Below are 56,063 nucleotides of genomic sequence, written 5' to 3' on the forward strand. Positions count from 1 at the left end.
AAAAATTTTAATTATAAAACGTAAAAACAATTATTTAAAATTCAAATGTTACTAAAAGTAAATTAACAAAGTTCTTTTGTTGATAAGCAAACAATTTGATCTAACAACTTCTACTATAACTTGGTCTGTAACCTTTTCTATAGTCTGGTATATAGCCTAATCCGGATAATAGTCTAGTCTTTAGTCTGATCTATAATTTGATATAGTGCCAGATGTATAGTTTCGATTAAAGTCTGGTAATAAAGACTGGTCTGTTTATAGTTTGATATATTGTCTGGTCTATAGTTTGAACTATAGTCTGCTCAATAGTTAGAACTATAATCATTAATAAGATCTATAATCTGATATGTTGTCTGATATAAAATGTCGAATAAACGAAAAGTGTCAACTGTATGGCATATAATCTGGCTTAAACTCTTACCTTATCCATAGTCTGGTTTAAAGTGTGATCATTGATGTTGTCTATTGCCTAGTCCGGAAAAATGCCAAATCTGTATTCTGATCTATTATATAGTAGTCCGGTCTATTGTCAGGTCTATATTATGAAATGTAATCTAATATTCTGGACAGTAGTCTAGTTTAAAGCCTGTTCTTTAGCCCGATCTATAGTCGGTCTTATTTCTGGTTTATGGCCTTGTCCGGACAAAAATCTAAACTGCTATCTGATCTATAATCTGGAATGTTGTCCGGTCTATTGTCAGGTCTATATTATAAAATGTAATCTAAAGTCTGGACTTTAGTCTACACAATATTCTGGACAATAGTCTAGTTTATAGCCTGTTCTTTAGCCCGATCTATAGTCGGTCTTAGGTCTGATTTGTGGCCCAGTCCGGACAATAATCTAAACTGCTATCTGATCTATAATCTGGAATGTTGTCTGGTCTATAGAAGGCATAAAATATAGTCTAGTCTATAATTTAAGTTAAAGTAGGATCTAAAATTTGGAATCTACAGACTTGTTTTTTAAGTAAAATATAAAAGTATGTTGGCACTGGAACTAAAGTTTAAGTAGAGGTTATATATGATTCGTTATAGTATTTTAACACTCTTCCTGGTTTTCTCTCTCTCTTTTCTTCGCTCTTCATCCTTTTTGGTATAAAAACTGGTTACATGTTTGTTATGATAAACATACAATTTGTTAAACAAAATAAAAAAATTTTGTTTTTTTTTACTACTGGCAAAAGCTTCATCTTGTCTTATAAGCCGAAGTAAAAAAAACATGTGCAAAAAAAAAACTACAATTTCACATCAGCTGCCTTTTTGCATCCGGTTACGTTAACGATAATTTCCGTTTAGCTCCAAAAATAAACAACAACAATAAAAACAAAACAAGGAAATAAACTTAAAAAAAACTATATTTTGAAACAATATTAAAAGGAGCTTTTTTTAAAAACAAAAGAGTAAAAGGAGAGAGTAAATTTAAAACTTGAAAAAAATTAAAAAAGGACTCTTGTTATAATTATTTATAGGTATTAATATATGTTGGTTAGCAGATTTTTGTTGTGGCTTTAATAATTTTTTTTTTTACTTTTTAATAATGTGTTTTCTTTGGTCTTGCTCAACAGGTTGTTTTTTGAACAGTCAGACGCAGCCGTCTTTTGTTTAGTTGATTCTTTCGTTTTCTTAATTTTTTCTCTTCAAACTAAAAATGTCTCTGTTAGTTTGTTTCTAAAGATTGACACAAAGACTGACGTTTAGTCACAGTAACATTGAAACGCAACAAAAGCCTGTCAAGCTTAACAATGTAAACTATGAGCAGCTTTAAAAAGTTTATACGTACATACATATGAAAGAGTTTTGTTATAAATTAATACATACATACACACATTGAAACATGTGCTTTTGTGTGTCTGTGGAGACGCCAACAGGTGGAATATTGTGTTTATCTTTTTTTCTTGCAAAATAAGAAAATAAAACCGATGTACGTGTTAAAATACACTCGTCTAGTTGATACGGTTTAAACTTTAAAGTATTATTTACACTCGAGGAAATTTTATGTTAGTAAAAGCTTTCATTATTTAAAACTTTGCCACTAAAATAGACGTTTTTGTTTAGTATGGTGTTTTACTAAAAAATTTTCACAAGAATATTTTTTAATTAAAAAGCTTTTTCTAAAAAAGTTGTTCAATTAATAGGCTTTTTACCTAAAATAGTTTTTTTTCGCAAGAAATTTGTTCATAAATAATATGTTTACTAATATTCAGAACAAAATTGTTCAATATAAAAAGTTTTTTAATTAATAAGCTTTTTAACTAAAATAGCTTTTTCGCTAGAAATTCACAAATAATGTGTTTACTAAGAAAGCCATATTCTGAACAAACTTTTTCAACAGAAAAGCTTTTAACTATTTTAAGGAAAAAGTTCTTTCAATAAGCGTATTTACCAAAAAAACTTTTGCACTTAAAGAAAATGTGTCCACAAAATTTTCATAAAAATTTTTTTACAAAAGACAAAAATAATTTTTATAAATTTTTTTAAAGAGAATTTTCATTAAAAAATGTTTCCAGAAAATGTTTATAAAGAAGCTCTTTAAAAAAGTTTTTTTTTTCACAAAACAGCTTTTTCATAAAAAGTTTTATTTTCACAAAAAAAAACTTTTTCATAAAAAGTTTTATTTTCACAAAATATCTTTTTAATAAAAAAGGTTTATTTTCACAAAAAATCTTTTTGATAAAAATGTTTTATTTTCACAAAAAAGCTTTTCATAAAAAGTTTTTTACAAAAAAGCTTTTTAATAAAAAAACTTTCTCATTTATTTTTACAAAATAGCTTTTTCTCAAAAAGCTTTCACCTAAAATTTTTTCATAAAAAGTTTTATTTTTACAAAAAAGCTTTTCATAAAAAGTTTGATTTTCACAAAAAAGCTTTTCATAAAAAGTTTTTTACAAAAAAGCTTTTTCTCGAAAAGCTTTCACCTAAAATTTTTTCACAAAAAAGCTTTTTCATAAAAAGTTTTTCACGAAAATGATTTTTCTTAAACATTATTTTCACACTAAGCTTTCACAAAAGCTTTTTTAACTTAACAGAATTTACATTAAAAAAAATTAATAAAAAAGTATTATCACCGAAAAATTGTATCCACCAAATCTTCATATAAAAGCTTTTTCATGAAAAATATTTCCAAAAAAATTTTCATAAAATTTTTTCACAAAAAAAAACTTTTTTATAACATTTTTACAAAAAAAGAGAGTATTCATCAAAAAAAATTTTTTCCACAAAATGATCATAAAGAAGCTTTTTCATAAAAAGTTTTTTACAAAAAAGCTTTTTCATAAAAATTTTTTTTTAAAAAATGTTTGTTCTCAAAAAGTTTTTTAAAAAAGCTTTTTCTCAAAAAGTATTTAAAAAAACATTTTTTTCAAAAAGTTTTTTACAAAAAAGCTTTTTCACAAAAAAGGTTTTTTGTATAAAAACTCAAAAAGCTTTCACAAAAAATCTTTTTTAACAAAATGTTTTCACGAAAAAACTTTTCCTTCAACACTATTTCCACACTAACTTTCACAAAAGTCTTTTTAGGATAACAGCATTTTCATTCAAAAAATTTTTCGCAAAAGGATTATCACCAAAAAAAAGTTACAAAAAAGGGGGTTTTTAAAAAAAGTTTTTTCACAAAAAAGCTTTTTCATAAAAAGATTTTTCTTAAAAAAAGCAATTATTTAAAATTGTAATCTCATTTATTTTGTTTAACATCTTTATTATTTAATTTTAAGGTTTGTTTTTATAAAATTTTCTTGATTTTTATCATCATCATTGTCGTTTGAAAATTGCATGTTTTGCCAAGCTTGTTCACCAACTCCCTACTACCTCCCCATCAAACTAAAAAAACTAACAAAAAAACTTTAATTTGAAAACCTTAAACTTACAGTTTTCGCATAATTACCATGATTAGCCATGAATTTGGACACCATATTTTTGTCTTTTGTTGACTCTGCTTCTTAGAGAAAATTTGTAATTTTCTTTAATCGTGTTCGTGGGGATCATGTCAAGAGATCTATCGTTTCGTTCATCTTCATCTTGGGGAGTTTTTTTTTTTCTTATGTCTTTTGGGTTTTTTTGTAATGTGTCATCTTAAAAATCCAACGTATTCATTATCATCATGTGGCAAACACGCGACTAATTTGTTGTCATTTCAATGGTTGTTGTGTTGTGTTAGATGGATAGGATGGTTGATTTTGTTAGTCTAGTTGATTGTTGGGGAGTTCAGTCATCTAAGCAATTGTTGCACAATTGTTTAATGTTTCTTTGTTTTTTGTGTATTTTTTTTTTTTTTTTTTAATAGGGCGCCACATGAAAAATTTCCCAAACTTGAAAAAAACAAAAAGAAAAACAAACTAAAGTTTTGTTGTTTGTTAAAGTGGGGTGGGAAGGTTGAAGTGTTCGGTGGGAGGAGTTTAATGACTTTTAAAGTCTTGTTGTTTTTTTGTCTTAAAAGTTGCATATTTATTATGACACTTTAATTATTTGTTATTTATTGTCATAGTGATGGTATTGTAATTACGTTTGATAACTTTCTAAAGCAAAAAAATACAAATAATTATTTATATTAATAATGATATCGCTATAAATCTCACAGGTCAATCATCTGTAAAGTTTTCATATTTTTATGAGGAAAATTCAAGAAAAATCAAGTGTCATTATCATAATAATAGCTGCATAAATTTTAAACATAATCAGCTAAATCTTTTTTCTTTAACTTAATTTAAAGTTCAAACTCTCATGCTTATAACGACATACAATAAATGTCAGAATATCAATCATTCTGTTACATATAAATATCATTTCTTGATCCCTCGGTTTGTTTACTGCCAAAACCCCTAAAAACAAAAAAAAACAATAAATTTTCTTTCTAAAAGTTTTTATGTTTTTAATGTTGGGTTGCAATCTTACATAAATATATTTTCACTTATAATTAAACATTTTGCTCCAGTTCCCACTGCATAATTTAAAAAAAAAACAAAAAGCCCACAAACGTTGAGTAAAAAAAAAACACCAACAAACATTTATTCATTCATTGCTACAGTTGCAAGAGTTTTTAAACTAAAAGATTTTGTTTAAACCAAACTGCAAAATGCACTAAATATGTTTGTAAAAAAGCAACAAAATTGTATTTATGTTTGTTATTTATTGAACAAAATATGCTTAAGGCTGTAGGCCATAAACAAACGGCAGCCAACATGCAGATTCATAATTTTGAAAACTTAAAACTCTCTCACACACACAGGCCCACAAAACACCTGTACAAAAACACAAAGCTCAAAAAAAATATGAAACTTGAAAGTTTATTTAAAACAGATGTCCTTAAAAGAGAGTTTAAAAAAAAAACAAGGAAAAAAAAACAAAGAGAGTTATTGAACTAATAGTTGGTGGTCAAGCTACAAACATAAATTCCTAAGACTTCTAACAGTTTTACCCACAAAATCTACCAATTTATAAAATATTCTTTAAATCCACCAAAATGTTACCACCAAAAAAAAATCAATCTTTTAAAATGGCTAACTGCGACGCAGGATTATTTGCAATATGTATAGCTTGCATGCTCCAATCGATCAATTGTTTTGGGTGTTGCAAAGATATATTGAATGATTCTCATCATAACATCACCATTATTATGAATAATGAATTGTTTTAGCCTGAGAAGTCCCGAAGATACTCCACCAAATAAACGAATAATAAAAAAAAACACAACACAACAAAAGAACAGAAAAACATCAGTTAAAATTAAAAGAAACACCAGAGAACCGTATGTTTAACCAACAAATAAAATTGGGGTCATGTACGCAAAGTCGTACATAGAATGATGGCAAGAAGTCTGATGATGTATGTTGTATTTGCAGTTGAATAAAAATAAACTGTCACAGTGGTGCACTGAACTCCCTCTCGCGTTTGGACTAGTCAAAGTCAACGTGCCTATAGTCAAGCCTATAGTCGAGCCCATAGTCGAGCCTATAGTCCAGTCTATAGTCTAGTCTATAGTCTAGTCATAGTCTTGTCTATAGTCTAGTCATAGTCTAGTCTATAGTCTAGTCTATAGTCTAGTCTATAGTCTAGTCTATAGTCTAGTCTATAGTCTAGTCTATAGTCTAGTCTATAGTCTAGTCTATAGTCTAGTCTATAGTCTAGTCTATAGTCTAGTCTATAGTCTAGTCTATAGTCAAGTCTATGGCATAGTCGAGGCTTTCTACTTATTTAAGAGAAGTAAGAATGTCTATTATCTCAACCCACTGTGCAATGCGTTTTGCTGAGTTTTTTTTTCCTTTGAAACTTTTTTCACTCATTTTCTTTTTGCGTGCTAACAAAGTTCTTTTGTTTTAAAAGTGGATGGATGGATACTTTTTGAAACAAACTGCAAAAAAGCTGCTGCTGTTGTTGTACGATGTTTAAACTTTAGTTTATATATATTTTGGGAAACCTGCTGCATGCAGCACGTAAAAAATATTAAAAACTGTTGCGTACGTGTTGTGTATCCAAACAGCCAACACAGTCAGACGGTCAAGCCAGTCAGTCAATAAAAAAGTATGAAACCAAAAAAAAGAAACATACAACTCCAACTTCAAGCACAGGCTGCACAAGTATCCAAAAATAAGTAAAAACCAGGCAAAAAAAATACAACAACTAAAATTAAAAACAACATGTATAATAAATTTGAAATATGCTTTGTGCAAATACAGCAACAAAAACAATTTAAGGAAAAAAATTTAAAAAAAAACCGAAGAACATCTTTCACTCTATGCCTGACTTAAACTGACTATATGGTCAAGTTAATTTGAAGTTCTGTTTTTTTTTTGGTAACTTTTTAAGTTTTTTTTTGGTAAAAAACAAACCAAGTCGAATCGAGTCGGTTGGTCGGTCGGCTGCTTGCAAAAGAAGCCATTGCACTTTGCAACATTTGGTGTTTGGTTTGTTTGTTAGTTGTTGGGCCTTGTTAACTTTGGCTCTGCGTTAAAGACAACCATGTTTAACTCCAAAACAAAACTCTGCTTGTATATTTTTTTATGCAGCAACTCCAAATTTCTTACCTTTTTCCTGTACAAAAAGTATTTGGCATAAATATTTTTTATGACTATTTTTATGTTTTCTTATTATTTGAACATATATTTTTCATATTACCATAATCTTTCAAATTCTTAAACCCCCCTTCTCATACACCTTGATCAATAATCCTGATTTCCTTGTTGGCCGCAAAGACATAATAAACATTTTAGGCGCGTGTCTTTGACACAAAATATTTTGTAAATTTAATATATAAAAAGCATTAATAAAAAATAAACCTTGAGTACTTTGCATATTTTTCTATTTTAAAACATTTAGTTTAAGAATATCCAGTGTTGATGACGTTGTTGTTTTGCTCACCAACATGAATATAAGTTTATGCTGCTGACCACAACCTGTTGCCAGTTGGAGGCTCCAAAGCAAACATCACTTTTAGCCCATACACTGCACACGTGAGCTTTACAAATGTTATATTTTTTTTACTTTATTATTAGTGAAAATTTTGTTGTATTTTTCTAGAAAAAAATTCCCATTATTTGTTAAATTTACTTTTGCTTGATGTAGAAGTAAAAAACTAACTTGTTTAAACTTTATGGAAATTAAAGAGCGCAAAAATTTTTACATGCGGGTTTATTTGTGGTGTTTTGTTTATAAACTAAAGTCTTGTTTGTTTTTTCACAGTTTTTCCAAACCCTTATGTTTTTTTTTAATTTATAGTTATAAACTTTTTATCAGTTCTTTTTTAAATTTCAATCAAATATTGCTTTCATTGACATGAAGGAGAATGAAAAAACAAACATATTTTTATTATCACATTTAATTACTCAATTACTATAGTCTGAACATAGTATAGTCGAGAGAATAGACTATACTATAGCATCCACTATAGTCGAGAGTAATGGCTATACTGCAGTCGAAAATATCGGCAATATTATAGTCTAGAGTATCGATTATATTATCGTCGTGAGTGTTGGCTATATTATAGTCGAGAGTGTTGACCATTTTATAGTCTAGAGTGTTGACTATATTATAGTTGGGAATATCGACTATTTTAGTCGAGTGTATAGAATATCGGCTACATTATAGTGAATAGTATCGACCATATTATAGTCAAGAGTATCTACTAAATTATATCGAGAGTATATACTTTATTACAGTCGAGAGTATCGACTACTTTAGTCGAGTGTATCGACTATATTATAGTCTATTGTATCGACTATATTATAGTCTATTGTATCGACTATATTATAGTCGACTTTATAATATAGTCGATACTCTCGACATAGTCGATACAATCAACTATAGACTATATTATAGTCGAGAGAATCGACTACATTATACTCAAGAGCATCGGCTGTATTATAGAGATTAGATTAAAGATTTCTGTCGAGAGTTTCAACTATGTTATAATCCAGAGCATCGATTATATTATAGTCGAGTATCGACCATATTATAGTTGAGTGTTCAACTATATTATAATCGAGAGTGTCATCTACATAATAGTCGAGAATATCGACTATTTTAGTCGAGTGTATCGACTATATTATAGTCGAGAGTATCTACTCTATTACAGTTGGAAGTATCGACTATTTTAATCGAGAGTATCGACTATATTATAGTCGAGAGTATCGACTATGTTAAAGTCGATTTTATCGTCCATATTATGTGGAATGTATCAACTATAGTATCGACCATATTATAGTTGAGTGTATCAACTATATTATAGTCGGAGTGTCGTCAATATAATAGTCGAGAATATCGACTATTTTAGTCAAGTGTATCGATTATATTATAGTCGAGTGTATTGACTATATTATAGTCGAGTGTATCGACTATGTTATAGTCAAGTGTATCGACTATATATTAGTTGAGAGTTTCGATTATATGATAGTCAAGAGTATAGCGCGTTTAAACTTTATTATAGTTTAGAGACGACTGTACAATTTATTATATTATAGTTGAGAGTATGGACTAAAATATATTCTAGAGTATGTTAAGGTCGATAGTATCGACTACATTATAGCCTAGAGTAATGTTTCTATTATCTCATCTACTTTTTTCTAAATCCTAAGATCAAATAAAGATTGCTCAAAATTTTAGTCACTAATCGCTAGACTGATTTATAAATAAAATTATGCCACAGCACAATTCACCTTCACTATTTTCTCTTTTATAAAAATAAAAAGAAACACAACATTTTTCTAAAAGAAACATATAATTTCTTCCGATTTAAACGAAAGTAGCAGGTGAATTTTATAAAATTTTCCCATGTTAAAATGTGAAACACATAAAAAGAAACACAAAATAGAAAATATTCCCACATATTTGAAATGGCAAAAGGAAAATGAAAAATCTTTTCAACAGGATGCAAATGTTGTACAGACACACACACAGACACACACTACAACAACTGTAAGTAAATGCGCGCAGCAGCAGCAAAAAAACTATGTGACACTTGCTGTACAAAAACAGAAAAACTGTTGAGTAAAGAATGTTGAAACAAATAAAGGAAAAACTGGGAAAATATATTTTCCCACAAGGACATGTTAAAATGCAAAATCCTTACACTAGCACACAAACAGATTTGAAATGAAAGAATTATTATGGAAACATGAATAGATAGATGGTTGGATGAAATAACAGCAGGTACTTTTATAACAAGATGTTGGTTGTACTTGTTAAATCTAGACGATGAGAACTTCTAGAAATTTTTCTTGTTCTTGTAGTTTTTAAAGACAGAAGAAGATTGTTTATGTACAACAAGCCACAAAAGAAATGAAAATTAAATCTTTGAAATAACAAATCCTTGTAGAAAAAAATATGTTTTGAAAATTTTAAAGTAAAGAAACTACTTGTTTTAAAATGAAACGAAATGAATTGTAAGACAAAAAGAAAGAAAGGTGCATGATGGAAATTTTTCTCATGACAGTGATGCTCGTAAATGTGTTAAAATAAAGATGCTGGTGTTTTTAACGTTCTCGTAAAAAAAAACACCAACAATAAATATTGTTGCATGTTTCTGGCGTTTCATTTCGTTAATTTCAAAATTCAATGTATTTTGTCCAACAGATGCTTTAGAACATTTCAAAATGTTTATTTCAAGGATTATTATATTTTATTTTGAGTAGAAGATATTCAAGATTGTAATTTCAATATCTGTGTGATTTTTTGAAGGACTTGCTGTTTAAAGAATACTTGTACGTTTGAGTATTTTTGCATATTCGTGTGAATTTCTTTATTTTAGGTCTTTGCTTTCCTTTTGGCCTAGAAATTTTCTCACAGCTCTTTACGTTTGTTAACATATGTTAACAGTTTGCCGTTATTTAAAATATTATTGTTTTACAATCATTCTGTGATTATCCTTTTTTCACGATAGCATTTAGATTTGTGTGTTTCATTTGTAAAAAACATAATTTTTATATGTTTCTCATAAAGATTTTGCTACTATTTAATTGGCAGCAGTTGGTTACACCCTCTACTACTTGCAGCAGATACCTTTAAGGATCTCTTTTTTAATGGTTGCTGAGAAGATCCTGGGAACGGAAGTTGTTGCCAATAATAAATATCTACATATGTTTTGTTTATTTATCTGTTTGTTTGAGCATCTTGTTGTGTTGTTCTTGATGTTCTTTGCTCAAATCTGTTTCAATCTCTAACAGGTTGAATATGTTCTTTTATTTGATTTAATATATGATTTTTTTTAAATATTAAGGGTGTTTTCCTTTGACTGTGGGAAAATTTTTATTTTGAAAATTTCCGGAAGTTAATCAGGTGTATTAGTGCAAAATATCTACATTTTAAATAAGAGTTTATAGTGTGGGTGTTTTCTTCTAGTGTTTTCTTTTAAAACCTGTGTGAAAGAATAAAGGATTCCCTTTGGAAAACGGAAGTAGATATCATGTAAGAAACGTGGGAAATTATTGAAAATTGTAAAAGTTTTTAAAACTGATTTCATAAAGAAAATTTTTTAAGGCAGCTCGCAGCTTCTCCTCAATCCGATGCCAAGGCTGGGGACACAAAAAAAGGAAAAAAGACCAAAAACAATTGGATGACCACCAATACCCAAGCGAAAGCTTTTACAGACGGAAGAACTTAAATCACGAAAAAAAGAACGGTTGCAGATAATAAAACCACTCCAAGTCCTGCAACTACAACGATAATTTCTGCCAGAAGATCGTTTAATAAAGTCGTAAAGGATCATCTCCTAATGGTTGGGGCTCGAAATTAGTAAGGCTAAGCAGGAGCCTCACTAAGATTAGAGGTCTCTGAACCTGTAAAGCTCGAGATGGAGGGTTTTTGGCTGTTATTTGGTTTCGTAAAGAAAATTGTGTTCTTAAGAAAGAAAAGCATCTTCTTAAAACAGTTTTTGTATAGAAAAGTGTCTTCTTAAGATAGTTTTCGCATAGAAAAGTGTCTTCTTAAGATAGTTTTCGTATAGAAAAGCTGGTTCTTACGACAAATTTGTATAGAAAAGCGTCTTCTTAAGACAGTTTTCGTATAGAAAAGTGTCTTCTTAAGACAGTATTCGTATAGAAAAAAGTGTCTTCTTAAGACAGTTTTCGTATAGAAAAGTGTCTTCTTAAGAATGTTTTCATATAGAAAAGTGTCTTCTTAAGACAGTTTTCATATAGAAAAGTGTCTTTTTAAGACAGTTTTCGTATAGAAAAGTGTCTTTTTAAGACAGTTTTCGTATAGAAAAGTGTCTTTTTAAGACAGTTTTCGTATAGAAAAGTGTCTTCTTAAGACAGTTTTCGTATAGAAAAGTGTCTTCTTAAGACAGTTTTTGTATAGAAAAATGTCTTCTTAAGACAGTATAGAAAAGTGTCTTCTTAAGACAGTTTTCGTATAGAAAAGTGTCTTCTTAAGACAGTTTTCGTATAGAAAAGTGTCTTCTTTAGACAGTTTTCGTATAGAAAAGTGTCTTCTTAAGACAGTTTTCGTATAGAAAAGTGTCTTCTTAAGACAGTTTTCGTATAGAAAAGTGTCTTCTTAAGACAGTTTTCGTATAGAAAAGTGTCTTCTTAAGACAGTTTTCGTATAGAAAAGCGTCTTCTTAAGACAGTTTTCATATAGAAAAGTGTGTTCTTAAGACAGTTTTCATATAGAAAAGTGTCTTCTTAAGACAGTTTTCGTATAGAAAAGTGTCTTCTTAAGACAGTTTTCGTATAGAAAAGTGTCTTCTTAAGACAGTTTTCGTATAGAAAAGTGTCTTCTTAAGACAGTTTTCGTATAGAAAAGTGTCTTCTTAAGACAGTTTTCGTATAGAAAAGTGTCTTCTTAAGACAGTTTTCGTATAGAAAAGTGTCTTCTTAAGACAGTATTCGTATAGAAAAGTGTCTTCTTAAGACAGTTTTCGTATAGAAAGGTGTCTTCTTAAGACAGTTTTCGTATAGAAAGGTGTCTTCTTAAGACAGTTTTCGTATAGAAAGGTGTCTTCTTAAGACAGTTTTCGTATAGAAAGGTGTCTTCATCAGAAACTTTTCATATAGAAAAATTTCTTCATTATATCTCATTCAAACTTTCAACATGATCTGTATTTTATATCCTGGTATTCCTTTAGTACAATTCTTGGAAACTTAAATCCTTTTAAAATAAATTTATTCATCCTTTTTAGCATAGACAAAGTATTATCTTACGAATTTATTCGCATGAAAAAAATATTTAAAACGGAAACGTGTGCATAACGCGCGTATAAATCGTGGGAAATTCTAGGAAATCCTTGTATACAGCTTCCGTTTACTTGATTTAAATCAAATGAAATGAATTCAAAGAAATATTAGATAAAAAACAGAATATTAAAATTTCTCTATAATAAAAAAAGCACGGCTACGCATCATCAAGCGTCAGTGTCGTTTGCAAACAAAACAACAAAATCATGAAAGAAATGAACAGAAAAAAGAAACAGCAGATCCTTTATTTGCACTTGGAGTCTACTTCCGGTTTTTGTTTAAATTTCACATGCGGACGCTTAGTAAATACAAAAACAACAAAATACTAACATTTCCACTACAAAAAAAAAAAAAAAAACACTTGTATCTGCTACCATCACACATTCATACATACATGCATCCATACTAACAAACATTTATCATTTACACAAGTTCTAAACGAATGTCCATGAGGAACGTAAGTACGATAAGTTTTTATTGTTTTTGTTTTTTTTATAAGTCTCTCTACTGCCAAAAGCTGTTTGTATAAGTGTGTGTTTATGTTCTTTTAATGTTTTCGTATGTCCTTCGAGAGTCCTGGTGGATTTACTCAATTTCAAGTGTTTTTTAAGTGTGTGTCTGTCTGTGTTATTTTAAGGCAAGTATTTGTGCTTGCAACATGCAGCAGGTTGTTTTTTCCATATTTAGTATGTACTCTTGTATAAACATTTCAGTTTTTTTATGATTTTTTGTTCCTGTTTTCTTTTTCAACATTTTTTTTTCTTTCCTTTTTACTGCTCTTGTGGACATTTCCGCTTTTTTAAAAAAGTATTTTTTTCTAGCAAGGATTTGTATGGAAAAAAAGAATGAAAAAAGCATAAAAACACTATGGATTACAATTTGAAATATGAAACAGTTCAGTTGTTCGGGGCCATAAATTATCGCAAAAAAAAACAACAACAACAGAAAGGATGCCTTGTGAGCAAGTTGAGCAAAAAAAAAAAGGACATTTCATATGAAATAAATATTAAACTACAAGTGCGGTAGCTGTTGCTTCTTTTCAGTCATATGGAAAGATATAAATTTGATTTAAATCATTTGAAATTTATTTAAATTCTCTTTTTCTTCATAGAATTCCCAGAATTAGGATGTCAAAAGGAAATGTATGTTCTTATAGGTGAATGCAGAACAAATTTCAAGGACTTTTTTATGAAAAGATAAACAGCAAATATTAAATATTTTTCAAGGTCTTTTTATTAAGAATTAAAATAACAAACAAATGAATCAATTTATAACTTTTATATACGAAAAATTTCTTAAGAACACACTTTTCTATATGAAATACTTTTCTATACGAAAACTGTCTTAAGAAGACACTTTTCTATATGAAAACTGTCTTAAGAAGACACTTTTCTATATGAAAACTATCTTAAGAAGACACTTTTATATATGAAAACTGTCTTAAGAATACACTTTTATATATGAAATTGTCTTAAGAATACACTTTTCTATACGAAAATTGTCTTAAGAATACACTTTTCTATACGAAAACTGTCTTAAGAAGACACTTTTCTATATGAAAACTGTCTTAAGAAGACACATTTCTATATGAAAACTGTCATAAGAAGACACTTTTCTATATGAAAACTGTCTTAAGAAGATACTCTTTTATATTAAAACTATCTTAAGAAGTCGCATTTCTATATGAAAACTGTCTTACAAGACAATTTTCTATACGAAATCTGTCTTAAGAAGACACTTTTCTATTTGAAAACTGTCTTAAGAAGACACTTTTCTATATGGAAACTGTCTTAAGTAGACACTTTTCTATATGAAAACTGACACTTTTCTATATGAAAACTGTCTTAAGAAGATACTTTTCTTTATGAAAACTGTCTTAAGAAGATACTATTCTATATGAAAACTGTCTTAAGAAGACACTTTTCTATATGAAAACTGTCTTAAGAAGACACTTTTCTATATGAAAAATGTATTAAGAAGACACTTTTCTATATGAAAACTGTCTTAAGAAGATACTTTTGGCGCCAAATTGTTCTTAAACGCACTTTTTTCAAAATCATACAAATTTCTTTTCATAAATATGTACGTTTCATTTTTTTTTTTTTTTTAATCAACAAAACTACAACAAACACATTATTCAAATCACTCAAAAGTTTAAAGAAATAGCAACAACAATATGTAATACAAATAACAATAATAATGTGCAAATCCTTTTGTATTTAATTTCCTGTTTAGGGTTCAAATACAACCCTTGCTTTACTTTGCTGTTTTTTTTTTTTTTTTTGGTATTCCTTAAAAAAGGATAAAGGATATTTGTAAAGTATATGCAAAACAGAAATAAAAGGATTATAAATGCTAGTTTAACATTATTAGCAAATCAAAAAAGAAGAGAATAATGAAAGGAAGGGGGAGAAGGTGACAAAAAGAATGTAGAATGATATGCAAATAATAACGAACACTTCGTTACGGGGTTAAAATAAAAAATGAGCAAAATTGTATAATTTAAGTAAAAGAAAAACAATTAAAAAGGTTATTAAAAGTAGTTTTATTGTGATCAACTAAAAATTGCAATCTTTTAAATGATCTAAATTATTTGCCTTTGGAAGTGGCGAATAAAGTTTTTACTAATAATATTAAAAAATATTATTTGGAGTACAGATGATATATCATGTGAATTCTTGAACTCATTTTCGAATACAATTTCTTTATAAGACAGTGTTCATATAGAAAAGTGTCTTCTTAAAATAGTTTAATATAAAAAAGTATATTCTTTATAAAGTTTTCATATGAAAACATGTCCTTTTGAAGCAGTTTTCGTATAGAATTCTTGTTTAATAGATATATATTGTAGTTTACATATAGAAAAGTATCTTCTTAAAACAGTTTTCGTATAGAAAAGTGTCTTCTTAAGACAGTTTTCGTATAGAAAAGTGTCTTCTTAAGACAGTTTTCGTATAGAAAAGTGTCTTCTTAAGACAGTTTTCGTATAGAAAAGTGTCTTCTTAAGACAGTTTTCGTATAGAAAAGTGTCTTCTTAAGACAGTTTTCGTATAGTAAAGTGTCTTCTTAAGATAGTTTTCGTATCTTAAGTTTTCGTGTCTTCTTAAGACAGTTTTCGTATAGAAAAGTGTCTTCTTAAGACAGTTTTTGTATAGAGATGTGTCTTCTTTGGATAGTTCTCGTAAAGTAAAGTGTCTTCTAAGTACGGTATAGAAAACTGTCATCTTTCAACAGTTTTCATATAAAAAAGTATTTTCTAAGACAGTTATTATATAAAAAGGTGTCTCTTTAGACAGATTTCTCATTGAAAAGTTTATCCTTTATACAGTTTTCTTATAGAAGAGTGTCTTCTTTAGATAGTTTTTATATAAAAAATATGTTCTTTAGAAGTTTCCGTATAGAAATGTGAAACTGTAATTTTCATATAGAAAAGTACAGTTTTCGTATAAAAAAAGTGTCTTAGTTGGACAGAGTTTTCTTTAGACAATTTTTCATAGATCAGTTAGTTATTCAAAGATCAAATAATTCTCAGCACCAAGTTACAAAATCCTATGTGTTTCATAGAAATTCACTTGAGAATTAAGATATATTAGAAAAGTAGATAGAAATAGTACATGTTAAACGAATTTTTCACTGTAAAGCTAATAGCTAGAGCTTTCAGATGATATAACAAATTTTATAAATAAAGTTACTTTCGCTCTTTTATAACGTCTTGAATATTGTGAAAAATGGTTGGGGGTTTCAAACTTTAACATTATTTCAAAATGTTGATAAAGTTAAAAGATTCTTAGTTGAGACTCGAATTCAAAGCTTAGCTTAAACTTTAAGAAGAGTATATTTTAGTCTCCGTCTAAAACATTTGAATGGATCTATGCTTTGAGTCTCTAGACAATTTTAATATATTAATTACATGGTGTTTTTGTCTTGAAGGGAATAATTCAAAACATTTCTAAATGCAATAATTTGCAGAAACGAATTATAACTTTGTTGGTTCCTTAAAAATCGGCCTATTTTCAGACTATTTAAAAATACATTTTCAAAAACTTTATTGTAAAACATTTTGTTTTATTAAAATCATGTTTAATGTAAATTTAAATATCTCAAAATTTAGCCGTTGTTTGTTTTTGGAGAACCTTTCTCAACATAGATTTTATGTTTTGAAGAAATTTTCTAAAAGAATTTTGTTGTTCTTGAAGATAATTTGTTCATAGTATTGGAGTGAGTGTTTTTTATGAATATCATTTTAAAGAAAAACCTCCCTCACTTAGATTTTACAACTCCTACAAAAATAGTTTCCACTTTGTTGAAAATAGTGCCTTAAACTAATCCTTGAGTAAGTTTTCCTATTTAGAAGTTAGGGGAAATTTTGAATTTTCACTCATTTATTTGAGGAAAAAGCCGAAAAAGACATTACTATTTGGGATATAGAGGAAAACAACAAACAAACAGGAATTACACTAACAATTGCTAACAAACAGCCGGCTTAAGTAACAACAACAACAGCAACGAACACACTCAATTAACATCCACAACATTTAATTAAAAAGCAACAACACACAATTCATTTTATATTTATTCAATGAAAGAAAAGAAAAAATGAATAAAATCCACAAAGCTAAACAAAAACAAAGAGAGCATGAGAGAGAGAGAAAGAAAAGCAATGATGAGAGAATTTAAAAGAGAGTAACTAAAAATATACTCATTTGAAAGAGCATAAAAGAAAACATCTGCTTTTTTGTTACAGCAAACAAAAGCAAAAGTGTAAACAGTATAGCTATAGTGTTAGAGAATATACTCTTTCTCTTTTTGTGCGAATAACAAAAGCAAAGTGCATTAAAATTTGAGCGTAATGAAGAGGATTGTTGGTGTTGTTGTTGTTATTGTTTGTTAATAGTTTATGAATGAGCGCATCTTTACGAATGCATTTACATTACACAGTGTTTAAGGGAAATAAACATGTTTTAACATTTTATTGTGGCCGAGCAGCGTCAACAGAACTTAACAAAGCGGCAGTTTTAAATTGTAGCTTGTGTGGTAAACGTCGTCGGGTCGTGGAACCACCAAAATAATTATAACTTGAAAAGAAAAAATCTAAACATTTTATTTTAGTTAATAAAATAAAGTTGTAATTTAAATTTTCTTAAGAAAATATAAAAAGCAAATTTAACACAAGTGCTGGTTTTAAAAATTTTTAAAAAAATATTTAAAGTTATAAAAAAAGAACTTTTTTTGTTATAAATAAAAAAAAAACTGAAAAAATAATTAAAACAAATGCATTCCCTTGATCAATAAATAGTATTGAAGTTTTATTTAAACAAAAATTTTTTTTAACAAAATGCTAAATAAAAAATAAACTTTTTTTAAAAATAAAAAAACGTGCTTTTTGCCAAAAAAAAAAAGAAAATCTAAAGAAGAAATATTTAAGAGAGCAAAAAGTAAAAGTAAAAAATTTGACAATTGTAATTTTGCAATACCGTTACTTAAACGTCAAAAAAAGTAAAAGAAAAATAAAAAAGCAATAGTTGTGAAAAGAAAAAAAGTCTAAAGAAAAGCAATTACAAAATGTCAAAAAACATGTGCTGCTGCTTAATAAATTTTACTTAAATAAATAACGTTACTTTAACAATAAAAACAACAACAAAAATGTTTAAACAATAACAACAATAAAATAAATAATTCTCTTATATAAATAATTAAAAAATAATTAATATTTATTATAATTATTATAGAGGAAACATAAACATACAACAACAAATAAGTTATTGTTTATAACAAAAAACTGTTTTTTTTTTACTACTTTTTTTGTTAACAAAAAAGTAGCTTTTTTTAAAAAAACTCGGCGTGTTGTATAAAAATAAACTTTTCGTCTTAATTCCTGTCAGCTGAGTTTGCAGTTATTGTTTGGAAAAACACGGATTACTAAAGTTTTTCCCATCTCTGAAGTCGTCAGCCAAGTGTCATTCATCAGATTCCCAAAAGTTCCCTCTTAACTTCCTAACCCCCCTAAAAACAAAAAAAAAAACTCTCTAAATTAATCAAAATGCATTGGATTAAATTATTATTAAGCGCTTTTGTTGCTTTAACTCTAATTATTCAGGAGGTAAGTTTTCAAAACTTTTTTTGTTCACAATTTTCTTAAAATTCTTTTTTGTTAACATTTGTTTGTGTAAAAGATCAGGTTTCTAGTTTTAATTTATAGCTTAAATTTTCAAGATCTGTTCACATTTTCAAGGGCTCTTTTCCATCAAAATCCACCACCATTGAACCTGGTTTCACTTCATTTAGTTTTGAAAACAGGGTGGTTTTTTCTATAACAAGATTTGTTAGTTAAAATAATAACATGTGTTTAGATTTCAAAATCCTCTCAAAAATAAAACAACAACCTGTAATTAACCAAAAAACAAAAGTTACAAATTTGAAAATTTGTTGTTCCAAAATTTTAGAAATTTAACAAATTTGTAAAACCTGTCTTCATGCTTTAATAATTTTACAAAATTTAACCTTTAAAAAAGTACTAAATAATGAAAATAATTTAAAAAATAGTACAAAATAGTTGAAATGGAAAAATTCAAATTAAAAAAAAAAATCAGAAATTTGTCATTTTAAAGAAAAACTCTCAAAATTCTTAAATATTTAAGAATTTTGAATGTACATAGTAGAAAAAAGTACTTTTCATTACATTGAAATGTTTGGCTCAAATTTATGAATTTTTGTTAATTTTCCAAAAAGTACCTACATAACTTCAAAAAATACTTTTCATTACATTGACATTTTTTGCTTAAATTTATGTATTTTTGTTAATTTTACCAAAAGTACTTGTCTTTATTTAAAAAGTATTTAATATTATATTAAATTTTGAAATTCATAAATTTGAATTTTTAGATAATTTTCATAAAAAGTACATTTTTTGGTACTTTTTCTATGTTGCCACAAATCTTTGCGAATTTCTTAATTTATCACTTTTTAACAAATATTTCTTTGATTTATAAATTTTTCAAAAAGTACTTTTTTTATTTTGCCACAAAATCTATGAAATTTTCTTTAAATAGGGTAAATGTACCAGTAGTCGGCAGTTTAACGTTTTGCTCTTTTTCAAACTATTCCCCTAAAGAGTCGGAAAATGTTATTAAGATGATTTTTAGTTATTATAATTATGTGTTTAGTTAAGTTTTAGATCCACTTAACATTTTTGAAAAACAAATAACTATTTTTTAGTAATTTGCAAATTTTGTTAGAAACACCAAATTTTCCAGTAGTCGGCACCAGTGTTCCTAAGTACGGCAAAAAATGTCCCTATAGTCGGCAGTAGATTTTTTGTTTGGAAAAAAGGCATAATTATATAGAAAAAAGTGTTAAATAACAATTTTCAAAGAAAATGGTTAATTAAATTTTTTTCCATAGAAATATCTGTAATAATATCGTTTTTTCTGTAGAAAAATATGTTATAAACATAAATATAATTGTAATAATTATACATAATAAAATTTTTTTCTATAGAAATTGAGATATACAAGCAATTTCTTTACAAAATTATAATTTTTGTTAGAGAAAAAAGTAATTTTTTATAGGGAGAAGTCTTATATGTACTGCTTTTTAAAGAAAATTTTGTATAAAAATATGCAATTTCTATAGGAAAAAAATTAAACATAAGTTTCGTAGAGGATATTATAATAAGAAAACTTTTCTAAAGAAAAATTGTCATAATAGAAATTTAATATAGAAAAAAACTGTTATACTCATAATGATTTTTGTAGAAAAACAGTTGAGTAGCAATCTTTGTTAGAAAAATTTTACTATGCAAAAGTTTTAATTGAAAAAAACTGTTATACACATATTTTTTGTATAGAAAATTATATTCTGTAGAGAAAATGTTAATCTTCTATAGAAAAAGCTATTATTGAAGTAATTTTCTATATAAAGTATTGTGTATAAGGAGACAAATACACACAATTTTTAATAGAAAAACTGTTATACATATAATTTTTTTGTATCAACAATTGTTATACCTAAATTTTTCTATAGAAAAAATTGTATACACATAATTCCCTATAGAAACAAATTTTGTACAATCAATCTTCTATAGAGGAAATTGTAGTACACATAAATTTTTATAGAAAAAAGTGTCATACATAAATTTTCTTTACAAGAATAACTCGTATACATATAATTTTTGAAGAGAAAATTGTTATATACAAATTTTTCATAATAATATACCCAATTTTTTATAGAGAAATTAGAAATTTTAAAGTGCCGACTATAGAATACGTTTGTTCGAACTTAATAACCAGCAGTCGGCACCTCGATGCCGACAATAGAAAATCATAGAAAATTTTGTCCCTAATGGCGGCAGGGATTAAAATTACAAAAAAATATATTTTTAAATAACTTTTTCACTTTAAAATGAATATTTCAACTGTTTTCTTTTATTAAAACCAATTTTTGTCAAATAAATCATTTAATTTAATATTAATATTTACTTGTTTAAGGTGGCACTAAAACTAATATTTCTTTAAGAAAACTGACTATACTGAAAAAGCTGAAAAGGTGTCACTAAATAATGTCAAATAGAAACGAAATTATTCATCCTACTCAAATTTACTCATTTCATGGAGCAAAAACACCATATTTTCTATCGAATATAGAAGGAACCTTTATAAATTTGTACTGTTTCTCGTATTTATTTACAATTTTATTTAAAAAATGCCGACTACTGGGTCATGCCGACATTAGGTGCATTTACCCTATCTATAATTTTGAAAAAGTACTCCCCAAATCATTTTTTTTTACTTTTTGAAAAAGTAATATTCCTTATTTTTTTTTAATTTTGTAAAATTTGTTTTTGAATTTTTGAATTTTTTCTTAATTTCTTTATTTAAACATAAATTTCATAATTTTTGAGAAACAGTACTTTTTTACTTAATGTTGTTTTTGTTTTTAATCTTTGTATTTAAACATAAATTTTCTAATTTTTTATAACAACAGTATGTTTTTACTTCATTTTTTCTTTTTTTGTTAACTAAATTTGTCAGTAATTTACTTAATTTTTCATGAATTTTAAAATTTTTTTAAAAAGTACTTTTTTGCTACTTTTTACTTTTCCTATAGTTTTTTAAAATTTTTATAAACATTTTTCAAATTTTGTTAGTTTTTACTATAAATTTCCTAATGTATTTCAAAAAGTACTTTTCTACTACTTTTTTAGTTTTTCCCCAAATTTTTGTAAAATTTTATAAAAATCTTGTAATTTTTAAACTTTCATTGAATTTCAAAAACAAAACTTGTTAAATCTTTCACATTTGTACTATTTTTGAAAAATTCCCTAATTTTTTAAAAAGTACTTTTTTGCCATTTTTTTATTTTTCTGTAATTTTGTTAGATTTTCTTCAATCTTTTACATTTTTCTTAATTTTCTTAGTTTTTAACATTATTTTTTAAAAAAGGTACTTATTTTTTACTACTATTTTAGTTTTGTCCAAATTTTTTGTAAATTTCTATTAAAATTTTTACATTTTGTATAAAATGTTTAAAAATTTTTAAGAATGTTTCAAATTTCTTTTAATTTTCCTAATTTTTGAAAAAAGTACTTTTTTTTACTACTTTTTTGGTTTTTCAAAAATTTTTGTAGAATTCCTCTTAAAATAGTTATATTTTGTATAAAATATTTGAAATTTTTAAGAATCTTTCATATTTGTTTTAATTTTGTTATTATTTTTTTAAATCCCCTAATTTTCAAAAAGTACTTTTTTGTTAAATTTTTCAAAAAATACTTTTTTGTTATTTTTTCTATTTGTCAAAAATTCAAGTTACTTTTTTAATAAATATTTTCTTTAACTTTGTTTAGTTGTTTTTTCTTAAATTTTATTTAAAATCCAGCAAAAAAAAATCAATAATTTGTTAAAGAAAAAACTTGTGTATAAAACATCTGCTTTCCTTAATTTCTTTTAGTAACAGTTTAGTTTGGTTTCTTTTCTCTTTTTTAAGCTGTAGTTGTTGTTGTTGTTTTTTTTTTTCTACTTTTTCAAGCTTTGCGTAGGTCATCGTCTTAATCATGTTTAAATAACAAAAAAACTTAAAAAAAAACATAAGGCTCCTTTATAAAAATTTGCATGTGTGTTTTTTATTTCTTAACTCCCAAACAACAAGCTAAGAAATGGAGCCTGTTAATAACAACAACAAAAAAAGAGTTTAACCTTAAAAAAATGCTAATAATAACAAGCAGAAGTAGTAGTAGGTACTTGTCAGTTTTCAGTTTTTTTTTCTTGCAAAATGCATGTTGCAATGTGTCGCTTTAACTTCACACAGGCTGGTGCTGCTTTAGCACAAGGAGGACTTGGCTGTGGCTGACTGTCTGCTTAATTGTGCTATGAGTTAGTTTTTTTTTTTTTTTTGTAGCAGCATTCAGCCTAAAAATTATCTCCTGCGGTCTTATATCACAAAATTTTTCTTACAAAACAGGCAGCTGGAATTTTAAATATAAAAATACATTTTTTTTCATTTGCTGGCAAAAAATAACTTAAAACAGATGTTTTTTTTATAATTTACATAAACATGTAAAGCTTTTTTTTAATATATTTCTTAAAAAAAAACAGTCATAATTTTAATTAAAACTAACATTTCTAGCATTTATTACACATATTAATGATCATTTGTTAAGAATGTCTAAAAGACAACAAGAGGGAGGGGGGAGTTTAATTAACTCTTTTTTTTTTCTTCTTACTTTACTCGATTTTTAATTATTCCCTTATTTATGTTTTACATACATTTTTGGCTTAATTTCACATAACTGTTGATTTAATCATAATTTTTTTGCTGCTTCAGCTGCTGCTGCTGTTGTTGCTGTTGCTGCTGTTAATGTTTTATTGTTATAAATTATTAATGCAAGTTTTAGCTCTTCTCATTTAGTTTTTCCTCTTAATTTTTTTTTCTTTAATAATTACAAAAAATTCATTTAAACATAACTAGTTTACTTCATTGTTTTTGCTTTTACTATTTTATTTACTACTTATTTTTTTACCTTTTGGTAGGTTTAGAAAAACTAAGGTATTTATTCAACCTGTCACAGGTTTTTTTTTCACAAATTCAGTTACTTTTTTTTTTACTTTACTACACACATCGCTTAAGAACTGGTAACGTTAAGCTTGAGTGATTTGCACTGTTTTTTTTGTTGTTGTAGTTGTTGTTTCTGTATCATCTATACCTTTTTTTGCTGTTTTCTTTTATTATTTATTGTTTTTTGTAATAGAAATTGTTATAAATATCTGCCTGCAAAACAAAAAAACTGAAAAAACGTAAACATTAAACTTTGTTGTTTATTACATGTATGTTGTGTTGTTGTTCTTATATATTTTTTGTTTTGTTTATAATTCTGATGTGTCATTTGCCACAAAAAAAATATATTAATTACAAAACATGTTTCTGTGCAGAAAACTGGGAAAAAAACAGCAAACAAAAGTAATAAATTAAAAGAAATTTTATGTTCTTTAGTCTTAAAAACTTCAGAGAGTTTTAACAAAAAGTACTTTTTTTACTACTATTTTATTTTTCTAAAAAATCCATATATTTTAGTTTATTTCTTGACTTTTAAACTAATTTTAATTAAATTTTATGTTTTTGCAAAAAGTACTTTTTCTACTACTATTTTATTTTTCTAAAAAATCCATATACCTATATTAGTTTATTTCTTAGTTTCCAAGCAAATTTTATTTAAATTTTATGTTTTTGCCAAAAAAGTACTTTTTCTAGTACTATTTTATTTTTTTAAAAAATCCATATATTTTAGTTAAATTCTTATTATCTAAACAAATTTTACTTGAATTTCATGTTTTTGCCAAAAAGTACTTTTTCTACTACTGTTTTTATTTAGGTTAAAACTTAAAAATGTTGTTAAATTTTCTTGTTTTCTTAAAATCTGATGATTTTTTCTTATTTTTCTTTAAATTTTTTACCCTTTTTTAAAAAAAGTACTTTTTTTACTACTTTTTTATTTTTTGTAAAAATTTCTAAATTTTAATAAATATCTTTATATTTTAGTTATTTTTATCAAAATCTTAAAATTTTTAACTTGTTCCTTTCCTTTAATTTTCTTTGTTTTAAGAAAAAGTACTTTTTTAGTACCTTTTTTTCAAATTCCCAAATTCTAGTAAAAATCTTTTTTTCTTGTGTTAATTCCTTCCTAGTTTTTAACTAAATCTTAAAATTTTTACTTAGCTTTTTTCAAAAAGTACTATTTTTTACCACTTTTTATAGAAATTTATGCAAACATATGCAAATTTTTTAAAATATCCTTAATTTTTACTAATTTTTAACAAAATCTTATGATATTTGTCTATTTTTCTCTAAATACCTACCTTTTCAAAAAGCAAATTTGATTAAAAAAATTTTTTATTAAGCCTAGAATAGACTAAATTGTTTTCTTTCTCCAAAATTTTACTTTTTTGCTTGTTTTTAGGTTCTTTAATTTTCCATATTTGGTGGCTGCTTATTAATTATCAAACTTTTTTTATATCAAACTCATTAACATTTATTTGTTTACTTCCGTTTTGTTTCTTCCTCTTTTATATTTGAAATATCAATTTTTATAAAAACAATAACAAATTTCATAAAATTTATTAAAATTTTTTAGCAAAAAAAAAACTTTTAACAATAATTGTCTTAAATAATGTTTTAATAAAACTTTATCCACAATTCATTAAAGAAAAATGCACACACACACACACTTCAATACAGCTGTTTGTTTTTCTTTTTTAGTGTTGTTTTTGTATAACTGCTTAATTTTAGCTTTAGGGCTTTACAAAAAACACCGTTTCGTTGTTGTTGTTATTATAGTTTTGTTGATTTTTCATGATCATTTAATAATAAAGAAAAACTCTAGAAGAGAGCTTAATAAAACCAAATTAAAAGAGTGAAACACAGAGAGAGAGAGAGAGCATGAATGTTGTTTTGCTAAGAGAGCGGCATTTTTTTAGTATTTGCTCAAAACTTGTTTTTCTTTTTATGTTGTTTTTTCTTCTTCTTTTTCTTCTATGTTCATTATTAGTTTTCATTGCTGATGTTGATTGTTGTTCGTTTGCTGTGTGAGCTTGTGAAGAATATCATCAGCACACCATCAGTGGAGAGTAGTATTTTATTTTATTTTTATATTTTAACCAGTAAACTATATGGACGACATATTCCTCGTGTACAAAACAACAGCAACAATAATACCATCACTTTATTTTACTGTAAAAGAAGTTATAGAAAATGTTGTTGAATGTTGTTAATAAAAAAGCATAATATATATAATATATATATATATATATAATATATATATATATAATATTATATATATATATATATATATATATATATATATATATTATATATATTATATATATATATATAATAATGATCATTTACCTCATGATTATCATAAACATTATCTTCATTATACATACCTACATACACATTGTAAATTAAACTCTTCTCTTTTTTTTTTGCTGAATTTTTTTCCTCTTCTACTTCTACTTTATACTCTACTAACTCAAGCTTTAAGAAAATGTAAAAATAAAATGAAAAAAAAACTAATATTTAGTTGGCTTGACTGACTGACTGGCCGCCTGTGCTAAACCAAATCAACATCATTAATATCATTATCATCATAATCATCATTGTTGTTTGTTTAATAATGATCATAGTCATCGTATAACGTCAGTGTATATGTATGTTGACCGGCAAATCGTATGCCGTGGGAAACAATTCGGTTTTACTTGAAACATTTTTTTATTTAGCTGTTTGTTGTTGTAGTTATAGTTGCTGCTATTGCTGTGTGTTCATAGTTGTTGTTGTTGCTTTTAAGCTTTGTTGTGCTTAAGCTAAAAGCAGCAATATGCTGTTTGTATAGATATTTTTCTTTCTGTTTTATTTTTTATATTTTTTTCTTCTTGTTTTTTTTTTTTTTTTTTTTTTTTGTTCAATACATTGTGAGTATGTTTGTGTAGTTGTTGTTGTTGCTTTGGCTGTCTATATAGTTTTAAGTTTTATTTAACGTACATATTTTGTTTTGGTTTTTTTACAGATTATTTTTTTGTAAATTTTTTTCTCCGTTTTTAGCCTTAAATCGAGGAGTTTTACACACATATTTTGTGTATTTCTGTTAAGTTGTATATTTAAACGTGTTTGTTGTTGCTTTTAAGCTATGTTCTTATATATTTTAAGGTTGTTGTATTTATGTTGGTGTTGTTGTTGGTGTGTTTTTTTTTAGAAAAAAAGGGAGTTTTAGCTTCTTTTTGCTATGGTTTTTAAAGGCATTTTAGCTATGATCTTTTTTTTTTTTTTGTTAAATATAAAGGTTTCTTTTGCTGCAGTTGTTGTTGTTGCTTTAATAAACTTTTTTTTAATTTGTTATGATTTTTTTCTTTTTATATTTATTGTACCACCAACACCGCCTGTTTAAAACTTGTTTAATGAATCATCATCTGGCTTTAAGTTTAATATTTTTTTTTCTTTTCTATCTTTTGTTGTTTAATACAACAAATAGCTGTTGTTAAGCCTTTTTTGATATGGTGTAAAAAGTCTTTTGTTTAAATTTATTTTCTTAGCGCCAGCTTAATTTAAAGCTTCATGTTTTTAACAAAATTTTACTTTTTTGTAAAATTTGAAAATTTGTTTAATTTTCTTGAATTTTTTCCAATTTTCTTTAAGATTTTTTTTAATTTTAGGGATTTTTTAGTTTATTTTTAGTGGTTTTCAAAAAAGTACTTTTTTTTGCTTTTTTCCTAAAAAAAGCTTAAATTTGTTTATTTATCATACGTTTTAAAGTTTTTTTTTTGTTTTTTTTTACAATTTTGCAAAATTTTACAATATTTTAAAAAAGTACTTTTTTAGGTACTTTTTTTCTTAACTTAGAATTTTCAATTTCAATGTCATTTCAACAGTTTTTTATGATTTTCTATATAATATTGTTAAATAACAACATTTTGAAAAAAGTACTTTTTTTTTGGTACTTTTTAGTTTTTCTCTTATTTTAGTCAAATTTAAGCAGTTTTCTTGCAACTTTATAATAAATTCATTAAATTTAACAATTTTTTGTTAAATTTTCAAAAGTTTTTCATGAGTTTCTTCCAAGATTTTGTATTTTTTTTAATTTTTCAAAAAAGTACTTTTTGGTTTTTTCTCTTATTTTAATGAAATTTAAATAGTTTTCTTAGAATTCTTAAAAAAATAATATTTTTTTTTTAATATTTTATAAAATTTTCAAGATTTTTTGTAAAAATTTTTCAAAAAATTTTGAAAAAACTACTTTTTTGGGTACTTTTTCTCTTAAATCAAAATTTTCCATTTTCGAAACATTTCAAAAGTTTTTCATGATTTTCTATATAATTTTGTGATTTTTTTTTTTTTGACTTTTTCAAAAAAAGTACTTTTTTCAATATTTTACAAAAAGTACTTTTTTGGTACTATTAAGTTTTTTCTGTTGTTTTAAACAAATTTCAACAGTTTTCTTGAAATTTTTGTTAAAATTAAAGAATTTTTATAAAAAAATTTCTTACATCTTGTTAAATTTTAAAATTTCTCTTCTTCAAAGTAAATAATTTCCTGTTTTTTGTTTTTTTTTTGTTTAAAATTATAAAATTAAGTAATTAAGCTGTTAAATGTTAGTTTTAAATTTTCTTTAACAATTAAATTGTCATAATTTTTTTATTTCCTATAAGTGAGTGTGTGTATGCGTGTTTTTTAACAGTTATAAATCTTGTTGAACGTGTGTTATTGTTGTTTCTTTAATGTTATCCACTAGAGTATTTCAACTACATTTTTGTTGTTACCACAATTTTGGTCTAAACACTTGTTCATGATGAAATAGAGCTTACCATTTTAGGTTTGAACTTAATTAACCATTTAAATACTTACAAACGTTTTTACACAGATTTTGTTTGTTGTTGTTGTTGCTGTTATAAAAGTGTCATAATTACTAAATATGTACCTACTTGTTGAAGTTTAAGGTCTTTTGTTTTGTTGTTACAAATAAATTATGAAATTTAAATTTTTTTAAATTATTTAAACAAGTTGTTTTTTATTTGTTTTGTTTTGTCTTTATTAAGACTTAAACTCATAATTTAATAATTTTTATCTTTTTTTGTTAAAATTCAAAATTAAGAATCTTCTGTTTTTTTTTTTTTTTGTATATTGATCACAAAGCTATAAACATTTAATTAACATATTTTGTGGATTTTTTGATTATTGCTAATTTATTTAAACATTTTATGGTTTTGTTTATAAAACTGTCATTTGTTTTTGTATTTATTAATTTTTAACAAGCCTGATGATTTAATAAAAATGTAAAACATTTTGCATTTAAATTTTGTATTCTTTTGAAGAAGTTAAAGATTCTTTTTTTACAAAACTTTTTAAGGAATTTTTTTTTAACAATTTTATTGGAAAAATTTTAAATCTCGTATTTTTTTTGCTGCTGTTGTTGTTACTGCTGTGTTGTGTCTGTGGTATTTGCAAGAGTTTTTTTGTTGTTTCGTGTTGCGGGTTTGTTGGTGGCTGTTTGGCTGCTTGTTTCTTGCTTAGAGTTGCAGTTTTGCAGCAACAAAATTGTTTTTTTTATTTTGTTTAAATACCATTTTGAAAGATTTATCGTCTTGTTGCAGAAGCTGGAATGTTTTAACGTTGTTGGTATTTTTTGGAGTTTTGCTGTTGTTGTTCTTGCTTTCTATCCAAAACAAGACACACCACACCAGACACACTTGAAAGCCAACAGATAAAAGACCCCTAAAAACAACAAACCAACATCCCAGTTAAGACTTAAGCAAAAAATTTAAAAGAATTTTTTTTAAACAATTTTTTTTTTAACAAATTTAAAAAAAAAAAAAAATATTTAATAAAATTTTTTTCTTTCAATTTTACAGGTCAACACATCCGGTTTATTTGAATTACGTTTAAAATATTTCAAAAACGATTACGGTCGCGATAGTGAGGGTCACTGTTGTAGTGGCCAAACGGATACGGCGACGGGCAGATGTATTGGTGGTTGTAAAACACGGTTTCGGGTCTGTTTAAAACATTATCAAGCGAAAATCGATACAACATCACAGTGCACGTATGGTGATGTTGTAACACCCATATTGGGTGAAAATTCCGTTAATCTAACCGATACACAAACTTTACAAAATAAAGATTTTTCCAATCCCATACAATTTGCCTTCAATTTTGCATGGCCGGTAAGTATTTTAAAAAAAGAAATCTAACCTAAATTTTATTTTATATATACAACACTATATCTCTCTCTTTGTGTGTCTTTCTTATAAGATTTAATATATTTTTAGAAATAATTTCACAAAAAAAAAAAACAATTTCAAAATCTAAATTTAAGTTCCCTTTAGTTTGAGTTAGTTTATGCCCCTTTTTTCAAAAAATTTTAAAGCAAAATTATTTTAATATTTGCTTGATATTTTATGATTTTATCTTTTATTGATAAAAATAACTTAAAACAATTTGTTTACTTTTAAACGTGTGTGGTGTTGTCCTTGTATCTTTTTTTCTTATTATGTTCATATAACACATTATGTACATATAAGAAAAAAGCATATGCTTTGTTAAAAGAAATCCTCTATAATATTTGCACCAGCATATACATAGTTTTGAGTGTTAAGCCGGGGGGAAATATGACTTGAAAAACAAACAGGGTTGAAATTTACTTGAATTTCATTTTTTTTCGAAACATCTGTCAGCTATTAAGCATAAACTGAAGTTCTTCTCTTATACATATATATATAAAACAAATTTAGAGTTTTAAAACGGAAAATGTTTGCTGCTGACAATGATGACGAGTTTTACGGCGACGTATTTTTATATGTTGTATGGTGGTTATATTAGCGCGTGCGCGCATTTATAATATAAATATTTAAACTGACACATAACAACAACTTTCAACCCCCTTTTTAGGTGGCAAAAAAATACGTTACTTTTTTCTTTTTTTTTTGTATAACAATTACAAAAAAATACTTTGTTTTATATAAAATTTTATAAAAATTATTAATTTTTGTTAAAATTTGTTAAAATTTCAACTTTTTCTTAAATTTCCCTTAAGGGAAATTTTTATTTTTATTACAAAACTTAAAATGTTTACATATTATTTAGTCTCTAGTTTAGTAAAAAGAAATTTTGTAATAAAAAAAAAATTTCCCTAAAAATTTCCCAAAAGGGAAATTTTTCAAAAATTTAGCACAAATCATTAAATTTGTTGTATATTAACTAAAATGAAAAGAATTTTTAATTTTCTAACTCAAACAAAAATTTCCCTAGAACAAAAACCTTTTTTTTCCAAAACAAAAATTCTTTAAATATAATTAAATTTTTTTTTAATTTTTTTTAATTTAATTATAAAATTGCTTAATTTAGTTTAACGCTTGCAATATTTTAAGTTATTTTTTTAAATTAAACAAAATTTTGAAAGGTTTTTTGTTAAAAAAAAACTTATTGAAGCTTAAACAAAAAAGCAAAATTTAATTAAATTTTTTTATTAAATAAAAATGAATATTTTATAATTTTGTTTATTTGAAAAAAAAAAAAAAAAAAAATTGACAGGAAATAACTTAGACTAGCTAACTAAAACAACTTATGCTTATTTGCTTAACAAATTACATTTGAAATGAAAAGTTTTTTTTAGAAAAAAAAACCAAGATCGCGTGTTTCAAGATGCTATATCAATGCGTCAACATCTTTACAACTAAAAATGAAAAAAAAAAAAAAAACAGCAGGAGCTTTAAATTATCAATGACACTAAAAATGCTGCCAGAAAAAATAAAAAAACATACCAGACACCACAAAACAACCCAGTCCCTTATATTATTTAGGCAAAAAAAAGAAAACCTATAATGGCTGCCAACATGCCGAGACCAAGAGACAGTCATTTCATACGTTCCAAAAATAACTTGAAGAGAAAATCATCTTGCCCCAACCATGTAAATTTTACTTTTTTTTTAAATACACCACACTTTAGATTAAAGTTCAAAAAACATACAAAAAAACTCCTTCTGTTTTTCTGCTTAACAGGCAACCAGCTATTCATTCACTTACTCACTCTTTACATTCCCTTAAAATAATTTTACAACAATTTTAAAAGTCTTATTTTATTTTAAAAATAGAACTGTTCAAACTGACAATTATAAATTTTAAGATTTGTATTCTATAAAGAAAAACAAAATTCAAGAAAAATTCTTTCATTTTAAAATTAACTTATTTCACATTAATAAACACGTGCTTAGTTACCAAACCAAACTACTTTTTCAAATAATCAAGCGCATGTGCAACAAGCTTTAAAAAGTACCCTCCAGTTTAGAGGCTTAAAAAAACCCCTTAAGGGTTTTTTTCTTTTCTTTCTTTTTTTTTAAATATGATTATGATGACAATACAATTATTTTAAAATGACTTGGCATTTGCTCATTCTAAAGTAATCATAATTATATTTTAGAATATATATATGATCTTACCAACCACCACCAACATATTTAACATATCTAGTCAGACAGACGGACAGACAAAAATACGTTATGAAACAAAACTCATTAGTTAAGTTAAGCTTGAGTGAATTTTATAATCTTTAAAGTGTGTGTATGTGTGCAACGGTTAAAAAGTTAATGGCTACCGTAGCATTAATAAGATCCTCCACTATCTTTATATTACATATGTATGTATTTCTCTTTAATTTTCCTAGATCCCCAGCAAGCTGTTGTTTGCAACTAGTTTTAAAAATTTTGCCGTTTAAAAGAACTATTTTATGTTTATTTTTTTCTTTCTATAGACTTGACTTTTAAAAACAATTTGCACTCAAGCGTTAATGTTAAATAAAATAAGTTATGCTTGGCTTTTCTTTAAGAACAACAAATTAAGAGCAGCACTAGCTGCTTTTGCTGCAACACGTGCTGTTACAAAATAATTTATAAATTGTTTTACTTGAAAATTAAAAAAAAGGGGAATGAGTTTGTTGTCTTAAACAACTGAAGCATAACCTAAGGAAATTGTTTATAATTCTTAATAATTTTAGGTGACAAAAAATTTAAATTTTGTTAAAAGGAATTTTTATTTATAATTTTCTTTTTTTGGGAAATTTTTGAAATTAAAGCAAAAATCTTGAAATTTTTTTTTAATTTTTTAGAAATTTCCTTAAAAAAACTGTTTTTGTTCTAGGGAAATTTTTCTATGTGTTGGCAATTACAAACTATAAACATTTTTAAGAGTTTTATAATGATTTCTTTAAGATTTCAAGGTTTTTAGAAAATTTCCCTTTTGGGAAATTTTTAGGGAAATTTTTATTTTTTACAAATTTAAATAGAATTTTCAACAGGATTTAAAATTTAATAAAAATTTTAAATTTTTTACAAAAAAATCTTAATAAATTTCAGTCGTAAGCTAGAAAAAATTAAATTTAAATAAAAATTTTTTAAAAACCTGTTTTTATTAAAAGGAAATATTTTGTATAAATTTCTAAATTATATTAAACATTTATATAAAATCTTTAAGTTTATAGCCTCAAATTTTTAATGGTATTTTTAATTTTACCTTAACCCACACTTTGTCATTTAACTAAATGAAAAACTTTCGTTTTTCATTTACGTAGTAAATTTGTCATTATTGTTTTCAATATAATCTTTAAACATACTTTTCATACTATTTTTTTTTTCTATTCAATATTTTTTTGTTAAATACTTTATCTAACTCTTGCTATAAGACAAACGACACCTCTGCATTTTATTGCTATTTTTTTTTGTTTCTTTCATCTTTTCTTTATTATGCTTAAGTATTTGTAACTGTCTTGCCTGTTACAAGTCTGGTTTTTATGGTGTCATCTTTATACACACACTCACACACACACATATATATATATACATGTGTTTAAGTTTAGTAAATTTACCATACATACTACATAGTTGTAAGCAAGTGTGAATTGAGGGCGCTGCTTGTAAATGTAGTAGAGAGTTAGTTTGCTTTTATGCAGTTGTAGTGTCTGTCTGTCCGTCTGTCTGGTGTTATATAGAGATTGTGTGTGTGTTTAGTATTTCATTTGCATATGAAATGCAATAAAATTGAAAACAAACTTTAATAGTATGAAAATAATCATGATGTTTTTTGTTGGCTTTAGCAAAAAGCATACGTTTTTTGATACTACTGGTTAGTGTTTTTGTGTTTTTGTTAGTGGATTAGCGCCGTTACTACACCCCACCTCTTGTTTATATATCTTTTATTTAATAGATAGTAGGCGTTTGCTGTTGTGTTGAATGTGTTGTAATATTGAAATTTTATTTAAGTCTTTTTTTTGTCTTTTTGTTAAGGCGTTAATATAAATTTTACATAAATTATTTTTTTATTAATAAATTTTCTTTTCTTTTTTCAACAGGGTACTTTTACTTTAATCGTGGAGGCTTTACATGATACCAACAATGATTCAAATGCTCGTTCTAGCAGTAAGTATAATATCCTTTTAAACAATATCCTGCTTCCTGTCAGAATTTCTTAAATTCCTTTTAAAATGTTGTAATTTAATATTTCTGTTTTTTTTTTTTTGTATGTTGACACTTGTTTTTTTTTTTTTTTTTTTTTAAATTATCTCTGTTATAAAACCCTTTTCTTTACAAAATAAAAAAACTAAACTGTTTGTTTATAGAAATTTCCGGCCTTTTGTAAGGTTTTAAATATCTGTTTATTTTCAAGGGATAAACCTTTTTTAAAAATTCAAAATATTTAATGAAAAGTTTTTGTTTTAGGTAAATTTTTGGTTTTAAAGAACATTTTCATAATTTTCTTTATTAATTTAAACAAATAAAACATTTTTGTTGCTTTTTAGAAAATTTCCCTTTTTCTTGGGAATTTTTTTTCTTTAAGGGAAATTTTAGTTTTTTTTTTTTAATAAAATTAAGTGCCCTGTTTTTCTTGTTCTTTTTGAGTTGTTGTTTTAAAGAATTTTAATTTAAAATCTCCTCCCTTTTTTTAAGTTAAACCACACTCTGCTGGTATCCTGCTGGTTTTTTAACTTAAATCTTTTTATTTTGTAGTTGTTTTTTTTTTTCATTTTTCTCTTTTACATCCTTGTTTTAAACAGATTTTTATCTAAAAAAAATGCAACACAAACGTGTTGCCGTTTGGTTTTATTAGTTTGTTACTTTGATGTAATTTAAAATAAAAAAAGAAGGAACAAACTTTTAATCTCTTTTGGTCTGTTATACGTGTTGTCAAGGATTAATTTCATTTATTTTATAAATGTTTTTCATGTTTAGATCTCCCGCATATACAAACAAACAAACAACAACAACAAAAATCAAGATTTTTGTTAGCACTCTCTTTAAATAGCAACCAACCACAAGAGTGTTTAACACATACAGGTTTGTTGCTTAAGTCTTTCGTTTTTGTTTTTTTTTTGGGTTTTTAATGTTGTTTCGGTTTATTTGTAAAGCTGCCTTGCAAGTTTACGCCTGTCGAACTCTGTTTGTCTGCAACAAGTTTGTTGTAAGTGTGTGTGTGTGTGTTTTTAGAGATTTAGTTTTGGGAAAAAAATCGTTAAACCTTTAAATATCCTGTGAGTTTAAAAGATGAAGATTTTGTTTTTTCTTCTTCACATAACCATTATAACAATTAATCTTTGCCAATGCCAATGTTGTTAACAAAAACCCGCACTGTATGCAGGTATGTTTTTAAGTTGTTGGCCAACAAAGATGTCTTGTATTAGGTCGTGTTTTTTGTTTTTTTAAAGCTTATCTTTTAATTTAAATTTAAAAGTGTTTGTATTAGTTTAAGGATAGGTTTAACATTCCTTTTAATATTAAGCTAATTTTATTTTAGTTAAATTTTTGTTGTTAAATTTGTTTTTTTCTAGCCACAGGTTTGTTTTATCGCTTTAAGTGTCTACTTGTCATTTTAAACCACATTTTAGTTTTTCTAACACTCATTTTTCCTAGTTTTATAAAAGTGCGTTGAAATTGCATTAGGATAGAAAAAAAAAAAAAAACAACCAGCATGTGTGTTAATTTTTGCACTCAAGCGTTAAGACGTTAAAATTGTTTTAAAAGATAATGTAAAAAATTTTTTTCTTTAATATCTAAGTCTAAGTCTATGAAAATGTTTAGATAGACACAAAAAAAATAGCTTACATATTTTAGTTTTTCTTTTTATTTTTTCTAATAACCTGTCATACCTCTATATTACCACCAATACAATTGAATTTGGCACACACACACACTAACTATTTGGCTTAGCACCCAATTTTTTTTTAAGCTGCAAATGCCACGCAAAAATATTTTTCTTTTTCTGCTACACAGTGTCACTTTAAGTCTGTAGTCTTAAGAATTGTTGTTGTTGTTATTTAGTTCTTTAACAGGTGGATTATCTAGAAGTTTGTTAATTTCAAAAAAAAAAAAAAAAAATTAATTTATCTTTTTTCAAAATTTTGAAAAAAAACTAAACAAATTTTTTGGTTTTAAACAAAAAAATTGATATTTTCTTTATTAAATAAAAGGAATTCGTTTTTTTAACATTTTTAAAACTATTTTCTAGACTTTCTAAGCTTTTTTTAAAAAATTTCCCTTTTGGGAAATTTTTAGGGAAATTTTTTTCTAAAGCATTTTTTGGTTTTTAAGCTATAAAGCTTTCATAAAAAACCTAAATTTTATAATTTAAAACAATTTCAAAAATTTCCCTTAAGGAAAATTAAAAATTAAAAAAAAAATTCAAAATAAATTTTCTTAAAATAAAAATTTTTAATTTATATTTTACTTAATTTTTTTTTAAAATTTTTCTTAATTTCTTGAAATTTTTCTTAATTTTTTAAAATTTTTTTTTACCTAAATTTTCTTTAAATATCAAATTTTTCTTGAAAAAAATTTTTTATTGCTTCTTTAACATTGCGGGAGATTTATGTTATTTTTTTCATATTTTTTCTACACTTTTGCTTAAAGACCCAGACCAGACCTTACGTTTTTTTTTATATTTTCTTAAAAATTATTATTACTATTTGTTGTTGTTGTTTTAGCATGTTTTTTTCTTAATTTCAACTGTTTTTATTTCATTTTGTATGCGCTTATGCTTCTTGCTGTTTAAAACACATTCATATATACCACATGCAACAACCATTCAACCAGTCATGCACCTGCAATTTACTTTATAGACCATGGCAAGCAAAAAGCCAACTTGCCTCTACTGCCACTTTCAGCATTAAACCTAAAAAACAACAAGAACAACAGCACCAGCAACAAAACAGCAACATCATTGAAACAACAACACAAATATGCTTATACAGAATTTGAACTCGTTCTACTCTCTACCTCTTGGTCTCTCTCCCATCTCTCTGTCTGTAGTTCTCTTTTTATTTTACTTTAAGCTTAACTTAAACATAAATGAGGGAATCAACAACAACAACAACAGCAACAACATTAAAAACAAACCAACACAACACCTGAATAATATTGAATATTGTTGAATTGCTGCAAGTATGTTATGAACAATTTTGTTGTTGCTGCTGTTGTTGTTTTGTTTAAAATGTTGTCGATCGTTTGTTTAACAAAAAAACAAAAAAAATATTGTTTATATATTTAAACATTTTCTTCTTTATTGTTGTTGCAAATTGCAAGCCATACAAAATCGTTTTTTTTTTCGTTTTTGTTTTTTTTTTTCTATTTCTTAGTTTTTCTGTTATTTTCCATTATTAATGTTTTTTGTTGTTGTTTTGTCTTTAATTCTTCAGAAAACTCGTGTGCTCAGAGTGTGTTTAAAGTACGTTCAAAGAAATTATTGTTGTTGGTTTTTTTAAACAAATTAATTTAATTAATAAAAATTACTTTTTCAAAACTTAAAATTAAACATTTAAAAAGAAACTCGGTTTTAAAAGATTTTTATCTAAATTCTTTTCCCCAAAAAAAACGGCTTAGCTGCAGTTTAATGTTTTTTATTTTTTAAAGATCAGCCTCCTTTTTTTCTTCTTCTACTTTTTCGGTTGCAGGCCTTTTTGTTTTCTTTCTTCATTCCCACTAATGTTTCATAATTAATCTTTTTTTTAAATAATAACCTGCTTTATTTTATACCTTTAAGTATTTTATCACTAAAGCCTGGGAATTTTTCCATTTAAAACTAATGTGTTTTTGTTTTCTTTTCTTTCTTATTTTTTTTATTGTAGATTTGTTGATACAACGTTTATCGGTGCAACAAGTTTTGGAAGTATCACCCGAATGGAAAACAAATAAATCTGAATCACAATACACTTGGTTGGAATATGATTTTCGTGTTACTTGTGATCCTCATTATTATGGTGCGGGTTGTGCTAATCTCTGTCGGCCACGTGATGATCAATTTGGTCATTATACTTGTTCGGAAACGGGAGAGATTATTTGCTTGTCCGGTTGGCAAGGAGATTATTGTGATAAACGTAAGTAGTTTTTTTTTAATATTTTTACAAATTTCTTTAAAAAAAAGTAGCAAAAAAGTACTTTTTTGGTTTTTAGTTAAAAATTTAAATTTTTTTATTGTTTTTGTTATTTTTCTAAGATTTTAATAGTTTAAAATGAAAATTTTCATGTTTTAGTCATGTTTTTGAATAAAAGTACCAAAAAAGTACTTTTTTAAATTTTGTCTAAATTTCCAAAAATTAGTCTTTTATTTAAAATTTTCGTTTTGCTCTTTAATTTTTCACTATTTTAAGTTAATTTTTAACATTTTTTGGCTTATTTTTTAAAAGTACCAAAAAAGTACTTTTTTAAAAAATCTTGACTTTTTTGTAATTTTTTCTTTAAAACAGTTTTTTGTTGTATTTTTTTAATATTTTCAATTCAATTCCTAATAATATTAAACAATTTTTTATAGTGTTAAGCAATTTTTGCAAAAAGTACTAAAAAGGACTTTTTTATTTTGCTTAAATTTTACTAGTTTTTTTTGGGAGGTTTTAGTTTTTTTCTTTTTTCAAAAACTAACTAAGGCAGCTGTATTTTTTTAATAGGTTTTTTTAATTTATTTGCATGTGTGTTTGTGTGTGAGTTAAACAAAACCTGTTTTTTTCTTAATTTTTTACTATCTAAAGAGGTGTGTAATCAACATCCGTCATTCAGTTAAAGATAATTTTCATTATTTATCCCTTAAACTTATATACACACACACACACACACTCAACAACAACAAATACCCCAAAATATCAACCAACAAAAAAGTATAAAAATTAACCAAAAAATCCTCATCCTCTTTGTCAAAAAAAGGGTCTACTACTACTAAAACTACTGCTGCTGTTGCTGCTGCTTACATTAATAAATTTGCTGTAGCGCAGCTTTAAGTAGTTGATAAACACACACTTCCTTTTCATAAACAGGTATTTTTTATAGCACGTCATGGTATAGGTAAATAATACACAAAAAAAGGGATCCATCCTTAGGAGTTCTTTTCATTAAATAAAAAACAAACTCATCTTCATCATCATGATGATGATCATCATCATTATAACAATGATCTCTTTGGTGTATAACATCAACAACATTTGCAGGCTTAAATGCTGTGTTTAAGTACTACAAAGAACAGCAGTAGTTGTTGTCGAAGTGTTGGTGTTTAAAGTTGTGGAGTTTTGTTGTGTTGTTGGTGTATGATGATGATGAAGATTTTTACCTGCCTTTTAAGCCTCCCAATACCCTTGACAGGCCCTAATGCTGGCGTGGGAAGATTTTTACTGCCTTTTTCTTAAATTTTTGTTTAGCTGTGTCGTCTGTTCACTTGTGTTTGTGTGTGTGTGTGTTTTCTGCTTGTTGGTTTGGAAAAAAAGAGTATCTTTTCACTCTCCTTGCCAAGAAACCTGGTTGATTCCTCTTTAAACTCCATTTATAAAAGATTCTTTTGGTGTTTAGAGTTTAAAAATTGTGGGTTTTTTATTAGAGTTTTTTTGGATAGCTTTTGTTCTTTTTAGAGTTTGTTTTTGTTTTTTGTTTGGAGTGGGGATAATATACAAACGGATGCTGTTTTTGTTTGAAAATTTCTAATATTTGTTTGATTTTTGTTTTTTTGTTAAATGTTTTCTTTTTAAATGTGTTTTTTTTTTTGTTTTAACCGAAAAAAAAACTCTAGATTTTTTTTCTCACACAACATAAATTTTTGTTATCAATTTTTGTGTTGTATGTTTGTGTTTTTTTAAAGGTTTTTGTTTAATTTATGATAACAAAACAAAGAATCATTTTGAAATTATTGATCTTTTTTTTTTTTTGAAAAAGAAACCAGTTTGATTTTTAAACAGGAAAACTTATGTGAATGACATTTCAAAATTGTTTTAAGAATTCATTAGAAATTTATTGAATATTTTAATAGTTTAACTATAATTACAATTTAATTTGTTTATTGAAAATTTTTAAAAATATTTGTTAAATCATTCAAATTGATTTGATTTCAGTTATTTCAAGTTATTTAATTTTTTTGGAAAAAATGACTTAGCAAAAAATTTTCATTTTTAAAAGATTTTAGTTTTCAAAATTATTTTTTTTAAAATTTTAAAAATTTAGTGAAAGTCTTTTATTTGTTTAAAGAAAAACTCTTACATCCTTGAGGGCGTGTGAAAATTTTATTGTCTTCCTTAAAAACTTCATATGTTTTAAAATTGCCAATAAAACTGCTGCGAAGAAAAAAAACTCACTTAACCAGTATTCACTTTCTATGGCTTGAACTATTATAAAGCTAAAAGCATTTTAACTTTATTGACTGCAAAAAAAAATCTCTCAAGAAAACCTGAAATTTTCTTAAGAATTTTTTAAACTTACTTTACTCCCTAAGACCCCCTTCTTCTGCTCTTTTGTTAAAAATAAAAAAAAAAAAAAAAAAAGATTTTCTTTTCTAAAACTGCTTCTCATCAGCCGGCTTCTTAGCGTTACTTATTGAATGAAAATCTATAAAATGTTTTAAAACCAGTCCTTTTTAATTTGAAGTTTTGTTAAGAATTCATTTTTTCTTTGACTCTGCTGTTTCCACGGCACGTTTTCTGTTTATGGCTTTAAAGCACAAACAGCAAAAAAAAAAAAAAAAAGAGAAATATTAAAAAGGGCTTTAAAACAGATGCTTTTAAACGTGTTCTTTTCCTTAACAATTTGATTTTCTTAAGACATTTTTTTCTGTTTGTGTTTGCTACATGAAAAACCTCTGAAGATCATGGGATCTTTTGCTAAAAATCTCAAGGATTGTAACCAAGATTGCCAATTGTTTATATAAGTTTTTTATTCTCATTTTTATTAAGCTTTTATTATTTTGTCTTAAGCTTAAAAAATAGTTTAAATTTAACATTTAATAAATTTTTGTTAAAAACTTGAATTTATTGTAAAAATTTTTCTAAAAATATTTTTCAAGTTTATTTTAATTAAAAATTATTGTTTTCATTCTCTTTGCAGCCAAATGTGCCAAAGGTTGTGAACATGGTCATTGTGATAAACCCAATCAATGCATGTAAGTATTTTAAAAAAAAAAATTTCTTAAATTTCTTTACTAAATTCTATTTTAAACTCAAAATTTTATTAAGAAAATTTTAAAAAATTTAAAAGTTGTTTGCTTTTTAATGAAAAATTTAACAAAACTTTTTACTTATTTCATTAAAATTTCAACAAATCTTCTTTTCTTTAACTTCTTAAACATAGCTCTCTATAAAACTTAATTTAAAAAGAAAAATATGAAAAATTGTTAAATTTTATCAAAAAATTTTAAATTTTATCCAAAATCTTCAAAAGAAAAAGTTTTCAAGTTTTTGTTAAAAATTACTTGTAATTTTATATTATTTTTATGAAGCCTAATGAAAACTAACAAAAAATTTGCTTTAAATTTATTAAAATTTTAAAAATTTCCAAAAAAAATTTATAACAAAATTATTGAAAAAATTTCAAAAAATTTTTTGAATTTAATTTTAAATTTTTTCTAAATCTATAGAAAATTTTTAAGCGGAAATCTTTTAAACTGCTTTATTAACATCTCTGCTATTGGTAAACATCAAAATTAGCAAAATCTTGAAGTTTAAACCAAAGTTATTAACAAAATTATAAAATAACCTAAAAAAAAATTCAAAAAATTAGAATTCTACTCGAAATCTTATGAAATTTTTTAACAGAAAATTTTTTGGAAAATTTTACAAAATTTAAGAAAAAATTTCCTTTGGTTCAGTCTCTTTTTTTGTGTGTTCTGTTTCTCTGTTCTGAATAACATGATGAGTTTGAGTTTGTTCCTCTTAAACGCTTTAGTTTTTTAAAATTTGTGTGTGAACATTTTTTTTTTGAAAAGAAATAGTAAACTTTTTTTTGCATATTTTCTATAGCACAATCATAAATAACACTCCTCTCTCATTAGAATTACATATAATAACAAAAACAATAATAAAAACTAACATGACGTCGACGCTGAATGCAGTTAAAGAAACTGCAAAATAAAATGCATGACACACCTTATAGAAAAAATAAAAAAAAATAAATAAAATAATATTTTAAGTTTCCAATGAAAAGGGCAACAAACACTTTATTAAACAGAATTTAGTTTATAAAAGAAAAATATATAAAGTTAATGACAATTTATTAAATGGTTTAATATAATTTGTATCGTTTTTCATTATGGTTTTAAACAAAGGAATTTAAAAAAAAAAACAAAGAAATTCAAAATTTAAAAAAAAAAGTTTTTTATTACAGAAAAAATATATATATTCCCATAAAAAAGTACTCTAAAACATCTTTATTTAACGTAATACCCAGGTGTAAATTTACACTTTGCTTAGCTTAGGGAATTCTTAAATACTTTGTTGTGTAGTTTTCTGTTGCAGCAACAAAGTGGGAAGTTTCTTATTATTTTTATAAAATTTTTTGTTTCTTCTTTTTATGTTGTGTGTAGATTGAAGAAAATTGCTGATTTTAGCAATTTTGTGGTTTTTATTTGAATTTATAGCTTTTTTTTACTAACCCTATATACCTATAACAGAGATAAACGAAAACTAAATTTCAAACGGAAATCACACATTAAGTTTGAATATAATTTTCAGGCAATTTTATTGGTTAACAACAACAAAAAAAAAACCTGCAGTTATTATTAACTTTCTTTAATTTGTAGTTGAAATAAAACAAAAAGCCTTCACCTATTAATTTTTAAAAAACAATGTTAAGAATTTCCAGAAAAAAATATCAATATTGCAAAAAAAAAACAAGAAATTAAATTTTATATTTCTCATTAAACCAGGCGTAGTTTTTAAAGACAATACCAACCAAATAATAAACTTATTACTTAAACATATGACTGACTGACTACTGACTATTTTAGTTTACAAAAAAAATTGCTTTGTTTAAATTTCTGTCCCTCTGTTTGTCCCTACATTTATATATATCTGTCTGTCTGTCCGTTTAAATTTGTGAGTAAATATTACGCTGTGTGTGTGTGTATGTACTTCAACATTTGTAAGTAAAGTTGTTTGATTTTATGACATGTTGTGTGTGTTGAATTATTAAAACATTCCCACACTTTGAATACTTTTTTTCCAATTTTTTTTTTTTTTTTTTTTGAAACTCAAACACACTTAGTCAATATTAATAAAACAAGAAGAGACCTGGTGTGTAAGCAAAAAAAGAAGAAGCCACGGATTCTTTAACGTTTAAACAAATAGACCACATTTCAAAAAAAAAAAAAAACTCACAAATAAGAAATTAAATAACATTAAAATAAAGGTAGGGTTTGGTAAAAAAAAAGAACAAAAACAAAGAAAATTAAATGATTTTTAAACAATTTGTTAAAAAATTGTTACATTAAACTTAATTTCAAAATTTTGTTATATAGAAATAGTAAACATGTTAATAAACTAATTTTAAATAATTCTAAACAAATTTTTTACACAAAATTTCTACAACTTTTGTGTAAAAAATAATTAAAAATTTTAATTTTTTGAAATTTTTTGTAAATTTTTTTAAGGTTATTTTATAATTTTGTTAATAACTTTGGTTTTAATCACAAGATTTTTTTAATTTTGGTGTTTAACAATAGCTGGAATGTTAATGAAGAAATTAAAGAGATTTCTGTTAAAAAAATTTCTTTAAATTTTGAGTAAAATTTAAATAAAATTCAAAAATTTTTTGAATTTTTTTTTTTATTTTATAATTTTGTTAATAACTTTGGTTTAAATCTCAAGATTTGCCTATATTTGATGTTTAACAATAGAAGGAATGTTAATGAAGAAATTTAAGAGATTTCTGCTTAAAAATTTTCTTTAGATTTAGAAAAATTTGAAAATTAAATTCATTTTTTTTTTTTTTGAATTTTTTTCAATAATTTTGTTATAATTTTTTTAATATTTTGAAAGTTTTAACAATTTGAAAGCAAATTTTATTTTCAAAACTTTTAAAATTTTCTTTTGAATCCAAATTTAAATTTTCTTTGAATTCTGCTTAAAAATTTTCTTTAGATTTAGAAAAAATTTAAAATTAAATTAAATTTTTTTTAATATTTTAAAAACAAATTTTTTTTGAAAACTTTCAAAATTCAAATTTTTGTAAAATTTTAAAAACTCTTTGAAATTTTAAAAATGTTTGAAAAATTTACAAAATTCTTGGAAATTTTTAAATTTTTTTAAAATTTAAATTTTTTTTCTTTTTTGAAAAAAAAAATATGTAAAAACTTTTCTTAGATAATTTTTTAGCTTTTTAAAAGCTTTTTTAAGCTTAAATTAAAAGTTTTTATTTAAAAATTTTTTAATTGCATTTAAACTTTGATCTTTTTTGTTTAAATTCATATTTGACCAAATCCCTTGCAAAAATTTTTTTTATTACTTTTTTTTCTCAACAACAACAACATGAAATTTCTTCTAACACCCACTATACAACTTAATTAATTTTAATAATAATTTTTAATTAAGCTTAAGCTACAGTTTAATATCATACTCAAGCAACTATAACATGTTGTTTGTGTTGTTGCTTTTTATTTTCTTATTTAAAAATAAGTTGTTGTATCACGTATAAATGACACAGAGACTGGTTTCCTTTAAAACCCCCATCCCATATATAAAGAGTGTGTCTTTTAGAAAATGTTTCTTTTTTTAAATTAATCGTGAGAAATAATTTGCAAAAATGGTCACATACAAACTCGGGCACAACACACACATACTCAATAAAGCTTTCCCCCCACCACTGCTGGTGTTTATTTCCAGTAAAATTTTTTATCAAATTGTGTGTGTGTGTGTTTGCAATTTCTTTACAAATGCCAGAAAAACCTATTTAAATATTTTCTTTTTTTTTATTTTCTTGTTATTAAAAGTATTCTTTAAGTTTCAAATATTTAAAGATTTGTTGTATGTTGTTGCTTTCCCCTTATTGTTGTTGTTGTGTTTTAGCAATCGTAACAGACTTTTTAAGTTGTCATGTTAATTTACGCTTGTCTGTTTTCGATTTTTTTTTTCGAAATGCACTTTTTAAGAACTTGTTTGCAACAAACATTTCTTTTTATTTCGGGTAAAGAAAATGTGAAATCAAAGTTTTATCTTTAAACAGGTGATTTGTCTTCTTCAAGGCCTTTAATACAGGAATAAAATTTCTTACTTGTTTTTTTGTAGCTTAAGGGTTTAAAAAAAAAACGGTTTCAAATATTTGCTATACATTAACCGGCATTATACTTTTGATTTATTTGCATTTTTCATTGATTTCTTTGTGATTTTAACGCTTCTCAAGTGTGTGAGTCTTTTTTTCCCATTTGCGATGCTACAATTCGTTGTGCTTTATAAACTTAAAAACTCAAAAAACCATTCACCTTAAGTATCCACAATGATTTTATTCTTCTTTATTTTTTAAAATTTTTTTTGTTTGTCCAAAATAAGTGCTGGCGGCTATTATTTTGTGTGTATGAGGTTTTTTTTTTATTATATTTTGATTTAATTAAATGAAGCATTATAAATTGTTTGTTTGGGGGGGAACAAAAAAAAAACTCGTGTTAATGAAGTGATCTTGTTAAGAAATCAATTTGCAATACTTTCAAAATATGTCAAATGTATCAAATTTATCATAATTTTTCGTTTAAACAACAAAATAAGGTCAAATAAAGTGTGAGAAATTTTTCAAAATTTTTCTTTTGATGTTTAAGCGTTAATCAGCAACATAATTAGTTTAAATTGGATATCGGCTAAAAGCTCTCTTGTTTCCTTTATTTCCAACAAAAAGCTTTCTGCTCTTAAAATCTAGCTTTTTTACTTATTAATACTCTCTTTAATTGAAACCAGTAGTAAGCAAAGAGCTCTCTGTCGTTAACTGCTTTAAAATCTCCTAAAATCAGCAAAACGCAATGAGCTCTCAAATAAGCTGGCTTATAATCTTTCTATTACTCGTACGTATGCTCACACATGTTTAAAAAACAAACAAAACCGATCAGAGAACTAATTTGTTACTCTCTGCTTTATTCTTGTTATATTCAATTTAGTTATTCTCCTTTTAGTTTTAATTAACCTTAAACAAACAATTCTCTTAAAAATTATGTGAAAAGTTCTCTTGCTCTCTTCTTACATTAGCTCTCTTAAGCCTAAAAGCAAAGAAAACTTTATTAACTCTCTTAACATCTTTTAAGCTCTTTTTAATCTTCTCTTTTAAACAAAAACCTTATACTAATGTTATATTCTCTTCTCTCTTTCTCTCTTTTTAGTTGTCAAGCCGGCTGGAAAGGTCCTCTCTGCAATGAATGTGAAGCCTATCCCGGTTGTGTACATGGAACATGTTCCAAACCTTGGGAATGCATTTGCAACGAAGGTTGGGGTGGTCTATTCTGTAATCAAGATCTAAACTACTGCACCAATCATCGTCCCTGTCAAAATGGTGGTACCTGTTTCAATACCGGCCAAGGACTCTATACCTGCATGTGTCCTCCCGGTTTTAATGGTCCCGATTGTCAAAACGAAATCAATTCTTGCAGTGAAGAAAATCCCTGTCAAAATTCCGGCACCTGTATTGAGGATTCTTCGAAACGTGGCTATAAGTGTGAGTGTAAGAAAGGCTGGTCGGGTCGTTTGTGTGAGGATAAGGTTATCACTTGTGCCGATAAACCCTGCGTACATGGTTCCTGTCGCGATTCCACTAAAGGTTTTCAGTGTGAGTGTCCTAATGGCTATAGCGGTAATATGTGTGAAATCCATGTTGATACCTGTGCACCCAATCCGTGTCAGAATAAGGGTACCTGTTTGGTCTCCTCGAATGGTTCACCCAAATGTCAATGTCCCAGTGGTTTTACCGGTGCTTTGTGTGAGGAAAATATTGATGATTGTCAAGGTAATCCCTGTGAAAATGGTGGCACCTGTATAGATTTGGTTAATAAATTCAGATGTCAATGTGTACCCGGTTTCTTTGGTTCTTTGTGCTCGGACAAAGTGGACTTGTGTTTAACTAAACCCTGTGCTAATGGTGGTACCTGTACCAATCTCAATAATGACTATCAATGTGCCTGTCGTGCTGGTTTCACTGGTAAAGATTGTTCGGTGGATATAGATGAGTGCAGTTCGGGTCCCTGTCATAATGGTGGTACTTGTGTTAATCGTGTCAATAGCTTCCATTGTGTGTGTGCTAATGGCTTTAGGGGTCAACAATGTGATGAAGAATCTTACTCGTCGGCCACTTTTGATGCACGACAATATGAGGCTACTACTCAGGCTAGAAGTGATGGTTTAACTAGTGGCCAGGTGGTATTGATTGCCATACTTTCGGTAGCCATGCCTTTGGTGGCGGTTATAGCTGCTTGTGTAGTCTTCTGCATGAAACGTAAACGCAAGCGTGCCCAAGAAAAGGATGATGCTGAGGCTCGTAAACAAAATGAACAAAATGCTGTGGCCACATTACATCACAATTCAGCTGGTTTATCTAGTGTAGCTGTAGGCGCTTTGGGAGTTAAACGTGGTTCTAGTTCGGGTCTTACCTTTGATAACTCTAATCCGAATATCATTAAAAACACCTGGGATAAATCTGTCAACAATATTGCCAGTTCCGGTTCTACTGATGAATGTCTGATGAATACTTCACTCTATGGCGGTGCTTTATCCAATTATGCAGCCGACAACAATGCCAATTCCGAATTCTGTGGCGTGGGACAAATACAGCCATTACAAAGAGCCAAATCACAAAAACAACTTAATACCGATCCCTCTCTCATGCATCGTGCCTCCCAATTGATGGGAGCTGTTGGAGGCGGTTCACACAATAGCGCTTCTCATGCACCTACCAAAGATTACGGAGCCAGCTCATCGAATACAGAGAATAGCAAACGTATCTCTGTGCTGGGCGAAAGTGCTTACTGTTCCCAAAGGTGGCCTTCGTTAGCGGCCCAGGGTGTGGCCGGTGGCTGTGGTTCCTCTAGCAGTGCGGCGGTATCGTCAACGGCCCAAAGATCTATAGTTTGTGGCACTCCTCATATATAGAAGAAAGCCTATGCAGCAAATAACACTCATTTATTTAGGAACAAATTTTAGGTGTAAAGTTAAAGTAAAACAAAAACAAGATTTAAGGAAACCAAGCGCTGTTGAATATTTTTATAGATTTTTTTTTTATATATTTTATATAAAACTACTCATTAAATTTTAAACATTTTCTCTCACTGTCTCTGCTAACACTTTTTTCTCTTTATTTTCTGTTTGTCTCTTTGCAACTTGTCTGTGCTCTTAAATTTAAAGAGTATTTGAACTTAATACTATTTTTTTTAAATAAGTTTAAAGCTAAAAATAAAACAAGGACTGATTTATATGAAAATTTAAATTTAGAAAGAAAAAAATCTATGGTGTATAATTAAAATAAACATAATTTTCTTAAAAAAAAAAACAATAAACAAAAAAATCATTAAGTAATTAACTTTAACTAAAACAATATACACACATTCCTTTACTCTTAACTATTCTCTTAATTCTTTTTTTCTCTTAACAAATTGAAGCTGATAAATTTTTATGTAAAAAATCCTTTTCTGACTTTTTTTTTCAAATTTCATTTTGTAATAACAAAGCCAAATAAAAAGACAAAGCTTCAATTTCTTCTGCTTCTTAAGCTTTCCCTTCTGCCCTCTCCCCCGCCTCTCTAAACACTTGACGCATGTTTTAGTTCCCAAAAAAAAAAATCGAAAAAAAATCTTAAAATATGTTTTGTAAATAATTCTTTCTCTGGCTCTTTAATTTCTTATTTTAAGCTCGTTAGTACTTTATATATTTAAAAAAAGCTCTTTTTTATGCAAAGAGCTGTTTACTGTAAATATTAGTTTTTAATTTTATTAATAAATTATTATTAAGTTTATTTTTTAAAAAAAAAACTATAACCTTGAAAAACGATTGGAAAAAAAAACGAAAAAAAATCCTTGACTTAATTAACTATTTGTATACAAAATATTAATTATTTTTTTTAGTATTTAAAAAAATTATTTTTTATATATATTTTTTATATAGTTTAATTTAATTTCTTTATAAAAAAAAACAAATTGCAAAACAAACGAAGACACTAGTTATTTATCTTTAAAAAAATGGAAATTTGAAAAAAAAACATTTTTTACTAATTTTTTTTATTATAAAATTTATTTTTTTTAATAAAATTTAAATTTTTTGCTTTTATAATTTTCTCTAAATTTTGTTTAAAATTTAAATTAACAAAATTTGAAAAAAAATCTAAAAAAAACACAATAAATTTTTATATATTAAAAAAAAATTTACAAAAAAAAAACAACACATCTTTTTATTTAAACAAAATATACAAAAGAAATATTAACAGCAAAACAAAAGTGGGTATACAAAATTAAGTTTAAAAATAAAAAAATAAATTTTTAAAACAAATTAAAAAAAAACTTTTTAAAAGTTTTTTAAACTTTTCTTTTCATATTGACATTTTGTGTTTTGTCTAACCATTTTTGTTTTCAACAAAATAAGTCATATTTTTAAAATTATTATTTCTTTAACTTTAAATTTTATAATTTTTATTATTTTTTTTTAATAATTTTTACTTTTTTTTTAAATAATATACATTTTAAACAAAACTCAACTGTATATTGAATTTATTAATTTTTAAGTCTAAATTTAAAGAAGAAACAAAAAAAAAACATTGGAATTTAACCTTTAAAAACAAAAAAATGTATAAAAAAATCTTCTCCCCCTTTAAATATATAAATTATTACAAAAAATCTTTATAAATTAAAAAAATATATATTGTGTTGTTATTTTTTTAAAACACTATTTTCTGACAAAAAAAATAATATAATTTAGATTGATCTCAAGGTTAAAAAAAAAATTATTTAATCAAAAGGGAAGACAATTTTCATTAAAAAAAAATATCTACAAAAAAAAAACAACAATATAAAAACAAATTAAATATAAAGCAAAAGGTTCCTCATTAGTGTAAAATTATATAACAAAAAAAACTCTAAAATTAATGAAAAAACTAAAAATGTAAATATTTAAAAATATGAAAAAAAAAACAAAACAAAAAAATAAAAAATTGAAAACTTATTTTCTAAAAAAAAAACAAATTAATGCACTTATTTTAATGTTTAACAGATTTTTGTAAAAAAAAGTTTTTAAACCAAAATTTAACAAAAATAGAAATTTAAATGGATTTTCTAGCTAAAAACAATTGGCTTTAACCCCTTAAAGTTTAATTTTTCTCAAAAGAGTTCTTTTAAATCCTTAATAATGCTAAATAGTTTGAGATTTAAAGGATTTTTGTTTTTGAATTCCTTAAGTACTTGTTTTAAAAGCAAAGAGTTATTGACCTACCCCCCACCCCCTCGGGTCACCAGTCAACTTTATGTTTTCTTATTCTAAAGACAAGACGGGATAAGTGTTTTTATTGGTTAAGGAAAACTTTTCCTTTACAATCTTATATTAAGTTTTTCTTATTAAAATTTTACAACAGCCCTCCGGGGGCTACTTGTACATCCTTTTCAAATGGTTATAAAACCATATAAAATGAAAATATTTTTACCTTTTTAGTAAGTAGCGTATTGTTTGTTAAACCCTGGGGGTTCTCAACCGCACAAGTTATTTATAGTTTAAACCATATATAAAAGTTTTTAAATTTTCAGTTAGTAACTTATTGTTTGTTAAGCCCTGGGGGGTTCTCTATCCACAAAAGTCAGTTTTAGTTAATTTAAGATTCCTATGATTTACTTTTTTCTATCGGTCGGTAAACCCCCTGGGTCACTTTAAAAGATCTAGAGCACTTTTCAGTCCAATTTAAGAAAAATTAATGAAGATTTTTTTAGAATAAAAGGAGTTTTAAATTACAATTTGAATATTTGTAGTTTGTTCGTGTATTGGTCCGTTAACCCCTAAGGGGTATACTCTAGAAAATCAATTACACAAAAAAATAAATTTTCTTAAAATGTAAGCAATTTCGAATTAGAATACAAATATCTTGTATGTTTGGCATTACAATGGTCAGTAAACCCCGGGGGCTACTCGAACACTTTGCACACTAAACTTGTTTAAACTTTACAGCAGATGTTTTTGGAACTTTTTTTCAGAGAAAAATCGAAGTTTTTTTTAACAAATTGTGTCAAAAACATTCTAAGAAGTCTTTAGATTCAAAAGCAGTTTTCTTAAGAAAAACTTAAAAATTTTAATGCCAAGTTCTAAGTTATTTCCAGCAAATGATTTTGAAACTTTTATCTTTAAGATTTTGTTAATTTATATCACTAAGAGATTTCAAAGTTGTTTCTAAACAAAAAACTTTCCAGCAGATCTAGAAAGTCCTTGAGTTTTTGGTTTTATGGCAGAGAATTCACATTAAAAATGTTTTAAAAAATCTGTTAAACATTTACTGCCTTATTCATAAACATTTATCAAAGGTTTATTTAAAATTGAAAAAAAAACGGCGTAAGAACTAAAGTATTCGTGATCACACAACACAATTTGTTTTAAGTGTAAAAGGGGCGTGGCATAATAAGAATTTTCTATTCAGACATCTTCTCAAATCTTGAAGAAGTTATAAAAATTAAGAGAATTTTTGTAAATGACAATTATAAAAACTTCTTAAATGATCTTAAAAAAAACACCAAAATTATTGATCACGAATATTTTAATTTCTCTTTTTTTATTACAAAATTGTGTAAACATTCTGAAAACAGTTTAAACTAATGATTTTGTATATAAACTTTCAATTTATTTAGCACTTTTTTATATCCCAATTGTTTTATTATTATAATTTTAATTTCAATTTTAAACTGCGCTTCCCTTTTTAAATTATTTGTATTATAATTCAAACATAAAAATTTTTACTTTAATTATTTTATTTAAAAATTAGTTATTTTTGCTTATAATTTAAAAAACCAACAATTGTTTTTTTATATAAATTAACTTAAAAACAGAAAAAAAAACAAAAACACATATTTATAATTGTATAAAATCATATGCTAAACATAATTAATTGTATGTAGTATTTTTTTTAAATTATAAATGTATAAAATATAAATATTATAAATAATTGTACTTAATTATAAAACAAAACAAAAAAAAACATATTTTTTTAGTCTATATTAAAATTTATTATTAGTAATTTTAATTAAAACAACAACAAAAGAAAAAACACAAAAAAATGAAATAGAACAAACAACAAAAAAATGATATAAATAAAAAACAATGAAATTTTTATGAAATGAATTAAAAAGTTGTAAATTTTTTTATTTAAAGAAAAATGTGAGATAATAAAAAAGTTAACAAAAAAGGGTAAGTTTACTAAAAAGTTTAAAAATATCTAGAAGGAAAACGTTATAAAAGTGGGCGTGGCAAAGTTGATTATTTAAAATTTCCTCAAGTGCACTATCATATACATAAAGTAATAATCACTAACTCCTATAATTTCCGAGTTATAAAGCAAACTTCTTAATAACATAAAGGCGTAGGCGTGGCAGTACCCACTCTCTTAGAAACATCAAACATTTTGTTAATATCTGTTCAAATTTTTAAGTTATAACGTTTTAAAAAAAAATATATAGTTTATGATTTCTATCATGGAACAAAAGAAACTTTTGATAATACCATTGAACAGCAAAGGAAAGCTTACTTCATTCCCTATAAATAAGCCAAATTTTCGAACAATATCTCCACTAATGACAAAGATGTAGACACATGTGCTAAAATGTTTCAAGGTAAAGAGTCAAAATAATCATTTGATTACTACTTTCAAAACAAAGTTATATTTCTGAAATTAGTTAAGATATTAGTGTGAAATTTAACATACTTATAGATTAAGATGCCAGCTTTTCAACCAATATAATATTCACTACGCCACGCCTCCATTTACCGACTAAACACTTAAAGCTGGAGGACCACACCACGCGTTCTACGCTTTCTCACATTCTATGCGTCTGTCAAAAAAGTAGAATCAATGTATTTACATGCTAAAAGTTACAAGCACAAAAGCGTAGAATGCCTTGACGCGTAGAATGTTTAAAGTAGATCAACTTTCTACGTTTATAAGCGTCACAAGCGGTACACGAACATGTCAGCTGATTTTGACTTTTAACATTCTTTATTTAATGCGTATTAATCATATTTTTTTTTCAAATAAAATAAAACAATATTGACACATTAAAAGTGTAGCATGTAACTTGAAGCGTAGAACGCGATCTAGGTATAAAAAGAGAGTAACGCGTTGACGCATAGTGTGTACCTGCGGCTTAAGTGAAATATAAACTCCTTGATCACATAAAGTGGCTGAGGAAATGGGCCGACCAAACTATTACCAAATCGCACACTTTTGGAATAACGTTTTAAAATAAAACTGGCAAAATATCAATTTGGAAATTTCTCAAAATTTTCTAGAAATAATAAGTGAACAGAATTTTGTAGTAGGTAATTTACCGTTAAATACTTTTGTTTTTAATGGAATAACTCCAAAAATTGTAAAGATATTTAAATGAGTTATAATGCATTTGATGGAACTTTTGGTGATAAATTTTGGCGCCTTCAGTTTGTGAATGTTTTTCTTCAGATAAGACATTTTGAAATGCAAACAGCTGAGCTCCGGTTAGTTTTTTGAAAATTGGGTAATCATCAAAACTATTTTGAAACGTTAATATCTGTAAAGAAAAAATAGTATTAAAATTAGAATATGGCCAAAAACTTTGTCCTAGTTGTGAAACAACTTTCATATAGTATATAATGTAGTCTATGATCAAGTCTATATAGTCGAGTATATAATCTAGTCTAGTCTATAATCTATTCTATAGTTTAGTCTATGGTATAGTTTTGTTTATAGTCCAGTCTAGTCTATATTCTTGTCTGTAGTCTAGTCTATAGTCTAGTCTATGGTCTAGTCTATATTCTTGTCAATAGTCTTCTGAATATTCCTGTCTATAGTCCATTCTATAGTCTAGTCTAGTGTATAATCTAGCCTATAGTCTAGTCTATAGTGTAGTCTAAAGGTTAGGCTTAGTTAAGTCTAATCTATAGTCTAGTATATAGTCTAGTCTATGTTCTATTCTATAGTTTAGTCTATGGTATAGTTTAGTTTATAGTCTATAGTCTATTCTATAGGCTAGTATATAGTGTAGTCTAAAGGTTAGGCATAGTTCAGTCTAATCTATATTCTATTATATAGTCTAGTCTATGTTCTATTCTATAGTTTAGTCTATGGTATAGTTTAGTTTATAGTCTATAATCTAATCTATAGTCTAGTATACAGATAAGTTTATAGTCTATACTCCAGTCTATAGTGTAGTTTATATTCTTGTCTATAGTCTAGTCTATATTCTAGTCTATAGTCGAGTATAATGTCTAGTCTATAGTCTAGTATATAGTCTAGTCTACAGTTTACTCTATGGTCTATTCTATAGTCTGGTCAATAGTCTAGTCTATGGTCTAGTCTATGGTTTAGTCTATAGTCTAGTCTATATTATTGACAATAGTCTAGTCTATATTCTTGTCTATAGTCCAGTCTGTAGTCGAGTTTATAGTCTAGTTTAAAGTCTAGTCTATACTATAGTCCATAGTTTAGACCATAGTCTAGTCTATAGTTTCCATAGTCTAGTCTACATTCTTTCCTATAATCTACTTCATTTTAATTTTAGTATATAGTGTAATCTACTTTCTAATGAATAGTTTCGTCTAAAATACAAAAGTGGAGCCATTGATATAGTTTTCAAAAATTTATTATAAATATTGCAAAATCAAAAAGAGTTATTTTATCTAACTTTTGTCTAATAGACAAAATAGTAAATTAAATGATTAAATCTGTAACAAACCACAAGTGAATTACAGTTATTTCTTTATATAAAATATAACTCATATTGTTGTTTTTTTTTAAACAAATAAAAATGTTTTATTGTCTGAAACCCACCATGTGGTTTAACACCTAATTAACAATTATTAAAAGTCACTTTTTCGGCGCAGCATTACTAAATACAATTAACCCAGAAAAAACAACTGTATAGAAAAGAAGAATAAAAATAAAATTAAGCTGAGAGATGAATGATGATAAAATATCATAAAGTTAAATAATTTTCATCAAAATGATACAGAAACATTTACATAGACATTCAAGTGCACCCACTGATGAAATAAATCCAACAATGAAGAAAAAAAATACAGATCATAATATAAACTTTATCTTCAAAAATAGAAACTATAACACAAAGTCGGTTTGAATTCAAATAAAAGTTTTTTTTCTGAAACAGACAATGAAACACTTGATACACTCAGTTCACCTGCTGGGAATTATTGTGGTTTAAATAAAAGTTTTAAATTCTATATCTTGAATCTTACTCTGGTTTACCTACTAACATATGAAAACTATCAGTTACATTTGATTGAATTATAAGAATAAGAATTGATAAGATTTATCTTAAACCTCTGACTTTAAACCACCATATTGGTTTTAAATATTTTGTTGTTAAATCTATCTCACATCGAAAACGATTGCCAGCCAGCATTTCCATATAACGATGACAGACGTTGGGGTTTGGTGACAAATATAAAACGTATTAAAGTGTTATATTTTTCTCTTTAGACGCGATTAAATGAAAATTGAGATTTTATGGAAAATATTTCATAAATTGACAGTTTAGTGTTGTTTAAGCTTTGACAAGTCAATAATGTAAATTGAAACAGTTTTTTGTTGTTTGTAGCTTAGGTTGGGAAAAACCACAGTCGTGCAAAAGCCACAGGCAATTAAAATATTTTGTTTAAAGAAATTTAATTATAAATGTTTAGGTTTTCATTACCTATAATTAACCAGATGCACGTGGAGAACTTGAGATTGTTTTATTTGTCATAAAATGAAAATAATTACGTTGCAGAATTTTATTTTTATTCAGATTTTAGTAGAACGGTTAATTCGTAAATGAAACATTGTAGTCGATTCATAGTCTAGTCATAGTCTATAGTCTAGTTTATAGTCTAGTCTATAGTCTAGTCTATAGTCTAGTCTATAGTCTAGTCTATAGTCTAGTCTATAGTCTAGTCTATAGTCTAGTCTATAG

General features: G+C 25.9%; 1 protein-coding gene across 1 annotated transcript; it reads left to right on the top strand.

Annotated features, from left to right (window-relative positions):
- The first annotated feature begins 18,397 nt into the window (after positions 1-18,397).
- Positions 18,398-48,109, top strand: LOC111678722 (neurogenic locus protein delta). Its single transcript, XM_023440139.2, has 6 exons — positions 18,398-18,759; positions 29,549-29,860; positions 34,036-34,102; positions 37,801-38,049; positions 41,027-41,081; positions 46,275-48,109. The coding sequence occupies exons 1-6, from the start codon at positions 18,700-18,702 to the stop codon at positions 48,031-48,033; spliced, it is 2,502 nt and encodes an 833-aa protein (XP_023295907.1). The 5' UTR covers positions 18,398-18,699; the 3' UTR covers positions 48,034-48,109.
- Positions 48,110-56,063: the final 7,954 nt, after the last annotated feature.

Source organism: Lucilia cuprina, chromosome 4 (genome assembly GCF_022045245.1).
Source record: "Lucilia cuprina isolate Lc7/37 chromosome 4, ASM2204524v1, whole genome shotgun sequence".
NCBI lineage: Eukaryota > Metazoa > Arthropoda > Insecta > Diptera > Calliphoridae > Lucilia > Lucilia cuprina.

What these genes read in the sequence shown, in the direction of transcription:
- LOC111678722 (XM_023440139.2), top strand. Translation starts at nt 18,700, where the DNA reads ATGCATTGGATTAAATTATTATTAAGCGCTTTTGTTGCTTTAACTCTA. An exon ending in TAACTCTAATTATTCAGGAG is followed by an intron (nt 18,760 to 29,548) that starts GTAAGTTTTCAA and finishes TCAATTTTACAG; the next exon opens with GTCAACACATCCGGTTTATT. An exon ending in GATAAACCCAATCAATGCAT is followed by an intron (nt 41,082 to 46,274) that starts GTAAGTATTTTA and finishes CTCTCTTTTTAG; the next exon opens with TTGTCAAGCCGGCTGGAAAG.